Source organism: Rana temporaria, chromosome 11 (genome assembly GCF_905171775.1).
Source record: "Rana temporaria chromosome 11, aRanTem1.1, whole genome shotgun sequence".
Taxonomy (NCBI): domain Eukaryota; kingdom Metazoa; phylum Chordata; class Amphibia; order Anura; family Ranidae; genus Rana; species Rana temporaria.
The window spans coordinates 35257374-35329462 of NC_053499.1; the positions used below are offsets into that span (position 1 = coordinate 35257374).

The 72089-nt window shown below is 46.0% G+C and overlaps 2 protein-coding genes across 2 annotated transcripts in view; one reads left to right on the forward strand and one right to left on the reverse strand.

Annotated features, from left to right (window-relative positions):
* LOC120916784 (E3 SUMO-protein ligase ZBED1-like) overlaps nucleotides 1-2940 on the reverse strand; it is a 94558-nt gene extending 91618 nt beyond the window's left edge. The window contains exons 1-2 of the mRNA XM_040327720.1: nucleotides 1648-2940; nucleotides 496-738 (exon numbers count right to left, since the gene is read on the reverse strand). Coding sequence (XP_040183654.1) covers nucleotides 496-738; nucleotides 1648-2940 — 1536 coding nt within the window. The remainder of the gene's footprint in view (nucleotides 1-495; nucleotides 739-1647) is intronic.
* An 8377-nt stretch (nucleotides 2941-11317) lies between these two features.
* Nucleotides 11318-35300, forward strand: LIN7C (lin-7 homolog C, crumbs cell polarity complex component). Its single transcript, XM_040328343.1, has 5 exons — nucleotides 11318-11425; nucleotides 21926-22044; nucleotides 23875-23946; nucleotides 26378-26587; nucleotides 34925-35300. Exons 1-5 carry the CDS (start codon nucleotides 11389-11391, stop codon nucleotides 35078-35080), a joined length of 594 nt encoding a protein of 197 aa, XP_040184277.1. The 5' UTR covers nucleotides 11318-11388; the 3' UTR covers nucleotides 35081-35300.
* Nucleotides 35301-72089: the final 36789 nt, after the last annotated feature.

A 72089-nucleotide genomic window follows, 5' to 3' on the forward strand; every position in this document is an offset into this window, starting at 1 on the left:
TAAGCAAGGGTCTCATTTATTTAACAATGAAAGTAGAAATGCTAACATAAAACGCTAAAATGAATATTACAGAGCATATAAAACAAAAGAATTTAAATGATACTTTATGTAAGGTCGTCTTCTGTATTCGGTAGCTTTCAGCTGGGCTCAATGGGCAAGAGGAAGTCACTCCAGCTGGCCAGTACTTTTAAATCCCACTCAGACACCACCCACACAAACACCCACTGCCAGCCCATACCAATGAAAAAATCCATGAGGCAGTCTTTCCTAATCACCAGGAAGTATTCTTCTTTTGCCCGTCCTCCAAGAAGTATGCTGTAATGTCCACTAGGGGCAGCATTTCACCATGAATCACCGCTATTCGAACCAGATCATCCTTCAGTAACAGCTCTCTGGGGAGAGTGTGGACCTCTGTGCAGTCACTATGTCCCCTGCTGTTGAGAACACTCTCTCAGAAGGAACTGAAGAGCCTGGCACAGCGAGATAGCATCTTGCCATCCTGGCAACATGAGGGTATTTACACTCATTGCTTTTCCACCATGTCATCGGATCACCATCCACTATAATGCCGCTTGCTGCCAGCAGATAGGATTCCACCTCCTCTTTGATGATGTCAGCAGAAGTCTTGTTGTCTTTGCTGGCAAAGGTCTCTCCAAACTCTGCCATCGCCGACTTCTTTTGTGGAGGAGATGATGAGTCCAAGTTTGCTCCTGTTGGCTCTGCAGCTTGAGCTTGACCCTGCAGAAAAAAATTGTTGATTAATTAAACCTATTTATTTTCATGTTTCATAGACATGAAAAATGTAGCAATATTATTGCCACATTTTTCATGTCTATGAAACATGAAAATAATAACATTTAATAAAAGCCATTATTACAAAAAAAAAGTGGGGGTAATCCACAAAGATCCGGCGTAACGTAAATTTTCCCATTTAAGTTACACTGCCTTAAAATTTCTACCTAAGTGCCCGATCCACAAAGCACTTACCTAGAAATTTTTGGCTGTGTAACTTAAATTCCGCCGGCGCAAGGCGTTCCTCTTTTCATGGGGGCGATTCCCATTTAAATTAGGCGCGCTCCCGCGCCGGACGTACTGTGCATGCTTGTGACGTCATTTTCCCGACGTGCATAGCGCGAAATTACGTTACGCCGAGCTTTGTGGATCGCGACGGGTCAATAAAGTTGCGTCGGAAAAAAAAAGATACGGCGAGAAAAAAAAATTCAAAACAAAAAAAAAATTGCGTCGCTGGACAGAAGGGTCTGCTTTTACATAGTGTACACAGTTTACACTTTGTAAAAGCAGCCCTAATTTTGCGTTTGCAAACTAAAACTTACGGAGAAAAAACAAAGCTGAAAAGCTTTGCGGATCTCCGTAAGTGCTAATTTGCATACCCGAGGCGGCATTTCGACACAAAATGCCCCCAGCGGCGGATGCGGTACTGCATCCTAAGATCCGGCAGTGTAAGTCCCTTACACATGCCGGATCTTCTGCCTAACTATGGGAAACTGATTCTGTGGATCAGTTCCATAGTTAGAAACAGGGATACGACGGCGTAACAGCAGTTACGCCGGCGTATCCCTTTTGAGGATCTGGCCCAATGTATTTAGATTTAAATTTATCATTTTTTAAAGAATATTCTTTATTTACCTCATCACAGTCTCTAGTGCCCAGACTGCTCACAATCTCGGTGGTGAGGTCACTGTATGTCCTCTGGCGTAGGGCAGGGTCCATGTGAGACAGGGACTTGAACCTTGGATCCAGGGCAGTAGATCTGTGAAGGTAGTCCTGTAGAGTAGGGGGTGAAGTGTATCTGGGCTGCAGGTCCTCTCTAATGGCAGTCTTGACATCTCGTGTGATGGTGCTGTCTTCCACACCTGGAGCCATCGATTGGAGAATCCTTGTTTTTAGGGGCAGGATCATCGATACAGATGGTGAACTTTCAGTGCTCAGAAGAGTTGTAACCATCTTGAGGGGTTGAAGCACCTGGAGGACCTCCTCTGCCACTCTCACATCATCATCAGACAGGGTAATGATGTCCTTGACCATTTTCTTTAGGGTCTTGTCAGTCAGTGCAGAGTATATAGCTGCCTGCTGCTCCAGATAACGCGCCAGCATATCATAAGTGGAGTTACACCTTGTTGGCACATCATTTATGAGCTTGTGTTTAGGCAGCTTTAGCATTTCTTGCTTTGTTTTCAGCACATGGGCAGCTGTTGTGCTTCGGTGGAAGTAGGAAACCACCTTCCTGATCCTCCCAAAGAGGCGGTCCATCCTACTGACAGAGATTCCCTTCTGAGATGCCAAATTCACGACATGCGCAAAGCACCCTATCTGTGGGCCCAGTCCTGCCTCAATTACTGCATTAACTTGGTTTTTGGCATTGTCAGTTGTGACTGGGATATTAGTACTGGGCCTCTTTAGCTTCCATTCGTCCACCGCTTCTGTCAGCACCTGCGCAAGATGAGCGCTTGTGTGACTCTCGTAGAGGGGGCGTGTCTGCAGCACCGGACTTCTCATCTCCCAGTCTGCCGTGATGAAGTGAGCGGTTATTGTCACATAGCTCTCCGTTCCCCTGGACATCCACCCGTCTGTCGTGAGCGCAACAGACGATGCTTGGGATAGTTCATCCACAACTTTTTTCTTCTCCTGTTCATAAAGTTCTGACACAACCTTTTCGCTGAAGTGGGTGCGCGACGGGATGTTGTAACGTGGCTCAAGCACTTTCAGCATGTGCTTAAAGCCCTCGTTCTGCACAATCGAATATGGCCTCATGTCTGCTCCGATAAACACGCCGATTGCTTTTGTGATGGCTTTAGCCCGGTCCGATTGTGGAATGAGGGGCTGTTTAAATGCTGCGGTGATGAGCGGTTGCTGAACAGCTTTTGTTTTCACTCCTGTCAGTGGAACACCGGGGTGATGACGCTTCAAATGCGTGGCCATACTTGACGTGTTTCCACTGTCATGTGGCTTTCTTGTGCCACAGTGCCTACACGCCGTCACGGTTTTATCCACTATCCTCTTTCCTTCATGATCATATTTCACAGGGATGCTTTAAATCTCCCATACAGGAGATTTAAAGGACGCGGGACGTTCAAGCTCCTCCGTTCTTCCACTCGCCATGACTCGCCATGACTCGTATGTGTGGACTGTGGACTGATTCCTTGCCCAAAGTAGAGGCAGGATGTGGAGGTGCTTTGGTAGCCTGGAGGACGGAACACTGGGCACAGTGGGCAGTCAGTCGCCCGACTCGCCAGTCAGGGAAGGCAGGGGACCTCACCTGGAAAAAAGAAAATAAACTGCGTTAAGACGTAAGACCTAGAAGCAATCTTGTGCAGTCCACAAAAATTACCTAAAACTCAGTGGAAGCAGCAATCCTCCTGCAAAACCCCAACAGTGAATAAAATATAGAAAAAAAATAGGATTGCGCTAAACGTAATATTACAATAGTGAACGACCGACGTAAACGTAAACGCATGAATTGACAAGAACATAAATATAAAAAATAATTAGAAAAAAAAACTATGGATAATCTAAAAGTCGATTTGGATAAACGTGCAAAACGCCGGCCCGCAATTAATTGAATTTGCATAAACCTGTGAAAATTCCACATCATATAGACATCCACCATTGCCGCCCCCTCACTGTAACATCATCCACCATTGCCCCCCTCACTGTAACATCATCCACCATTGCCCCCCTCACTGTAACATCATCCACCATTGCCCCCCTCACTGTAACATCATCCACCATTGCCCCCCTCACTGTAACATCATCCACCATTGCCCCCCTCACTGTAACATCATCCACCATTGTCCCCCTCACTGTAACATCATCCACCATTGCCCCCCTCACTGTAACATCATCCACCATTGCCCCCCTCACTGTAACATCATCCACCATTGCCCCCCTCACTGTAACATCATCCACCATTGCCCCCCTCACTGTAACATCATCCACCATTGCCCCCCTCACTGTAACATCATCCACCATTGCCCCCCTCACTGTAACATCATCCACCATTGTCCCCCTCACTGTAACATCATCCACCATTGCCCCCCTCACTGTAACATCATCCACCATTGCCCCCCTCACTGTAACATCATCCACCATTGCCCCCCTCACTGTAACATCATCCACCATTGTCCCCCTCACTGTAACATCATCCACCATTGCCCCCCTCACTGTAACATCATCCACCATTGCCCCCCTCACTGTAACATCATCCACCATTGCCCCCCTCACTGTTACATCATCCACCATTGTCGCCGCCTCACTGTAACATCATCCACCATTGTCGCCGCCTCACTGTAACATCATCCACCATTGCCCCCCTCACTGTAACATCATCCACCATTGCCCCCCTCACTGTAACATCATCCACCATTGCCCCCCTCACTGTAACATCGACATCCATCATTGCCGCCCCCTCACTGTAACATCATCCACCATTGTCGCCGCCTCACTGTTACATCATCCACCATTGCCCCCCTCACTGTAACATCATCCACCATTGCCCCCCTCACTGTTACATCATCCACCATTGTCGCCGCCTCACTGTAACATCATCCACCATTGTCGCCGCCTCACTGTAACATCATCCACCATTGCCCCCCTCACTGTAACATCATCCACCATTGTCCCCCTCACTGTAACATCATCCACCATTGCCCCCCTCACTGTAACATCATCCACCATTGCCCCCCTCACTGTAACATCATCCACCATTGTCCCCCTCACTGTAACATCATCCACCATTGCCCCCCTCACTGTAACATCATCCACCATTGCCCCCCTCACTGTAACATCGACATCCATCATTGCCGCCCCCTCACTGTAACATCATCCACCATTGTCGCCGCCTCACTGTAACTTCGACATCCACCATTGCCCCCCTCACTGTAACATCATCCACCATTGCCCGCCTCACTGTAACTTCGACATCCACCATTGCCCCCCTCACTGTAACATCATCCACCATTGCCCCCACCTCACTGTTACATCATCCACCATTGTCGCCGCCTCACTGTAACATCGACATCCACCATTGCCCCCCTCACTGTAACATCGACATCCACCATTGCCCCCCTCACTGTAACATCATCCACCATTGCCCCCCTCACTGTAACATCATCCACCATTGCCCCCCTCACTGTAACATCATCCACCATTGCCCCCCTCACTGTAACATCATCCACCATTGCCCCCCTCACTGTAACATCATCCACCATTGTCCCCCTCACTGTAACATCATCCACCATTGCCCCCCTCACTGTAACATCATCCACCATTGCCCCCCTCACTGTAACATCATCCACTATTGCCCCCCTCACTGTAACATCGACATCCATCATTGCCGCCCCCTCACTGTAACATCATCCACCATTGTCGCCGCCTCACTGTTACATCATCCACCATTGCCCCCCTCACTGTAACATCATCCACCATTGTCCCCCTCACTGTAACATCATCCACCATTGCCCCCCTCACTGTAACATCATCCACCATTGCCCCCCTCACTGTAACATCATCCACCATTGCCCCCCTCACTGTAACATCATCCACCATTGCCCCCCTCACTGTAACATCGACATCCATCATTGCCGCCCCCTCACTGTAACATCATCCACCATTGTCGCCGCCTCACTGTAACTTCGACATCCACCATTGCCCCCCTCACTGTAACATCATCCACCATTGCCCCCCTCACTGTAACATCATCCACCATTGCTCCCACCTCACTGTTACATCATCCACCATTGCCCCCCTCACTGTAACATCATCCACCATTGCCCCCCTCACTGTAACATCATCCACCATTGCTCCCACCTCACTGTTACATCATCCACCATTGTCGCCGCCTCACTGTAACATCGACATCCACCATTGCCCCCCTCACTGTAACATCATCCACCATTGTCGCCGCCTCACTGTAACATCATCCACCATTGCCCCCTCACTGTAACATCCAGTCATCCACCATTGCCCCCCTCACTGTAACATCGACATCCACCATTGCCGCCCCCTCACTGTAACATCGACATCCACCATTGCCCCCCTCACTGTAACATCATCCACCATTGCCGCCCCCTCACTGTAACATCATCCACCATTGTCGCCGCCTCACTGTAACTTCGACATCCACCATTGCCCCCCTCACTGTAACATCATCCACCATTGCCCCCCTCACTGTAACATCATCCACCATTGCTCCCACCTCACTGTTACATCATCCACCATTGCCCCCCTCACTGTAACATCATCCACCATTGCCCCCCTCACTGTAACATCATCCACCATTGTCCCCCTCACTGTAACATCATCCACCATTGCCCCCCTCACTGTAACATCATCCACCATTGCCCCCCTCACTGTAACATCATCCACCATTGCTCCCCTCACTGTAACATCATCCACCATTGCCCCCCTCACTGTAACATCATCCACCATTGCTCCCACCTCACTGTTACATCATCCACCATTGTCGCCGCCTCACTGTAACATCGACATCCACCATTGCCCCCCTCACTGTAACATCGACATCCACCATTGCCCCCCTCACTGTAACATCATCCACCATTGCCCCCTCACTGTAACATCCAGTCATCCACCATTGCCCCCCTCACTGTAACATCGACATCCACCATTGCCGCCCCCTCACTGTAACATCGACATCCACCATTGCCCCCCTCACTGTAACATCATCCACCATTGCCGCCCCCTCACTGTAACATCCAGTCATCCACCATTGCCCCCACTCAGAGTCATCATCACTGTAATGTCCACCATTGCCCCCCACTGTAGTCACTGTAATGTCCACCATTGTCCCCCACTGGCCATCATCACCATCACTGTTCCAGTCCAACATTGCCCCCACACTAGTAAAACAGTAACACTGTAATTGCCATTTTTGCCACTGTAATTTAATATTCATCATAGCCAACATTGCCCCCACACTAAACAGTAACACACTGGCCCAGATTCAGGTAGATCCGCGCAATATTTGCGTGGGCAAAGGGCAAAGATTTTTCTCTGCGCCCACGCAAATATTTCGATTTGCCCGCGATTCACGGAGCAGTAGCTCCGTAAATTGCGCGGGCGCTATGCTAATTTGTCCTGCGTAAGGGCGCCTAATGTAAATGATCCCGCCGGGGGCAGGAATCATTTAAATTAGGCGTGCTCCCGCGCCGAGCGAACAGCGCATGCTCCGTCGGGAAACTTTACCGACGTGCATTGCGGCAAATGACGTCGCAAGGACGTCATTTGCTTCTAAGTGAACGTGAATGGCGTCCAGCGCCATTCACGAATCACTTACGTAAACGACGTGAAATTTAAATTTCACGAGCGGGAAGGGTGGCTATACTTTAGCATTGGCTGCTCCTACTATGAGAAGGAGCAGCCTTACGCTAAAGTCGCCATACGGAAACTCCGTACCTTGCGTGCGCAGGGCCCGCGCAACTTTTGTGAATCGGTGGTAGTATGCAATTTGCATACTATACACAGATCACAATGGCCGCGCCCCCTAGCGGCCAACGCAAGAATGCAGCCTGAGATATGAAGGCATAAGGAGGCTTATGTCTGTCATATCCTAGGCTGCAGTCCGCGTAGCGATGTTCTTGAATCAGGGGCATTCGCTACGCGGGAGCAAAACAGCTATTGCGCCGCGCAACCTATGGTTGCGCGGGCGCAATAGCTTCTTGAATCTGGGCCACTGTGTGTAATTGTGTATATGGCCATTTTTCCCATAGCCATTACATTAGCCAACTAACTGTACTACTCACTGTACTCGTCCGTCTCATGCAGAGTCAGCGCGCGCTTGCAGAATCGAAAATATCCACGAGCAGAGGGAGGGGTGATGACGTCAGCGCGCACCGCCGCCGAGTGTACCAAGATGGCCGACCGCTCCGGAGCTAGGCCGAAGCCGCGGTCTTTTCTAAGGACATGGCGGCGGTGCGTTCCGCGGATTGCATACTGTGCCGATCCGAACAGGTCGACCCGTTCGGATCGCGGATCGGGCACGATCCGTTGCACCCCTACAGGAGATGGTCAGAGACTGTAGATATGATACAGGAGATGGTCAGAGACTAAAGATATGATACAGGAGATGGTCAGAGACTGCAGACATGGCAAAAGAGATGGTCAGGGACTTCAGATATGATACAGGAGATGGTCAGAGACTGCAGACATGATACAAGAGATGGTTAGAGACTGTACACATAATACAAGAGATAGTCAGACACTGCAGACATGATACAGGAGATGGTCAGAGACTGCAGATATGATACAGGAGATGGTCAGAGACTGCAGACATGATATAGGAGATGGCCAGGGACTGCAGACATGATACAAGAGATGGTTAGAGACTGCAGACATCATACAGAAGATGGTCAGAGACTGCAGATATGATACAGGAGATGGTCAGAGACTGCAGATATGATACAGGAGATGGTCAGAGACTGCAGATATAATACAGGAGATGGTCAGAGACTGTAGTATAAGGTGTCCAGATTTTTTAAATGAAATCCGGGGACATATTTTTTTTTTTACTAGTAATGCCTGCAATCAGCAACTCTCTGCCCGTTGCTGCCCGCCTCACAGCCTCTCAAGTCTCACTCTTCGGGCCCCGGCAACTACTGGATGGGGTGCAGAGGAAGATCCCTCCACCAGGGAAGGCAAGGAGATATGCAGGCAGGCGGCTGGCCGGGACTTGAGCCAAGGCAGAAGAACAGAAGTGGAGCAGAATGGGCATGCACCCGAAACTGAAGAGATATTCCCTCCGCTTTGACCAGCACATGATCATCAGAAAGGGGCACAGATAATGGAAAAAAATACCCCCCCCCCCCTAAGCTAGTAGGAGCGGCGGAGTGGAGGTGTATAATTCAGATTTTTTTTTTATTCTGCACTGAATGTCTTTGAAATTGCCCCAGCCCCTGTTCAAATCCAATCCCGGGACAAATCTGGGGTCAGACTTGGTCCGGGGACAGTGTCCTCAATCCGGGGACTGTCCCTTGAAACCGGGGATGTCTGGGCACCCTACTGTAGTATGATACAGAAGATGGTCAAAGACTGCAGATATGATACAGGAGATGGTCAGAGACTGCAGATATGATACAGGAGATGGTCAGAGACTGCAGATATGATACAGGAGATGGTCAGAGACTGTAGTATGATACAGGAGCTGGTCAGAGACTGCAGATATGATACAGGAGATGGTCAGAGACTGTAGTATGATACAGGAGATGGTCAGAGACTGCAGATATGACACAGGAGATGGTCAGAGACTGCAGATATGATACAGGAGATGGTCAGAGACTGCAGATATGATACAGGAGATGGTCAGAGACTGTAGTATGATACAGGAGATGGTCAGAGACTGCACATATGATACAGGAGATGGTCAGAGACTGCAGATATGATACAGGAGATGGTCAGAGACTGCAGACATGATACAGGAGATGGTCAGAGACTGCAGATGATACAGGAGATGGTCAGAGACTGCAGATGATACAGGAGATGGTCAGAGACTGCAGATGATACAGGAGATGGTCAGAGACTGCAGATGATACAGGAGATGGTCAGAGACTGCAGATGATACAGGAGATGGTCAGAGACTGCAGATATGATACAGGAGATGGTCAGAGACTGCAGACATGATACAGGAGATGGTCAGAGACTGTAGTATGATACAGGAGATGGTCAGAGACTGTAGATATGATACAGGAGATGGTCAGAGACTGCAGACATGATACAGGAGATGGTCAGAGACTGCAGATATGATACAGGAGATGGTCAGAGACTGCAGATATGATACAGGAGATGGTCAGAGACTGCAGATATGATACAGGAGATGGTCAGAGACTGCAGACATGATACAGGAGATGGTCAGAGACTGCAGACATGATACAGGAGATGGTCAGAGACTGCAGATATGATACAGGAGATGGTCAGAGACTGCAGACATGATACAGGAGATGGTTAGAGACTGCAGACATGATACAAGAGATGGTCAGAGACTGTAGTATAAGGTGACCAGATTTTTAAAATGAAATCCGGGGACATATTTTTTTTTTTATTAGTAATGCCTGCAATCAGCAACTCTCTGCCCGTTGCTGCCCGCCTCACAGCCTCTCAAGTCTCACTCTTCGGGCCCCGGCAACTACTGGATGGGGTGCAGAGGAAGATCCCTCCACCAGGGAAGGCAAGGAGATATGCAGGCAGGAGATATACAGGAGATGGTCAGAGACTGCAGATATGATACAGGAGATGGCCAGGGACTGCAGACATGATACAAGAGATGGTTAGAGACTGCAGACATCATACAGAAGATGGTCAGAGACTGCAGACATGATACAAGAGATGGTTAGAGACTGCAGACATGATACAGGAGATGGTCAGAGACTGCAGATATGATACAGGAGATGGTCAGAGACTGCAGATATGATACAGGAGATGGTCAGAGACTGCAGATATGATACAGGAGATGGTCAGAGACTGCAGATATGATACAGGAGATGGTCAGAGACTGCAGATGATACAGGAGATGGTCAGAGACTGCAGATGATACAGGAGATGGTCAGAGACTGCAGTTATTGGAGTCTGAGGAAATGCTCCATGAGAATGTCAGTGACTGGAGACACATTACATGAGACTGCTATAACAGGAAATGACAGGTTAGAGTCTGGAAGGGATCCGAGAGACACACATAAAGTGCCAAGGGGCGCCTGCGTAGAAAGCATGTTCCTGGAGGCTTTTCCTATGATCCACCACCAGGGGTCAGGTCTGGAAAGGCTTCTCTCAGGGCTTGCTTACACAAGTGCTGTCCCTCTGAAGTGCGATCTGTGATGGATCTTCAGAGACAGATGATGAGAATGTGTTACGCTGTGATGCTTGGCGCCTGCGCCATGTGACCCCCCTCAGCTTTGCAGACTTATTATTATTGTCCAAGTCTCTCTGTCTCAGTGTTGGCCCCTCCCCCAAAATTGCTTGAACAGGAAGCATTTGTACATTTTAGAAGCCAATATAAAGGAATTGTAGTGGGAAGAAGAAGAAAAAAAGAAAAAGAAAGCACTTGTGGATTTAATTATCCTTTTTTGGGGGGTTAATTCTGCTTAAAGGGGGTGTGGCAGGGGCGTGTCCTACGCCTACATACTTTTGCTCGTAGGTAACGTATCAGAATGTTGGGAGGTGTGAATCATAGAAGCCAGCTCTGACATTACAGTGATGTATGGTCTGGCTTCCTGGCTGTTGTAGAACTACAAGTCCCAGCACAACCAACCTGCCGCATTATGAGGGCTCGGACTTGACCCATCCCTGTCTCCACAGCAACCGCAGTACGCCGAGCACCGCGCGTCACTTCCGCTTTCCGCACTTCCGGTTCGGCCTGGAGACAAGATGGCGGCGTCCGGAGAACCTGTAAGGCTGGAGAGAGGTGAGCTGTCATTGGCCGTCCTCACCCCGACCTGAGATGTGTGCGATATTCTGCCATGTACTGCGGTGTGCGGGACACACAGACACCGAGCCCGGATAGAGGGGAGGAGGGGTGACAGGAGTGGATTAGTGATCGTTCAGTGGAGGAGGGGTGAGAAGGGTAACAGTGCAGGGTAGGAGGGGTGACAGCCTGGGGAAGGAGGACGGGGGATGAGAATGGAGGAGGGGAATGGGGAGGATGAGAATGGAGGAGGGGGGATGAGGAAGGCAATGGGGGAGGGATGAGAATGGAGGAGGGGAATGAGAATGGGGGGATGAGAATGGAGGAGGGGAATGGGGGGGATTAGAATGAAGGAGGGGGAATGGGGGGGTGACAATGAAGGAGGGGGATGAGAATAGAGGAGGGGAATGGGGGGATTAGAATGAAGGATGGGGGGGATGAGAATGAAGGAGGGGGGAATGGGGGGGATGAGAATGAAGGATGGGGGGGATGAGAATGAAGGAGGGGGGAATGGGGGGGATGAGAATGAAGGAGGGGGGAATGGGGGGGATGAGAATGAAGGAGGGGGGAATGGGGGGGATGAAAATGGAGGAGGGGGAATGGGGGGGGGGGGGGGGAATGAAGGAGGGGGGATGAGAATGGGGGGATTAGAATGAAGGAGGGGGGAATGGGGGGGTGAGAATGAATGGGGGGGTGAGAATGAAGGAGGGGGGAATGGGGGGGATGAGAATAAAGGAGGGGGTGAGAATGAATGGGGGGTGAGAATGAAGGAGGGAGGAATGGGGGGATAATAATGGAGGAGGGGATGAGAATGGGTGGGGGTGATGATGGATGGGAATGGGAGGGGGGTGAGAATGGAGGAGGGGAATGGAGTGATTGGAATGAAGGAGGGGGGGATGGGAGGGGTGATGAGAATGGAGGAGGGGAATGGGGGTGATGAGAATGGAGGAGGGGAATGGGGAGTGAGAATGGAGGAGGGGAATTGGGGGGGGTGAGAATGGAGGGGGGAATGGGGTGATGAGAATGGAGGAGGGGAATGGAGTGATGAGAATAGAGTGATGGGAATGGGGTGATGAGAATGGGGACAGGAGGGACACTCCAGGGAAGACAGCGCGGGGGGGGGGGGGGTGACATGTCCAGGGCTGTGCAGTCCTATGTATGTGAGATGGGGGAGGTGTTCTGCTAATGTCTCAGCCTGTTAGGTTTCCTGGGAGGAGCCGCCTTTATACAGAGATCTGTGAACTGGTATTAGAGCTGCACTATTCTGGCCGAAATGAGAATCACAATTGTTTGCTTAGAATAAAGATCACAATTCTCTCGTGATTATACAAAGAAATTGGGCTAACTTTACTGGTTAGTTATTTTTTAATTAATTAAAGTGTCATTTTTTCCCCCCAAAAAAATTGCATTTGAAAGAGCGCTGTGCAAATACAGTGAGACATAAAATATTTCAACAGCCACCATTTTATTCTCTCGAGTCTCTGCTAAAAAATAAGTAAATAATAATAAATATATTGGCGTAAAATGAAGGATGGATGGTCGCACTCCAAACCAAACAGGTTGTCTTTATTTAAACGAACAGCAAAAACATACCAGATCACAGCAACAGAAACAGGAGGATAACCGATGTTTCGCACTGACTTAGTGAATAAGCACTAAGTCAGTGCGAAACGTCGGTTACCTGTTTGGTTTGGAGTGCGGCCATCCATCCTTCATTTTACGCCAATGCTTGCCTAGTGCACTGCCAGCACCCTTGGAATCCTACACCTGTGTATGACCCTATAGCAGACCCACCTTGAGCGGTGATTTTCCTTCTTCAATAATAAATATATGTTTGGGGGTTCTAAGTAATTTTCTAGCAAAAAAAAAGATTTTAACTTGAAACCAACAAATACAGTGTTTAACCCGAATGACGGCTACAGTGCGGACCTACTTTGCCAGGAGGCTGTCAATAGACGTTCTCCCCTTTGCATGCTTCCGTGCGCCCCCTGCAGGGCTTGCGCTGTGATTACTGAGTCACTGAGACTTAGGTGATTGGAGTAAGGGGGCAATCCCGGCCCCTTACCATGTGTTTAACTGTCAGCCAATGACAGCTGATCACGTGAAGTAAACAGAAGATCGGTAATCTTTTTCTTTTTTTTTTTTCTCCTCACGCTGACAGCATGAGGAGAAAAAAGCTGATCGCCGACTTCTGTACAAGGGACTTCGGTTCCGAAGAGGAAGATGCACCGCCATCTCGTCTGCTCGCAGTGCCACCTATCAATGCCCACCAGTGGTACCTCATCAGTGCTGCCAATCGGTGGCCATCACTGCCAGCTATCAGTGCCGCCTTATCGGTGCCCATCAGTGCAGCCTCATCAGCGTATATCAATGAAGGCGAAAAATTACCTGTTTGCAACATTTTTTAACAAAATCTAAAACAGTTTTTTGTGTTTTTTTTTATATCGGTCTTTTTTTTAACAAAAAATAAAACCCGCACATGTGATCAAATCCCACCAAAAGTAAAGCTCTATTTGTGGGAATTTTTTTTATAAAATTTTAATTTGGGTACAGTGTTGTATGACCGCGCAATTCTCATTCAAAGAATGACAGCACTGAAAATTGGTCTAGGCAGGAGGGGGGTTTAAGTGCCCAGGGGGTAAGTGGTTAAACGTTGCTTGTTTACACACCAATAGCTAGATTCAGGTAGAGTTAGGTCGATGTATCAGTAGATACGCCAACCTAAGTCGGAATCTGCGCCCACCTAAGTTTAAGTGTATTCTCAAACAGAGATGCACTTAAACCTATCTAAGATAGGACGGCTTGCGCCGTCCTATCTTAGAGTGCAATATTTAGGCTGGCCGCTAGGTGGCGCTTCCATTGCGGTCGGCATAGAATATGTAAATCACTAGATACGCCTATTCACGAACGTACGCCCGGCCGACGCAGTACAGACACGCCGTTTACGTAACGCTTCATCAGGCCTAAAGTTATTCCATCTTATAGATGGAACAGTAATGTTAAAGTATGGCCGCCGTTCCCGCTTCGAAATTCGAAAATTTTACGTCGTTTGCGTAAGTCGTCCGTCAATAGGGATTTACGTAGTTTACGTCCACGTCAAAATCAATAGGCCCGTGCAGCATACTTACCTGCAATGCACACTGGGAAATGTAGGCGCCCGGCGCATGCGCAGTTAAAAAAACCGTCAATCACGTCGGGTCAAGCCTCATTATCATAAAACACGCCCCCTCAGACAAATTTGAATTAGGCGCCCTTACGCCTGCCCGCTTTAGGCTACGCCACCGTAACTTAGCAGGCAAGAACTTTAAGAATCAAGTACTTGCCTCGCTAACTTATGGCGGCGTAGCCTAAACACGCTAAGCTACGCCGCCGCAAAGTTAGGACACCCTACGTGAATCTAGCTACAAGTGTATTCCTTTGATCTTAGGCTCCTTTCACACGTGCGGAGCGTATGTCCGCTTTTTCATCCATCCGTGTGCAGATCCGTGTGCGGATGAAAAAGGGACATACATTGGTCCCTATGAGATCGCGGGTGTCAGCGAATGAACATCCACTGACACCCGATCTCGCCCGCTTCCGCAATGCTCCGATTCTGCAGATGGAGGGAAACCCTATTTTTCCTTCCGTCTGCGGATCGGATCTCCCCATAGGGGAGAGAGGAAGAAAAGACAGGGCGGTCTCTGCACAGTGTGCGGGGACCGCCCTGTCATCCGCCGGCTCAGCGGGGATCAATGGAGCGATCCCCACTGAGCAAGCGGAGGTTCACGGGGCGGATCATTACTGATGTCTGAGGTTTACAACCACTTTAAGCCATTGATTATGGCATTTGTCCACATCAATATCATATAGGTTAACAAAGTGTCCGTGTGGACGTCAATCCGATCTACTATGTGCTGAGATGTCAGGACTGCTAATGTATAAACATAGTTTGGTTTTCCACATTAGATTTAGTGATGTTATGAGCTGTACATAGGCAAGAATTCTTTATTTCTTCTACTTATTCTGGGTCTTTTTCTAGAAGATCCCGTATCTGTGAACAGCTAAGAGCAGTATATATATGTGTGTGTATGTGTGTGTGTGTGTATATATATATATATATATATATATATATATATATATATATATATATATATATATATATGTATGTGTGTATTTTGCAGATGATCCTCACCCACTCGCTAAATTCAGTTAGAGTTAATGTCATCAGACTCCAAGGAGAGAGAGAAGATTTGGAGCTCTGCGGAGTATTTTCTTGGTGTAACAGATGGCTGCTAAGTGAACAGATACTATGTGGGAGCTGTACAGCTAATATAGTCTTTACACTTCAAGCAAGCACTTTTTTTGTGTGTCTACACCAAGGTCAGTGTTGGGGTTGAGGAAAGATTAACAGGCTTATTCAGCAAAAAAAAAAGAAAAACGATTGTGTTATAGCCCAACTCCGGGCTAGTTTAAAAAAAAAAAAAAAGTGTCAGCGATTAGAGCTGAACTCCAGGGATGATGTATATTGCATACATCAGGGCTTGACAAATTTGCTTGGAATCTAGGAGCCAGCTAAAAAAGTTAGGAGCCAGAAAACGCGCCCCGTCCCGACGAGCTTGCGCGCAGAAGCGAACACATACGTGAGTAGCGCCCGCATATGTAAACGGTGTTCAAACCACACATGTGAGGTATCACCGCGATTGGTAGAGCGAGAGCAATACTTCTAGCCCTAGACCTCCTCTGTAACTCAAAACATGCAACCTGTAGAATTGTTTAAACGTCGCCTATGGAGATTTTAAAGGGTACGAGCGGACGTAATTTTGAAGCGTGACATGTTGGGTATCAATTTACTCGGCGTAACATTATCTTTCATAATATAAAAAAAAATGGGGATAACTTTACTGTTGTCTTATTTTTTAATTAAAAAAAGTGTAATTTTTTCCCCAAAAAAGTGCGCTTGTAAGACCGCTGCGCAAATACAGCGTGACAGAAAGTATTGCAACGATCGCCATTTTATTCTCTAGGGTGTTAGGATAAAAAATATATATAATGTTTGGGGGTTCTAATTAGAGGCAAGAAGATGGCAGTGAAAAATAGTGAAAAATTACATTAGAATTGCTGTTTAACTTGTAATGCTTAACTTGTAATACCAACGGCCACCACCAGATGGCTCCAGCTTACACATCTGGTGGTAATAACTTGTAATACCAACGGCTCACCCCCCCTTCCAAGCCAAGTCGCCAGGACCCTATTTCTAGTCGCCATGGCGATCTGGTGACCGGGATTTGTCGAGCCCTGGCATACATACATACAAACATACATAGGGCCAGCTTGGTAAGATGTAAGTATATACATATGGGATACCTGATTGGCCCCTGTGGAAGCTGTAAGGTGCTGTAGTATCCTGAGGTTCTACAACAGGGGTGTCAGACTCCATTTCATTGCGGATCGCATCAGCATTATTGTTACCCCCACACCACCCTTCACCCCTTACATCAGATGTCAAGAGTCCCTCCACCATCACATTGCACCCCTCCTTATCTTGTGCTGCTGCCAGAAAGTATAGCGCACCTATAGTCACATCAGTCCCTGCCCTCAAGGAGCTTACAATCTAAGGTCCCTAACGCACATTCATACATACACATACTGGGGCTAATTTAGACAGGAGACAATAAACCTAAAAGCATGTCTTTAGAATGTAGGAGGAAACCCGCGCAGGCACAGGGAGAACATGCAAACTCCAGGCAGGTAGTGCCATGGTTTGGATTCGAACCGATGACCCTTATGCTGCTAGGCGGAAGTGCAAACCACTTGGCCACTGCACATGAGGTCAATGAGTACATGAAAGCATTTATCTTTACCGCTTACTCACAATGCTGCATGCTTGGTTTACTATTTGGAGGATATAGTAGCTATATGCATGGAACTCTTTATTAGGCAGGCAACTGTTTTCTGTTTTTCCACTTCCTGGTTTAGTGAGGAACTGGTAATGTAACCAGAGCCTCACAGGTACACCCTGGGAAGGCTACGTCACCAGTGCTTTCCACCTCAGATGATGTGCACTGTCACTTGTCCTGGAAGGCAGACCCAGAGTTCTAGGCAGAGTTCTGGGAAGTAAAAGGAGATGAGTTCAACTACCCTTAGTGAAAATGGCCACCTTGGGAGGAAAAGAAAAATAAGGTATACAAAGAATAAAAAACCTACAATTATCAATTGGTATCCGTACATTGTTGTTTACTGTACATGTGTAAAGATTGCTTTTTTTTATAATCTTTTAAAGCAGGGGGTCCACTCTAAAAAGAAAGAAAAATAGCCAAAAAGGCTACAAAAAAAACTGAATATATATATATATATATATATATATATATATATAATATATATATATATATATATATATCACACTTACCAGAAGTGGCTGTTACTAGGCAAATCTCCTAATCTGCCAGTTCCTTTTCCGCGGTGGTCGTCTTTCTTTTCCTCCTCGCGCTGCTGCCTTCTGGGAAATAGGGAGCAGTGTCTTCTGGGACCTTGTGTGTGTCTCAGGAGACATCCGCCCATTCACATAGCGCCGCACGGCTTACGCAGTAGGGAATGGGGCAGTAAAACCGCAAAGCTTCGCTTCCTGATTCCCTCACCGAGGATGCGTTCGCTCGGCTTCGGCTGCCGACATCGCGGGCACCCTGGACAGGCAAGTGTCCTTATTAAAAGTCAGCAGCTACAGTGTTTGTAGCTTCTGACTTTTATTTTTATTTTTTTTAAAGCCGGACCCCAGCTTTAAGATGAGGGTGAAGTTCCTCCTAGAATCGGCCTCCTGCATTCCCTGTACAGCAGAGCTAGATTTTGAGAGGAAGAAGCCAATCACAAAGAGCCAATCATTTCATGTGCTAACTAGAAGCATGCTGATGGGAGGAGAAAGCGTTGCTGCTTCTCTTTTCACTGTCCAGTCACAGGCTGGGGCAGGCCCATGGTGACCTCCTGAACTCAGAGGGAGTGAGTTGAATGATGCTGGTCTTCAGACTGAGGACATCTAATGGCAGAAAAGAGTACTGTGGGGGAAACACTCTGGCTTGAATGTGAAAATTGCAGCAATAACTGGTTTTATTATCTTCTATTTTATTGAGCCATTTAATTGATTATTTTTGGCTGGAGTTCGGCTTTATAAACAAGTGCATTGGGTACATTTGAATACAGGCTTTTCAGTATGTGTTTGAATTGTCTAACATCTGGCCAGGAACAAATACACAAATGTGATGACTATGGGCTATCATTTTACACAGGAACAAACTGTGGGGACCAAACACAGAATTTCCTCCTGGTATAATGTCACCAATGTCAGTTTTTTATGACTTGAGATAACAATTGTTGGTTCCTGGATTTATCTAGGCTTTGTTTGCGCTAATCGTATAAGATTTCCAGAACGTTAGAGAGCATTGTCTATTTAAACAATATCCCTGTCCCAGAACTACAGGCAGAAATAATAAACCACTTTTATGAATGAGATCTCTTACCGTCGCTTATTCTGTTTTTTATTGTACACATCCGCCATTGAATATTTACCCTCTGTTCCGGGCCCCTCACTCTGATTTCCCGTTTATAAGACCAGTGCCCACTATACCCTCTCCTTTTGGTTATGTATTTGCCACTTTGTAGTTTTCCTGTGTTTTGCTGTTTTCTTTTCCAGCTGGTTCTGCTAGGGCCCCGTTCACACAGGCCAATTGGCTCCGTGCCCCGTGCAGGGCTGTTTTTTTTTTTTTGGCACTGGGATGCACAGGTGTTGCGTGCATCCCCATGCCAGTGTCCCTGCCTCTGTGATGACCCAATATGTCAGGTAGGTGTGGATCCCCAAACTCACCTTGTGTGCATTCAGGGATTTGTATGTCATATTCGTGCAGCTGTGTGTCCCAATAGACAACATTGGGATGCCAGCATGTGGATGGACGCAACTTGTGCGTGCATCCCCGTGGCGGGAAATGATGGTCCAGCACAAGGCTAATCACCCTTTGTGAACAGGACCTAATTCTTGTAGTAAAGCAAATGAAACATGCAGTAGTTTATTGAAGAGAAGCTCCAATCTCCCCCCCCCCCCAAATAATTAAGTCAGTTGCTACAAATACTGTAGCTGATGACTTTTAAAATAAGGACAGGACACTTATACCTGTCCAGGGATCCAGCGCTGTCCTCACCTGAGCCGTTTTTTCAATCAGCTTTGGCTCCATGGAAGGAGAGATGGCCGCTCCAGGTGGAGACCTAGGCAACAGTCCACCCCACAGAGATCCCAGGTGCAGGCAATGCAATCAGCAAGGCAGGAATAACAAGGACGTATTTCTGGACAGCTGCACTCTTGAACAATGGTTGCCTTTATTTAAAATAGGAACAGCACTACAAGTCACAGCAATTGAACCTTGGACAGCTGACGCGTTTCACACTATATCTAGTGTTTAGTCATAGCTTTGGGTTCATGCACTGGCAAAACCCATTGCTTGAGCTGCGCTGCACATTGCGAATGGTATCACAGTTTTCTTGGACCTGTGATGTGTCCCAGAAGACTGTGGGGGAAGGAGGGGGGGGGACTTCCACTCGGATTGCAGTGGTGATCAGACCAGGAGTGGGATGGGTTACTTGTCAAAACCAGGTACCTGTGTAAGTCTTAGGATGATGTGGTAGAGCTCTGTAAGTCTTGGGATGTGGTAGAGCTGTGTAAGTCTTGGGATGTGGTAGAGCTGTGTAAGTCTTGATATGTGGTAGAGCTGTGTAAGTCTTGGGATGTGGTAGAGCTGTGTAAGTCTTGGGATGTGGTAGAGCTGTGTAAGTCTTGATATGTGGTAGAGCTGTGTAAGTCTTAGGATGTGGTAGAGCTGTGTAAGTCTTAGGATGTGGTAGAGCTGTGTAAGTCTTAGGATGTGGTAGAGCTGTGTAAGTCTTGAGATGTGGTAGAGCTGTGTAAGTCTTGAGATGTGGTAGAGCTGTGTAAGTCTTAGGATGTGGTAGAGCTGTGTAAGTCTTGGGATGTGGTAGAGCTGTGTAAGTCTTGAGATGTGGTAGAGCTGTGTAAGTCTTGGGATGTGGTAGAGCTGTGTAAGTCTTGAGATGTGGTAGAGCTGTGTAAGTCTTGGGATGTGGTAGAGCTGTGTAAGTCTTGATATGTGGTAGAGCTGTGTAAGTCTTAGGATGTGGTAGAGCTGTGTAAGTCTTAGGATGTGGTAGAGCTGTGTAAGTCTTAGGATGTGGTAGAGCTGTGTAAGTCTTGAGATGTGGTAGAGCTGTGTAAGTCTTGGGATGTGGTAGAGCTGTGTAAGTCTTGGGATGTGGTAGAGCTGTGTAAGTCTTGGGATGTGGTAGAGCTGTGTAAGTCTTGGGATGTGGTAGAGCTGTGTAAGTCTTGGGATGTGGTAGAGCTGTGTAAGTCTTGGGATGTGGTAGAGCTGTGTAAGTCTTGGGATGTGGTAGAGCTGTGTAAGTCTTGAGATGTGGTAGAGCTGTGTAAGTCTTGGGATGTGGTAGAGCTGTGTAAGTCTTGGGATGTGGTAGAGCTGTGTAAGTCTTGGGATGTGGTAGAGCTGTGTAAGTCTTGGGATGTGGTAGAGCTGTGTAAGTCTTGGGATGTGGTAGAGCTGTGTAAGTCTTGGGATGTGGAAGAGCTGTGTAAGTCTTGGGATGTGGTAGAGCTGTGTAAGTGTTAGGATGTGGTAGAGCTGTGTAAGTCTTGAGATGTGGTAGAGCTGTGTAAGTCTTGGGATGTGGTAGAGCTGTGTAAGTCTTGGGATGTGGTAGAGCTGTGTAAGTCTTGGGATGTGGTAGAGCTGTGTAAGTCTTGGGATGTGGAAGAGCTGTGTAAGTCTTGGGATGTGGTAGAGCTGTGTAAGTGTTAGGATGTGGTAGAGCTGTGTAAGTCTTTGGATGTGGTAGAGCTGTGTAAGTCTTTGGATGTGGTAGAGCTGTGTAAGTCTTTGGATGTGGAAGAGCTGTGTAAGTCTTAGGATGATGTGGTAGAGCTGTGTAAGTCTTGGGATGTGGTAGAGCTGTGTAATTCTTAGGATGATGTGGTAGAGCTGTGTAAGTCTTAGGATGATGTGGTAGAGCTGTGTAAGTCTTAGGATGTGGTAGAGCTGTGTAAGTCTTAGGATGTGGTAGAGCTGTGTAAGTCTTAGGATGTGGTAGAGCTGTGTAAGTCTTGGGATGTGGTAGAGCTGTGTAAGTCTTGGGATGTGGTAGAGCTGTGTAAGTCTTGGGATGTGGTAGAGCTGTGTAAGTCTTAGGATGATGTGGTAGAAATGTGTAAGTCTTAGGATGTGGTAGAGCTGTGTAAGTTTTAGGATGTAGTAGAGCTGTGTGAGTCTTGGGACTCCTGAGTTTGGGTAGAGCCTCCCGATAAGCACCGTATTTAATGTGTGTATCTGGCTCTTTGCTTACAGTTGAGCTTTAAGACACCTACAGATAAAGTACAGTCATCATGAAGCAGTCACTCTGCAAAGATCACAGTTTTGTATTTAAAGTCTAACATAAGCTGTTTTCTGTTTTTAGATATCTCAAGGGCTATTGAGCTGCTGGAAAAGCTCCAGAGAAGTGGTGAAGTTCCCCCACACAAGCTTCATGCATTGCAGAGAGTCCTGCAGAGTGATTTCTGTAATGCTGTCAGAGAGGTGAGTATACTTCATCTTCACTGTTAAAGTGTTTGTAAAGGCTGAAGGTTTTTTTACCTTTATGCATGAAGGTAAAAAAGCTTCTCTGTTTAGCAGCCCCCCTAATACTTGCCTGAGCCTGATCTCTCGCCAGTGATGTGCATGAGAGCCTCGGCTCTCTGGGCACTCTCCCCCCTCATTGGCTCCCACTGCTGTCTATAAAAGCCACTGGGCCAATGAGGAGAGGGAGCGGGCAGGGCCGAGCCGCAGCTCTGTGTGTGAATAGGCACGTAGAGCAGCGGCTCCGGAGCCCCCATTGTAAGCTGCTTGCTCTGAGGGCACTTGGCGGGAGGGAGGGGCCAGGAGTGCCAGAGGGAAGAGGAGGATCGGGGCTCCTCTGTGCAAAACCACTGCACAGAGCAGGTAGGTGTGACATGTTTATTTGATTTTTTTTTTTTTAACTTTAATATCACTTTAACCGATTCTTGAACGGCGAACGATGATGTACGTCAACAGAATGGCACGGCTGCGCAAATGGGCATACAGGTGTGTCCCCTTTAATTTGCGAGCCGTGTGGTCGCGCGCTGGTATGCTTGCGACCCTGCTGTGAGCTCCCTGACTGCGGGACCCGATCGCCACCGGTGTCCCACGATCGGGTCACAGAGCCGAAGAATGGGGAGATGTTAGTGTAAACACAACATCTCCCCGTTCTGCCTTGTGACATGTCACTGATCGAATGTTCCCTCTCATTGTGAACAGCGATCAGTGACGTGTCACGGCAAGCCACGCCCCCTCGGCTATCTGAATATCAGCAGCTGGTTGTCTTTGGAAATGTCTATCAGACAATGGCATGGCACAGTGGCTGCGTTTGGCATTGCACAGTGGTGACAATTGATGGGCACAGTGGCGACAGTGGCTGCGTTTGGCATTGCACAGTGGCGACAATGGCATGGCACAGTGGCGACAATGGCATGGCACAGTGGCTGCTGTTGGCATGGCACAGTAGCGACAATTAATGGGCACAGTGGCGACAATGGCATGGCACAGTGGCTGTGTTTGGCATGGCACATTGGCGACAATGGCATGGCACAGTGGCGACAATTGATGGGCACAGTGGCGACAATGGCATGGCACAGTGGTGAATATTGATGGGTACAGTGGCGACAATGGCATGGCACAGTGGCTGCGCTTGGCGTGGCACAGTGGCGACAATTAATGGCACAGTGGCTGGGTTTGGCATGGCACAATGGCGACAATTGATGGCACAGTGGCTGCGTTTGGCATGGCACAGTGGCGACAATTGATGGGCACACTGGCTGCATTTGATGGCATGGCACAGTGGCTGCGTTTGATGGGCACAGTGGCTGCATTTGATGGGCATAGTGGCTGCGTTTGATGGCCACAGTGGCTGCGTTTGATGGCCACAGTGGCTGCGTTTGATGGCCGCAGTGGCTGCGTTTGATGGGCGCAGTGGCTGCGTTTGATGGGCACAGTGGCGGCGTTTGATGGGCACAGTGGCGGCGATTGATGGGCACAGTGGCGGCGATTGATGGGCACAGTGGCGGCAATTGATGGGCACAGTGGCGGCAATTGATGTTTTTTATTTTTTCGTTTGTTTGCGCCCCCCAAAAAATTTGAACACCAGCCGCCACTGGTGCTCACCATTGGCCTTATTCATTCCTCTGGCTCTGTCCCTACTCCTGGATGACTGGTGAGTATAATTATTCACTTAGAAACCTGACAGGTTAACTTTTGGAAATTGTTAGAAAAAATATTTAAATTTAGGTAAGTGTTTGTAGAAAGAGTTTTGAGAAGAAAGCACAGTTGATAATGTTGTCTTAATTGTTTAAGGTTTATGAACATGTATATGAGACTGTGGATATCAACAGTAGCCCAGAGGTGAGAGCCAACGCAACAGCAAAGGTAAGGTCCATCGTGTGTTTTCTCCTATGACAATTCTCTACCCAGATCTCTTTCTGTTTACATGACTTCTGATATATGTTATTGCAGATCCTTTTCACTGGCCAGGTGCCCCTACTTTTTATGTAGGTGTAAGGGCATCCTGTGATTCTGATGGCCGATTAGTCTGTTAGAACTGAATGTCAGATTTTCTTTGGATTGAAAGACAGCATACAGTAATTGAGATATATATATATATATATATATATATATATATATATATATATATATATATATATATAACTTAAAAGAGAAGTGCAGGATCCTCAAAAAAAACACACACTCACCTAGATGCCTGCAGCATTGATCTGAGCTACATTTATACAGCGATTAGTGCTATAAAAATGCATCGATTACTGTGTAAATGTGACTGGCAGGGAAGAGGTTAACACGATCAAGGGGTTAATGTATTCCCTAGGGAGGGATTCTTACTGTGGGGGGAGGGGAGTGATTGGGGGAGGTGACCGATGGTTGTCCCTATGTACAAGGGACACAGCATCGGTCTCCTCTCCCTGACAGGACCTGGATCTTTGTGTTTACACACACAAATCCACTTTCCTGCTCAGTTACTGGGCAATCGCGGGTGCCCGGTGGCCATCGTGGCCGCCGGACACGCGCATCGGGTCCCCAGTGACGAGACGGGCGCGCACGCTCCCTAGTGGCTTTTAAAGGCGCAACGTCATATGACGTCCGCCCAGAATAACAGAGTCTTCCTCCCGCCGTCTTTTGACGGCGGGCGGTTGACAAGTGGTTAATAAGATTTTTCATGCTTTTTTGGTTAAAGTGGTTGTAAACCTCAGACATAAAATATGAACAAAGCATATCCTTCAATAGGATGTACTTGTACTTGTTTTAAATAAGATCACTGAGTGTCATTTCTGTCTGCTGCCTCATTCTCCAACTATCGGCATGAGTCACTTCTGACACGTTTTCCTGACACCAAGAGAAAAAAGGTGACGGGAGGGAGCGCTAGCCTGTGATTGACAGCCTCTGTGCTCTGTAAAAGGGGGTGTGTCCCTTCTCTCCAATCAGCTCTCAAAGATCTCCTCACTGCAGCTTATAACTTCAGCTCTCCTCCCCTGTTTTTGTTTATTTATTATAGATACTTATATCGTGCCGTCAATTTACACAGCACTTTACATACATATATTGTAAATTCTCATCAGTTCCTGCCCTCAAGGATCTTCCAATCAAAGGTCCCAAACTCACAATCATACAGACACATATTAAAACCAATTTAGACAGGAGCCAGTTAACCTACCAGCATGTCTTTGGAGTGTGGGAGGAAACCGGAGTACCCAAAGGAAATCCATGCAGGCACAGGGAGAACATGCAAACTCCAGGCAGGTAGTGCTGTGGTTGGGATTTGAACCAATCACCCTAGTGCTTCTGGGCTGATGTGCTAACCACTTAGACACTGTGCTGTCCTATTTTCTGAAAGCTCAGAAAAGCTTTAAAAATTCTGGACTTTTAACGGCTGTAGAGGCGGGAATACTGCAAATAAACAGATACAACTTATGTAGGAGGATTTTTTTAATCTCTGTGTATCACCTGAGGCCAGTCACTTCACTGGGTATATGTGAGTTTTTAAAACCATATTAAAGTGGTTCTAAAGGCAGAAGGTTTTTTACCTTAAGGATTCTATGCATTAAGGTTAAAAACGTTCTGGGTGCAGCCCCCTTACCTGGGCTCTCACAGGTTTCTCTCTCCTCATTGGCTCGCACAGTAGCGCTAGCCATTGGCTCCTGCTGTTGTCAATCACAGCCATTGAACCAATGACAATGTCGCAAAAGGTTTGCTATTGGGGGCACTCGGCAGGGGGAAGAAGACAGGACCACCAAAGGGGTACCAAAAAAAGAACAGGATGGGGCTGCCCCGTGCAAAACCATTGCACAGAGCAGGTAAGTATATCATGTTTGTTGTTTTATTTTTTTCAATTACAACCTTTAGGCCCCTTTCACACTTGTGTGACTTGTCCTGTGACTTGGAACTGCAAAGTCGCATGATTTCCAATGAGAACCATTCATATCTGTGCGACTTCAAAGTAGCCCCTGTACTTTTTTGGTCCGACTTTGATGCTAGGTGAAGTCCATACACCCCCAAGCTTACACAGGCATTCCCTGAAATCGCTTTAGAATCACTTTAAGTAGAAAAAAATAATATTGCCATCTGTCCACTAGATGGCAGTAGTAGCATATAGTCATTTATAGAAGAGTGCAATATACGTTTAACCTGCAGTTTACACCTCCATGCCGTCCTTTACTGAATTCTGCTCAGGATCGAAGTGATGTTTTATTTTTGAACTTTCCATGCCGTCCTTTACTGAATTATGCTCAGGGGTGAAGTGATGTTTTATTTTTGAACTTTACATAAAATTATCCTTTTTATCTTCTAGGCTACTGTAGCTGCATTTGCTGCAAGCGAAGGCCATTCGCACCCCAGGGTTGTTGAACTCCCCAAAACAGAAGAAGGCCTTGGATTCAACATAATGGGAGGAAAAGAGCAAAACTCTCCCATTTATATTTCCCGCATTATCCCTGGTGGAATCGCAGACAGACAAGGCTCTCTGAAGCGCGGGGACCAGCTTCTCTCCGTGAATGGGGTGGTAAGAAGAGACTTTGCCTCTTTTCAGGGTCGGCACAAAGAACTGCTTTACTTTTCTTTAGTAATTAGTAGGGGGTCGAACGATTATTGGAATGGCCGATTGCTTCAAGGGGTTGTACCGGGGTGATGCCAGCAGCTACAGGCATCAACCCGGTACCATTCTTTAGAGCGGGCGGTCAGCTTTTTTATAATAACTGACGTGGCTAAGCAGCCGCTCAGCTGTTATTACAAGCAGCAGGAGGGGATCTTGGCATTTGGAATACTTTCTTATAGACCCCTGATCCCTCCATAAAGAGTACCTGTCACTGCCTATTACTGTCACAAGGGATGTTAAGGGGGCAAATCTTTCCAGTCCTTAGGTGGTTAACAGTCAGTCATCTTGTGGTGATGGGTACCTATAAAGTTCAACTTCAGGCAGATAAACCAGCTCATAGAGGTAGGTGTTCAATAAAAAAGACATTAAGGGAATGAATTTAAACAAAGAGCAAATATCGCCGTCCACTCTTCTTTATACACTGCAGTCTGAATTGTATGTCCCATTTATATGAAGGCCAAAGTGGGGAACTTGCAGTCTCTCATGAAGTGCCCTTTGCTTGATGCAGCAGAGAGGACACAATAGTCTGAGGATAGGGTGACCGCTCACATTTTATTGGGACAAGAACTAGTTGTATTGGCTAGCAGCAGCAGAGAAAGGTCAGGTCTCCAGGATGCTTCTGCTTTCTGGCAGAGCATTGTAAATCTCAAGGACGGATGGATAGAAATCATTTGGCAGGTAAAGCATATGCCTCGTATGAATTTATCGGATTGTCAGGAATTTAGCTTTAATCTATTTTTTATGTCCTAAACTGACTGCCTGCTGTTGCCAGCACAAACAGTTCTTTTGCAGGCTGATAAATGAGCTTGCTGAATGTCTTAAGGAGCCAAATAGACATAATTGTTCCACCCTCAGGCATTGCTGTCTTCTCTATAAACATCACTGCTTGGCTGAACATTCATGTTTTTGCCTATGCAGAGAGGAAGGATGTCCAAGTGTTATTCCATTATCAGGACAGGTTTTGATACCTCCACTATTATCTACCATGTTATATCAGCTGAGACCAGTGGCGGTTCGTCCATAGAGGGCGCTGGAGCGCCGCCCCCTCTGGCTCTCACCGCCACTGAGTCAAATAACATAGATTCATGCATTGCACGAATCTATATTATTTTCGCCGCTGCCACTGTTATTCAGATGGTCGACGCTCAATGTCCGGCCATCTGAATAACGCCAGCTGGTTGGCTGTACGGAAATGTCTATCAAAGCCAACAGTTCTGATAGGCTTTCCCAATACAGCCCTCGGGTCCCGGAAGCTTATTCTCGGAGCGCACAGACTGTACGCCCCTTGAATAAGATGACAGGCGTCTCAGCCAATCAGGTTGGCCGGTTCTGGCTACCGGTAACCTGATTGGCTGAGACGCCTGTCAGTCATCGAGGGCGGGAGAAGACATCGTGGGACGTGGATGCCTAAAACCAGTAAAGGTAAGTGCCGGGCGGGGGGTGAAGAAAGCAATTTACAGGGCACAGTGGGGACAATTGGCACAGCGGCGACCATTAAAGGGCACAGTGGCTGCGTTTAATGGCATGGCACAGTGGTGACAATGTATGGCACAGTGGTGACAATGTATGGCACAGTGGTGACAATGTATGGCACAGTGGCTGCGTTTAATGGCATGGCACAGTGGGGACAATGGATGGCACAGTGGCTGCGTTTAATGGCATGGCACAGTGGTGACAATGGATGGCACAGTGGTGACAATGGATGGCACAGTGGCTGCGTTTAATGGCATGGCACAGTGGTGACAATGTATGGCACAGTGGCTGCGTTTAATGGCATGGCACAGTGGTGCAAATTGATGGCACAGTGACTGCATTTGATGGCATGGCACAGTGACTGCGTTTAATGGCATGGCACAGTGGTGCGAATTGATGGCACAGTGGCTGCGTTTGATGGCATGGCACAGTGGTGCAAATTGATGGCACAGTGGCTGCATTTGATGGCATGGCACAGTGGTGCAAATCGATGGCACAGTGGCTGCGTTTGATGGCATGTAACAGTGGCTGCGTTTGATGGCATGTAACAGTGGCTGCGTTTGATGGCATGTAACAGTGGCTGCATTTGGGCACAGTGAGACTGCAATTTTTTTTCCCTTTGCGCCCCCCCCAAAAATTTTGAGCACCAGCCGCCACTGGCTGAGACTATTTTATATTTCTGAGGGCTTCTATTGGAGAGTTTTATGAACTTGCATTCTAGGGTATGCAATAGTAAGGAGTTCCCTCTCTTGCTAATTAGTTTTATTTATTTTATTATCAGAAAGGAGAAGGTGGTGCAGAGACTCCCAGATATAAAGGAACAAAGGCATCTTATGGCAGAGACATCGCTCTAAGAAGGGGGTCAGCAACCTGTAGATTGCGGACAGGTGACTGGTATATCGCAGTCTGGGCTTGCTGACCCGCTATTCCAGAACATTAAACAGAGTGCATTGCAGAGGGACTACTTGTAAAGTTGGAGGTGTAGTAGGGAGCCAGAGCCGTATAAGCTGATGCCTCCTCTGTAGTGCTGGTCCCTGTCCCATGTGGAGTGATACCAACTGCACCCCACCTCTTATTTCGGGTAGTTGTCTCCAGAGTGGTGCCAACAGCATGAAAGAAGAGAGCTCCAGGTCAGTGTGAAGCAATACGTTGGGCATAGAAGTATAGGGCTGCTTTCATACTCTTGCTGCGATTTACCCACACCACGGGTGCTGTGCACAAAATCCAGATGGGACCAAGAACTGAATTTTGAGCCTCAGGGCTGTAACCGTTCCGTTTCTTGGTCCTGTCTGGTTTTAGTATATGTCTTCTCTTTGACATAGAGCCCCAATTCAGTGTGAGGAATAGTGTCCCATCATTGTGTCAGTGGGAGGAATAGTGTCCCATCATTGTGTCAGTGGGAGGAATAGTGTCCCATCATTGTGTCAGTGGGAGGAATAGTGTCCCATCATTGTGTCAGTGGGAGGAATAGTGTCCCATCATTGTCAGTGGGAAGAATAGTGTCCCATCATTGTGTCAGTGGGAAGAATAGTGTCCCATCATTGTGTCAGTGGGAGGAATAGTGTCCGATCATTGTATCAGTGGGAGGAATAGTGTCCGATCATTGTGTCAGTGGGAGGAATAGTGTCCCATCATTGTGTCAGTGGGAGGAATAGTGTCCCATCATTGTGTCAGTGGGAGGAATAGTGTCCCATCATTGTGTCAGTGGGAGGAATAGTGTCCCATCATTGTGTCAGTGGGAGGAATAGTGTCCCATCATTGTCAGTGGGAGGAATAGTGTCCCATCATTGTGTCAGTGGGAGGAATAGTGTCCCATCATTGTCAGTGGGAGGAATAGTGTCCCATCATTGTGTCAGTGGGAGGAATAGTGTCCGATCATTGTATCAGTCGGAGGAATAGTGTCCGATCATTGTATCAGTGGGAGGAATAGTGTCCCATCATTGTCAGTGGGAGGAATAGTGTCCCATCATTGTGTCAGTGGGAGGAATAGTGTCCCATCATTGTGTCAGTGGGAAGAATAGTGTCCCATCATTGTGTCAGTGGGAAGAATAGTGTCCCATCATTGTGTCAGTGTGAGGAATAGTGTCCCATCATTGTGTCAGTGTGAGGAATAGTGTCCCATCATTGTGTCAGAGGGAGGAATAGTGTCCCATCATTGTCAGTGGGAAGAATAGTGTCCCATCATTGTGTCAGTGGGAGGAATAGTGTCCCATCATTGTGTCAGTGGGAGGAATAGTGTCCGATCATTGTATCAGTGGGAGGAATAGTGTCCCATCATTGTGTCAGTGGGAGGAATAGTGTCCCATCATTGTGTCAGTGGCAGGAATAGTGTCCCATCATTGTGTCAGTGGGAGGAATAGTGTCCCATCATTGTGTCAGTGGGAGGAATAGTGTCCCATCATTGTGTCAGTGGCAGGAATAGTGTCCCATCATTGTGTCAGTGGGAGGAATAGTGTCCCATCATTGTGTCAGTGGGAGGAATAGTGTCCGATCATTGTATCAGTGGGAGGAATAGTGTCCCATCATTGTGTCAGTGGGAAGAATAGTGTCCCATCATTGGTGTCAGTGGGAAGAATAGTGTCCCATCATTGTGTCAGTGGGAGGAATAGTGTCCCATCATTGTGTCAGTGGGAGGAATAGTGTCCCATCATTGTGTCAGTGGGAAGAATAGTGTCCCATCATTGGTGTCAGTGGGAAGAATAGTGTCCCATCATTGTGTCAGTGGGAGGAATAGTGTCCCATCATTGTGTCAGTGGGAGGAATAGTGTCCCATCATTGTGTCAGTGGGAGGAATAGTGTCCCATCATTGTGTCAGTAGGAGGAATAGTGTCCCATCATTGTGTCAGTGGGAAGAATAGTTTACTTTAATTTTCAGTTTAGTGAGTGGGTAATTGAACCAAGGGTATCATTTGTGGTACTCATCAATAGTATATTTTTTATGTTGTGCAGTGCTCCTGCATAACTACGCTTTAAAGTGCTATAATGAATACACATGTCCAAAAATGTAATCTCCCCCTCTCCCAAGGGGGTTACCTTGCGGGCGCGCTCCCGTGTCCAGCATTTAGCAACCATAGCCGCCGAATGCAGGACTCGGCCCCGCCCCTGGTGCCCGCGTCATTGGATTTGATTGACTATCAATCTATCCAATGAAGAGCTGAGAACCCCGGGCAAAGATGCATCGCGTTCTCGACACAGGACTTCCCAGGCTCGGATAAGTAGAACAGGGGGGCTGAGGGGGCCGATAATAGTCAGATGTTTTTTCACCTTAACCTCTTGACCACCGCCCCATGTCAAAAAGACGTCCTCTTTTTAAAGTTGAATATCTCGATAACGGCAGCAGCTGCTGCCACAACCGAGATATTCATCTTTTCAGGGGGCGGTGGTGTACACGATATTGGCGGTCTCCGCGGCGGATTCGCCGCGAGATCGCCGTTATCGGTGGCGGGAGAGGGGCCCCCCCCTCTCCCGCGCCCTCCGCCGCTTACCGGAGCCGTCGGTAGCGGCGGAGGGGATCCGATGTGTCCGGCAGCTGAGCGGGGACGGGACTGAAGGAGAAATCTCCTTCACCCGTCCTCATAGCTCTGCTGGGCGGAAGTGACGTCAAAACGTCAGTCCCGCCCAGCCTCTTAAAGAAACATTTTTTTTTTTGTCATTTGAAAAAATGACTTTTTTTTTTTTTATTTTTTTTTTTTGCATTTAAGTCTAATTATGAGATCTGAGGTCTTTTTGACCCCAGATCTCATATTTAAGAGGACCTGTCATGCTTTTTTCTATTACAAGGGATGTTTACATTCCTTGTAATAGGAATAAAAGTGATCAATTTTTTTTTTTTTTTTTTTTTCAGTGTAAAAAATTATAACACTAAATAAAAATAAATAAGAAAACCCCAAAAAAATTTTTTAAAGCGCCCCGTTCCGACGAGCTCGCGCGCAGAAGCAAACGCATACGCGAGTAGCGCCCGCATATGAAAACGGTATTCAAACCACACAAGTGAGGTATCGCCGCGATCGTTAGAGTGAGAGCAATAATTCTAGCCCTAGACCTACTCTGCAACTCAAAAAATGCAACCTGTAGAATTTTTTAAACGTCGCCTATCGAGATTTTTAAGGGTAAAAGTTTGACGCCATGCCACGAGCGGGCGCAATTTTTAAGCGTGACATGTTGGGTATCATTTTACTCGGCGTAACATTATCTTTCACAATATATAAAAAAATTGGGCAAAATGTATTGTTGTCTTATTTTTTAATTCAAAAGAGTGATTTTTATCCAAAAAAAGTGCGCTTGTAAGACCGCTGCGCAAATACGGTGTGACAAAAAGTATTGCAATGACTGCCATTTTATTCCCTAGGATGTCTGCTAAAAAAAATATATAATGTTTGGGGGTTCTGATTAATTTTCTAGCAAAAAAATTGTGATTTTCACATGAAGGAGAGAAGTGCCAGAATTCACCTGGTGGGCAAGTGGTTAAAGGGGTTGTAAAGGTACAATTTTTTTTTTCCCCTAAATAGCTTCCTTTACCTTAGTGCAGTCCTTCACTTACCTCATCCTTCCATTTTGCTTTTAAATGTCCTTATTTCTTCTGAGAAATCCTCACTTCCTGTTCTTCTGTCTGTAACTCCACACAGTAATGCAAGGCTTTCTCCCTGGTGTGGAGTGTCGTGCTCGCCCCCTCCCTTGGGCTACAGGAGAGTCAGGACTCCCACTAAAACACACCTCCTTTATCTGCAACGTAGAGAGCGTCCTGATTCTCCTGTAGCCCAAGGGAGGGGGCAAGCACAACACTCCACACCAGGGAGAAAGCTTTGCATTACTGTGTGGAGTTACAGACAGAAGAACAGGAAGTGAGGATTTCTCAGAAGAAATAAGGACATTTAAAAGCAAAATGGAAGGATGAGGTAAGTGAAGGAGGACTGCACTAAGGTAAAGGAAGCTATTTAGGGGAAACAAATTGTACCTTTACAACCCCTTTAATGCATAGGATGCATTAAGGTGAAAAAACAAGAGGTTTACTACCCCTTTAATGGCAACCCAGTCTTAGTCCATAGGGTTCAGTCTGGATAAACTGGAAGTGATGTCATGTCATTGCTTACGGATTACCAAATGTGACTGTTGGTCTCCCGGTGGGACCAAAGAGCCCAAGCAAAGCACAGGTAAAAGCAGTCCAGCCGCTAGGACTGCAGACAGTGCCGGGGTGATGCCTGCGGCTGCAAGCATTATCCGGGTATAACCACCGAAATTTCAGCGATGTGCGGTTACGTCGCTGGTCTGGAAGAGGTTAAAGACTGCAATGTAAAAATAATGCTCAGTTTTTACCTGCAAAAAAGATGTGCATTTAACCGCTTCCATACAGGGCTGTTATACACACCTCCATACCAGGCCTATTCTGGCACTTCTCTCCTACATGTACAAATCATAATTTTTTTGCTAGAAAATTACTCAGAACCCCCAAACATTATATATGTTTTTTTAGCAGACACCCTAGGGAATAAAACGGCGGTCATTGCAACGTTTTATCTTGTACGGTATTTGCGCAATAATTTTTCAAACGCCTTTTTTGGGGAAAAGAATTGTTTCATGAATTAAAAAAATAACAAAACAGTAAAGTTAGCCCAATTTTTTTGTAAAATATGAAAGATTATGTTACACCGAGTAAATAGATACCTAACATGTCACGCTTTAAAATTGCGCACACTCGTGGAATGGCGCCAAACTTCGGTACTTAAAAATCTCCATAGGCAAGGCTTTGAAATTTTTTACAGGTTACCAGTTTAGATTTACAGAGGAGATCTAGTGCTAGAATTGTTGCTGGCACTCTAGCGCACGCGGCGATACCTCATGTGTGGTTTAAACGGCGTTTACATATGTCGGCGGGACTTGCGTGTGCGTTCGCTTCTGCACGCGAGCTACCGGGGACAGGGGCGTTTTAATTTTTTTTTATTATTATTATTATTTATTTATTTTACATGTTTATTTTTTTACACTTTTTTTATTTATTTTTAATTTTTTTATTACTTTTATTCCTATTACAAGGAATGTAAACATCCCTTGTAATAGGAATGTGTGTGACAGGTCCTCTTTATGGAGAGATGCAGGGTCAATAAGACCCCACATCTCTCCTCCAGGCTGGAAACCATGAGATCGGTGAAAAAAATTCACTGATCTCATGAATAATGTGGCTTACAGCCGCAATCGCGGCTTTGTTTACTTACGGGACCCGGGCGTGACGTCATCACATCGCGCCCGGGTCCTCCGACGGTCATAGAGATGACTGGTGACCATCTGGTCACCAGTCATCTCTATACTTCCTGCCAGCGCCGGACGATTCTTTCTCTGGGCCCCCGATGGCACGGGAGAGCCCGGAGAAGCACCGAATGACGGCGGGAGGGGGGGGATGTCCCCTTCCGCCGCCTGTAAGAACGATCTAGCGGCGGAACCGCCGCTATGATCATTCTTATGTTGTGCAGAATCGCCGGCACAAGAGATAGATATCTGGATGATGCCTCTCGCTGCAGGCATCATTCAGATATCCCCCTTCAAAGTCCAGGACGTCCTATGACGTCAACTCTGGATGGTAGAGACACTTTGTGGACGTCATATGACGGCGGCTGGTATGGAAGTGGTTAAATATTTTTTTACAAAATGTGAATTTATCTTTTAAAAATGGAAGAAATGATTGTAACAGCAGTGAAGGATTGCTCACTGACTCTCGATACTGTACTATATTCTCTGACTTTGAAATAAGATTGCTCATCATATTTTTCTCTTTCGCAGAGCGTGGAAGGCGAACATCATGAAAAAGCGGTGGAGCTCCTGAAAGCCGCCCAAGGCAAGGTAAAACTGGTGGTCCGGTACACCCCCCGAGTCTTGGAAGAAATGGAGTCGCGCTTTGAAAAAATGAGATCTGCGAAACGCAGGCAACAAAACTAAGAGAGGCGCCATGCATACAAGACACAAACTTTCTATTCCACTCTAGAATAAACCAAGTTCCACGTAAAATCTACATCCAATACAAAACTGGTTCTAGTTTCCGCCTGTAGCGCACACAGCTGGGATTACACTACCGTCTCTATGTCTTTATCACACGAACGTTTACAGGGCAGTTTTTACTTACCCTCCTTTTTTAAATCTTAATAGAAGTACAAAAAAACAACAATTTTTATTATAGTGGTGTATAATACATTTGTAAAAGGTGTATTTTTTTTTTTTTCAATACTATAACCGTATCTCTTTGGTGTTCAGTGATGAATGTGTTAGTGCTTGTTGTTTCAAGAGAACCTGTCCCGACTTCAAGACTACCAAGATGAAAAGGTTTTGTTAAAGCGCTTGCAATGCAGAAGCAGTGGCCGCCTTTCTTTTTAAGTTTTTCTGATAAAAGTGCTTTAAAAACTCATCTGATGTTCCGCTGTGCCTGCGACGCTTTGCCGGAGTGTTTGAAGATCACTGCTTTAGCCTGAGGCAACGGCTGCTCCTCCCCGGCCCTGACGTCACCTCTGCTCCAGGCAGCGGCTGGAGAATCCTTATGTGAAGCAGTTTATACAGCTCAAGCACGGCGTCCGCCCAGAGCACTTCTCTACGTGTTTGCGGGGCACGTTAATCAGAAATAAAAGGCATTTATTGTAAGTGCCTTAACAAAACCTCTTCATCTTAATAGACTTGGAGTGGTGACAGGGCCTTTAAAGAGCCAGTCTGTACAGTTAGAGAGATGGCAGGTAGAGATGGCTTCAATCAACCGCTAGATTTTTTATATCTCTTTGTAGTTCCAGCAGTAAGTTCTCCCCACTGGGTTTTCTTATTTTGACCTCTACATACAAAGGATTATCACTTCTTTTGCTGCAGCAAGAGGTCACTAAGCTAATGAAGTGCTTAAGAATACATGAAAACTCCAGCTGGACGGTACTGGGAACAGAGAGCTTGATCACAAAGGTCCTAATATATATATATTTAAAAGGGTGGATGATGAAGCCCTCTGGTATCTAATTAAAATGTAATTTCAGTTTTGGGAGTGCTGACCTTTCTAAAATAAATAGGTCAACTTTCAGCACTTGTTCCAGCAGTTTCCTCAATTGCAAGAGATGACTGTTTAACTTCTAAAAGTTTCAAACAATGTGTGCTCCAGTCTGGAATTATAGCAGTATTTCCCAATTAGGGTTCCTCTAGAGCAGGGGTCTCCCAATTTTTTTGAACCAAGCGCCAGTTAACTGTCCTTCAGACTTTGAGGAGGCCGGACTGTAGCTAGTGGGGTAGATGGTGTCTATGGGAGTAAATAATGCCCCATCATTTGTAATAATGGGAGGACTATTGCCCCATTGTTGGTTTTGGGGCAATAAATAGTGCCCTTATCATTGGGAGGAATAGTGCCCCATTGTTGGAATCAAGGGAGGAAATGGTGCCCCATCATTGGTGTCAGTGGGAAGAATAGGGTACTGAAGTTGGTGTCAGTGGGAGGAATGATGTCCCATCATTACTGTCAGAGGGAAGAATAAAGCCACATTGTTGGTATTCGTGAGGGAATAGGGCCCCATCATTGCTGTTGGTTGGAAGAATAGTGCCCTGTTGTTAGTATCTGGGAAGGGAAATGTGCCCCATCATTGGTGTCAGTGGGAAGAATAGTGCTCCATTGTTGGTATCAGGGGCGGGAAAAGTGCCATGTCATTAGTGTCAGTGGAAGCAATATTGCTGCATTGTTGGTATCAGGAGAAGAAATAGTACGCCATCATTGGTGTCAGTGGAAATAGAGTGCCCAGTTGTTGGTATCGGGGGCTGGAAAAGTGCCCCGTTATAGGCGTCAGTGGGAGGAATAGTGCTACAATGTTGGTATCAGGGCCGGGAATAGTTCCCCATCATTGGTGTCCGTGAGAAGAATAGGGCCATGCAGCTGGTGTCAGTGTGAGGAATAGTGTCCCATCATTGTGTCAGTGTGAGGAATAGTGTCCCGTCATTGTGTCAGTGGGAAGAATAGTGTCCCATCATTGTGTCAGTGGGAAGAATAGTGTCCCATCATTGTGTCAGTGGGAAGAATAGTGTCCCATCATTGTGTCAGTGGGAGGAATAGTGTCCCATCATTGTGTCAGTGGGAAGAATAGTGTCCCATCATTGCGTCAGTGGGAAGAATAGTGTCCCATCATTGCGTCAGTGGGAAGAATAGGGCCATGCAGCTGGTGTCAGTGTGAGGAATAGTGTCCCATCATTGTGTCAGTGTGAGGAATAGTGTCCCGTCAGTGGGAAGAATAGTGTCCCATCATTGCGTCAGTGGGAAGAATAGTGTCCCATCATTGTGTCAGTGGAAAGAATAGTGTACCATCATTGTGTCAGTGGAAAGAATAGTGTCCCATCATTGTATCAGTGTGAGAAATAGTGTCCCATCATTGTGTCAGTGGGAGGAATAGTGTCCCATCATTGTGTCAGTGGGAAGAATAGTGTCCCATCATTGCGTCAGTGGGAAGAATAGTGTCCCATCATTGCGTCAGTGGGAAGAATAGGGCCATGCAGCTGGTGTCAGTGTGAGAAATAGTGTCCCATCATTGTGTCAGTGTGAGGAATAGTGTCCCATCATTGTGTCAGTGGGAGGAATAGTGTCCCATCATTGTGTCAGTGGGAAGAATAGTGTCCCATCATTGCGTCAGTGGGAACAATAGTGTCCCATCATTGTGTCAGTGGGAGGAATATTGCCCTATTGTTGGTGTCAGTGACATGCCCCAGTGTTCATACGGAAGGAATAGTGTCTCAATGGCCTGATAAAGGCAAGCAAAGGGCAAAACCACTGCTCTAGAGTTTGCTCGGTGTTCCCTGGGCATTGAGCAATACCAGATTGATTTCCTTTATATAATAACTGCCAATGTAAGGGAACAATTTCCCACTAGGGTCACGTCTTCTCTGATCACCAGTGCAAGCGGGTTTGTTTTTAATGACTGACCACCAATGTAAGGAGACACTTTTCCACTGAATAGTGTAGGGGAACACTACATTTCCCCAATCAATTTCTAGGACAGCAGGCCTACTTTTTAGATTTGCCGTCCTGGAAGATTTCCAGATACATCGTTACTGGTAGGTGTAACTGGGAATTTTCACATTCTGTGGTTTTTCTGGCCATTATTCACAAACTAGAGCATATCTACACTATGTCCTCTTGAAGCACCTGCTCCTAGGCACCACTTGAGGGCGCTGTAGAAAAGATGAGATGGACTTTGTATTGTGATAATGAGTAGTCCATCCCTTCTTCAGTTCAGCCCCCTCTAGTGGTGGTTGTAAGAAGCCAACACAATACTTCCAGGCTGGAGCATCTCCTATCTAAAACTTCAGACTAACAGCAAATCAGTTAGTCCTTGAAATTGACTGCAGCCACAAGTAAAGTGCTGAAATTACACATTACATTTTAAAACTGTGAAAAATCTATTGTACGGGGAGACTTAGATCAAATTATGATATTGGTTGTGTAAAATATTCTACCTAGATGAACATGTTAGTTTTGTACAGTACTGTAAAATGTATTTTTTTCCATATAGAAATGGTCATTTAGTGAGTTGTAGAACTTGTCACTGTGCTCCATCTTGTTTAGTGACTTGTGGCATTGATTGTTGTAAAATTGTAGTGTCACTTGTGTGACCGAGCCAGGTACTCTAGGATTCAAGACTGTAAGAAAGGAAAGGGTTAAAGGCTGGGTAGTAAAACCAAGTAAAGAATTATCCTGCTATGACTTTCATATGTTTGTATAATCACTGATTCAGAATTTAAAGTTAATAAATATATGAAGATTTGTAGCTCAGCCACTGGAGGGAGCTCTCACCCAGTTCTACCACTTTACTAAGGCTGCTTTCACATTGGGCAGCGGAGGTGCGGTGACGGTATAGCCGCGCTATTTTTAGCACCGCTATACCGTCATATTTACCGCGATATTCGGGCGCTAGCGGTGAGGTTTTAACCCCCGCTAGTGGCCGAAAAAGGGTTAATACCGCCCGCATTGCGGGGGGTATTACCGCGGTTTCCCATTGATTTCGATGGAAAGGCGCGGTATAGGAGCGGTAAACACCCCGCTCCTATACCGCTCCAAAGATGCGGCTAGCAGGACTTTTGGAGCGCTCCTGCTACCGCACCGCTTCAGTGTGAAAGCCTTCGGGCTTTCACATTGAAGCCTGCAGGGCATGATTTTTTCATGCGGTATAGCAGCGCTATTTTTAGCGCTGTACCGCATGAAAAATGCCTCAATGTGAAAGGGGTCTTATTGCATAAAAGAGAAGTATGGGTTTGGGGGTTTTCCCTCATCATACTTACCTAGGTGGATACAGCATTGGTCCGTTGCTACATGTGTTCCCCGGCGCCTCTACACTGAGAACCGAGCGATCGAACATCGCCAATCACTTGGTTCTCTCACCTCCACGAGCAGAGAGCTGCGCCTCTGTGCTCACTGGAGCGCTGAGCTGTGGAGAGGCGGGGAGCGGCCATCTCAGGCTCTCAGCGGCTCACTGAAAGGCTGAGACGGTTGCTCTCAACAGAATTGTCAAGCCATGAAATGGCTGGTGCCATAGCTGATCAAGTACAGATTAACCGATTGCCGACTGCCTCACACACTTATACGTTGGCAGAATGGCATGGGCAGGCAAAGCAACGTGTATATATATATATATATATACATTGCTTTGAATCTGCCTCCTAGTGGGCACGTGCCCGCTGGGGTCTCCATGACCGTGCCCGCGGACTCGATGTCCGCCAGTGTCCCACGATCGGGTCACAGAGCAGGGGGATGCCATTGAAAAAAAAGGCATCTCCCTGTTCTGCCTAGTGACACGACACTGATCGTCTGCTCCCTCTAATCGGGAGCAGTGATCAGTGACGTATCACAGTAAGCCCCGCCCCCCACAGTTAGAACACATCCCTAGGACGCACTTAACCCCTTCCTAGCCCCCTAGTGGCTAACCCCTTTACTGCCAGTCTCATTTATACAGTAATCCGTGCATTTTTATACTGATAGCTATATAAATGTGAATGGTCCCAAAATACCGCAGAGGTGATCAAATACCACCAAAAAAAAGCTCTAGTTGTGGGAAAAAGAGAAGTTAATTTTGTTTGGGAGCCACGCCGCACGACAGCGCAATTGTCAGTTAAAGCGATGCAGTGCCGAATCGCAAAAAAGTGGCCCGTCATTTGGCAGCCAAATTCTCCGGGGCTGAAGTGGTTAAAGAGCATACAATGACAACTATTTCTGCTTTAATGTATGCAGGGCCTTACATTAACCTTTGTGCTTTGAATAGTATTGGGGAACTGAAGAGCTAGCTTTGTCTACAGAATGCTGTCATAGAAGCTCACACCATATAGTCTCCCCATGGTAAGGGACAAGGTTTGCTCAGAAAAAGGTATATATTGACAGTTTTACTGCCCAGCCTTGAAATATTTAGATTTGTCAGAGAATAGTGGAGGTGCGTTTTCCAAGTATTCTGTTAATAATTTAACCAAAATGGATTCAGAGTTGTGTTTTTTGCTGCTGTAAGTAAATGAGTTCTTGCATAACACTAACGACAAACGTTCAAATATTTGTACATCTTGTATTGATAGAAGGTAAGAGCATTGTTCCATAACTTATATACCCAACAGTGATCAGTTATCATTCAGTGCATATGACTTCACTAAACTGCCATTCAGAGAAAAGTGACAGTGCCTTCATTCACTCCCTGTCCAACCCCCCTCTCCCGATCCTAACGTGACAGGACTTCATGATGTAGGGGGCCATGTGACCTGCCTTATGTGCATGGCTGGACTGGGACAAAAATTTGGCCCTGGACTTCATCCAGACTGGCCCACTTTAAAAGGTCTCTCCCACAGCAGCTGGACAACTCCCGCACCCCCCCGGCCACCCAAGCCCCCTCTCCCCCTTCACTAGCCACTAGCCATTTTACTTTATTAGAGTAGAACAGCTGGTACTGGTACTCTTATAGGCATTACCAGTGGGGAAGCTAGACATTATTTCTCCCGGGGCAAAGAATCAGTTTGGTGCCCCCCTCATGGGACAAGATTAGGCATAAGTAAGAAACTCCCAGGCCATAGCTGTCACTGAAGCCGGTCCACTGAGCCATCGGCCCACCGGGAAACTCCCTGTAGTGTAGTCCCAATGGCCAGTCCATCCCTTCTTGTGTGACAGGTTACATGCCTGAATGACCAATCGCTAGGCCTATATACTGTCACAGCGATATCTTATTCTTAAACAAGCTCTGATGCTAGAGCTTACTCAGAGTTAACTTCTGAATTATGAAGGGAGTATGGATCGGAGAGTTTACCTTGCTATGGTGAGCTATCAGGAGACACGGTCACTTTGCCCTGAATGGACAGTAGCTCTTTAAATTTGATTGCTGTGGGTTAGCGCATATCATTGCTCTCTATATTGCTGTTATATAAGTTATGTGCTATTATTAAGTGTGTTGAATGGTGATTGGTATTTAACTGTACACTGTTTTATCTGCAACGCTGAAGTCCTCCCTTTTTTTTATTGCAATTCGCAATGTCCTTGGCGTATACCAAACTTCCAAAGATGGCAAAACTTAAAGTAGGACATTAAAATGGATTAAAAGCTTAAAACTTGGACCAATATGAAGTCTGGTGCTAGTAAAAAATAAATAAAATTGTTTTAGTCCATTAAATATAACATTTTGAATATTTAATATTTTGTATTCTTTCAAACCGGCAGGCTTTACATTTTGTTTTCCAGGCTCTGCTTTTAGCTTCTTTGATGTAAAAAGCTTATTATTTGTTTATAGACCACAAAACTCAAATTGCCATGATATACTCATGTGAAGCAAAGAATGTATTTCAATAAGAAAGGCAGGTATAAAACAACATTAAAGCGGAGGTTCGGACAATTTTTTTTTTTTTTTTTTTTATAAAAGCCAGCAGCTACAAATACGGCAGCTGCTGACTTTTAAAAAATAGACACTTACCTGTCCAGCGCGCCCTCAATGTCAGCAGCCGAGGCTGAGCAATCGCTCGGTCCTCGGCTGTTTCTGCCGCCATCTTCGGTGAGGGAACCAGGAAGTGAAGCCTTGTGGCTTCACTACTGCGCATGCGCGAGGATCGTGGCGCGCCGTCACTGGTCCCCGCTCTCTCCTTGGAACAGTGTTTCCCAGAAGACAGCGGGGAAAGGGGGGGGTGACGACGTCACAGGCTGGATTCCCCGCTGGGATCCGAACTCTGAAATAGTGCAAATACCTGTCTCAGGTTATCTGATTTTCCATGGACAAATGTGGGATAGCACGCTTGAAAATTTTCCGCCAACAATTGTGTGTTGTCGGATTTTTTTAATCGTGTGTACACAAGCCCAAAGTACAAACACACATGCTCGGAATCAGTGCTCACCAAACACAACATTAGCAAAAGGTGCCCAAAGGGTGGCATAAAGAGCTGAAAAAACACATAGTTTTGTGTTTGTTGGCTGACAATTGTGTGCCGTTTGTATACAAAACAAGTCCCTGGCCAACGCCCTTCGGACAAAAGTCCTACGATTTGTCTGCAGAAAATCCGATCGTGTGTATGAGGCTTAAGCCTCCATTCATATTTGTATGACTCCAAACGCATCGCTGGATGGGTGTGACTTGTTGTCCCTATGCAAAGTTGGACCCACTGTTACATGTAAAACATTCAGGTACAATTTCCATGCAACTATTGAGGGTTAACATTGAAGTCTATGGCCCTCAAGTTGCATGTAAGTCCGAACAAAGTAGATGCATGAACTACTTTTAAGTCGCACATATGCAGAGCTTGCTCAGGGATGGCAGCAGGCAGGTGTGAGTACATCTGCATGCACAGGGAGGAGAAGACTCTTGGAGGATGGCCCGGTGTTAAGAAGGGCAGCAAAGAAATCGCTTCTCTCCAGGAAAAACATCAGGGACAGACTGAAAAAGGTACAAGGTAGGGTTGTCCCAATACTAGTATCGGTATCGGGACAGATAATGAGCATTTACACAAGTACCTGTACTCACACAAATGCTCCCAATGCCTTTGCCGATACCTGGCAGGGGGAACTGGCGGCGCGTCGAGTTGGCAGGGAGTGCAATGTTCAGGGTGACCGTAGCGATCACATTCGGTCGCGGAAATGATGCTCCCTTTTGCTGTCAGAGACGCCCATCTTGGTACACCCTACACTCGGCCACAGTATGCCAGCAGCGGACATCTTGTTACACCCAGCCCATATAGTTTGGGATGGGTGTAACAAGATGGCCACTGCTGTTATGCGGCCGAGGGCAAGGAGTACCAGCATGGGTGTTGCAGGCAGCCTTCCCTAATGGCATTTTAGTGCCTGCCCATCAGTGCCCATAAATGTCACCCATCAGTGCCTGCTAGCCATCAGTGCCACCTGCCAGTGCCCCCCAGCCATCAGTCCCCGCCAGCTGTCCATGCCACCTGCCAGTCATCAGTGCCACCTGCCAGTGCCCGCCAGCTGTCGGTGTCACCTGCCAGTGCCAGCCAGCCATCAGTGTCATCTGCCAGTGCCAGTCAGCCATCTATCAGTGCCACCTAATCCTATCCGTGCCACCTAATCTGTATTGTGCTTTGAGAAACTATCACCTGACATTTAAAAAAAGTATCGGTATCGGCGAGTACTTGAAAAAAAAGTTTCGGTACTTGTACTCGGTCTTAAAAAAGTGGTATCCGGACAACCTAGTACAAGGATTGGACTGCTGAGGACTGGGGTAATCATTTTCTCTGATGAATCCCCTTTCCGATTCTTTGGGGCACCCAGAAAAAACTTTGGGCCAGATCCACAAAGAAGTTACAATTGGCGTATCTATACGCTACACCGCCGTAACTTCTTTGTGAATACAGTACTCGCCTTTCTAAGTTACGGCGGCGTAGCGTTTCTGAGATACGCTACGCCCGCCTAAAGATAGGCGCATGTACGTGGATCTGGCCCCCTGTCTGGAGAAGTAAAGGTGAGCACTGCCATCAGTCCTGTGTCATGCCAACAGTGGGGGTTGCTTCTCAGGCAAGGGAGTGGGCTCAATCACAATTTTGAATAAGAACACAGCCATGAATAAAGAATGGTACAAAAACATCCGAGAGAAACTTCTCCCAACCATCCAAGAACAGTCTGGTGATGAACAATGCCTTTTCCAGCATGATGGAGCGCCGTGCCATAGGGCAAAAGTCATACCGAAGTGACTCAGGGAACAAAACGGCAACATTTTGGGTTCATGGCCATGAAGCTCCCCAGACCTTAATCCCATCGAGAACTTGTGGTCAGTCCTCAAGAGGCAGGTGAACAAAAAAAAAAAACACACACAAATTCTGACAAACTCCAAGCATTGATTATGGAAGAACGGGCTGCCATCAGTCAGGATGTGACCCAGAAGTTGATGAACAGCATGCCGGGGAGAATTGCAGAGGTCTTGAAAAAGAAGGGTCAACACACCATGATAATGAACCCCACATCAGCGGTAGATTAATCATAATCTTTTCCTATTTAAAGTGGAGTTCCACCCATAAATATAACATTACATCAGTAGTTTTAAAAAAATGTCATTAGTCCTTTACAAATTTTTTTTTTTTTTTTTAAATGCCTTCAAAGTGTTGTTGCTGGGAAGAATAGTTAATCTTCCCTCTTCCTGCACCTAGGTGCTTAATGCTTCCTAACCTACACCACACAGACTCCTGGGAATGTAGTGGGTGTAACTTTCCAGGAGTCTGTGCACTCCCCAGTCTCAAAGAATCATGTGACTTGGACAGCACAGGTGCTGAAACCTGATCTGACACTGCTTGTGCAGCACTGAGCATGTGCGAGATTTGCAAGGCTGAAATCCAGGAAGTCATACAGTCTGGCTTCATGATACACACACTTAAGATGGCCCCAGTCAATTTCTATTTTATAAAGTGTCTAAATGCTGTAACAACCTAACAAAATGGACCTTAGTTTACAGACTAACTTTACTAGAATACATTAAGCTTGTGTATTACAGGGGTATTTATATTTAAAAACTGAAATTGTGGCCGGAACTCCGCTTTAATGTATTCCAGTTATACCAGCGATCATACATAAAATTTAAATATAAGGTAGACTTTTGCTTAGATAAGAACAGTTAGAACAGTAAGAAACACTATGCAGGGAACACTTAACACCTACAGCGCCACCTAGTGGTTAACCCCTTCACTGCCAGTGTCATTTATCACAGTATCAGTGCATTTTTATAGCACTGATCGCTGTGAAAATGCCAATGGTCCCAAAAATGTGTCAAAAGTGTCCGATGTGTCCGCCATAATGTCGCAGTCACAAAAAAAAATCACTGATCGCCGCCATTGCTAGTAAAAAAAATAAAAATGCCATAAAACTATCCCTTATTTTGTAAACGCTATAACTTTTGCGCAAACCAATCAATAAACACCTTTGCATTTTTATTTTATTTTTACCAAAAATATGTAGAAGAATACGTATCGGCCTAAACTGAGGAAAACATTTTTTTTTTTTTATATTTTTGGGGGATATTTATTATAGCAAAAAGTAAAAAAAATAGAATTTTTTTTCAAAATTGTTGCTATATTTTTGTTTGTAGCACAAAAAAAAAACGCAGAGGTGATCAAATACCACCAAAAGAAAGCTCTATTTGTGGGGGAAAAAAAAGGACATCAATTTTGTTTGGGAGCCACGTCGCACGACCGCGCAATTGTCAGTTAAAGCGACGCAGTGCCGAATCGCAAAAAGGGACCTGGTCCTTTAGCTGCAAAATGGCCCAGGGCTTAAGTGGTTAATATTTGTGTCCTTCTCAAAACTTTTGGCCACGGCTGTATTCATTTACTTGGCTGGAATTCATCTTTAAATTGGTGGTGATTTTTGACATATCCCCCAAACATTGCCTGTGCAATATAATTATTTGCAAGTCCGAGGGAGTGCTATGGAAAATGGATCTCGCCTTGAATAAGTGTTTCATTTAAAAACTTGACTTCTATTTTTTTTTTAGATAAATGGAAATTTACATGCTTTCTGTGCTTGTGAATATTGTATCCTTTTTTTCACATATGAATATTGTTTTTTCCAGTCTTGTATTCTGTAATATATAGTTGTGACCATTAGGTGTCGCTCTTGTAGTTTGTTAGAAACAAGAAGACTCTGCGAAAGATAAACAAGATACCTTTTGATCCAATTTACACATATTTAAATAAAATCTGTAATTTTTTTTTTTTTTTACACTGACCTAGATAAGGTCCTGCTTTTTTTTTTTTTTTTTCATAATAGCTTTCTATTGGTGCAGAATGGTCTGCAGAAAGTCCCAGTTCTTTCTGTCTGGCAAGGCTTGATCACAAGTCTGGCTGAACAGAATAACATTTTTTTTAAGTAGGTGAGGCTGTTCAAAATAAATATATATCTGCTGGTTCGTATTTGACTCTCTGCCTGAAGTTTAGCTTTGAAACGAGCGTGACATACCGACAGACGGGTTATTAAAATAAGGGGATTAGTCACCCATTCAGCCAGTCTGGTTCCGTTACCTGTGCTTATGGTTCTCTCAGCCAGACAAACCCCGCTCTGTTGAAAAGGAAGGCCGCCAAATAAAAAGATGTGGAAGAAAGATTTATTTAAGTGGAACGGTGCTCATTTGCCTTTCCATGTATAATATATTTAACATGTAGACTTTGATTTAGGAAGTTGGGCTTTTCAAGTCCAAGGGAGTGCTATGGAAAATGTATCTCGCCTTGAATAAGTGTTTCATTTAAAAGCTTGACTCCTTTTTTTTATTTTATATATATATATATATATATATATATATATATATATATATATATATATATATATATATATATAAATGGGAATTTACATGCTGTCTGTGCTTGTGAATATTTTATCCTTTTTTTCACATATGAATATTGTTTTTGCCAAAGTCTTGTATTCTGTAATATGTAGTTGTGACCATTAGGTGTCGCTCTTGCAGCACATACAATGAGATTGTACAGATGGTGTTAGAGTATCCTCTCTTTTTCTTCAAGGTGCTGGGATCCTTATAATTATTGATGATGGTGGATCGTCATCCAATTCTAGCAATACTTCATATGTAATGTCAGTTATAGTGCACCTTTTTTGTATGAAGTGTAAGTATTTCTGAGGATGCAGGCAATTAATCTTCCTAAAGCTTTTTGTGTGTACCGTATTTATCAGGCTATAACGCGCCCCGGCGTATAGCGCGCACCCCCTGGCCTTGTCCGGTCCGGCGTCCTTCGTGGTGTCCCCGCTCTATCCCTGATTCCCGCGCTGTGTTCAAACCACTGCGCCGACATATACCGAGCGCAGTACACTCGGGTATAGTCGGGCGGGCTTGGCTCCTCTCGCGTAAAGGATGTACAGGACGCACAGGTTGTGACCGCGAGAGGAGCCGAGCCTGCCCGACTATACCCGAGTGTACTGTGCTCGTTATATGTCGGCGCAGTGGTTCAAACACAGCGCGGGTATCGGCGTATATCGCGCACCCACGATTTTGCCCTGAAGTGCTCGGTATATACGCCGATAAATACGGTATATAACTTTTAAAATATAATATATTAACCACTTCCATACCGCGCCTATTCTGGCACTTCTCTCCTTCATGTAAAAATCATAAATTTTTTGCTAGAAAATTACTCAGAACCCCCAAACATTTTATATATATATATATATATATATATATATATATATATATATATATATATTTTTTGCAGACACCCTAAGGAATAAAGTGGCGGTCATTGCAACTTTTTATCTCGCACGGTATTTGCGCAATAATAAAAAAAAAAAAAAAACGGTTTCATTAATTAAAAAATAACTAAACAGTAAAGTTAGCCCAATTTTTTTGTATAATGTGAAAGATGATGTTACGCCGAGTAAATAGATACCTAACTTATCACGCTTTAAAATTGCGCACACTCAATGAATGGCGCCAAACTTCGATACTTAAAAATCTCCATAGGCGACGCTTTAATTTTTTTTACAGGTTACCAGTTTAGAGTTACAGAGGAGGTCTAGTGCTAGAACGCGGCGATACCTCAAATGCGTGGTTTGAAAGGCGTTTACATATGTGGGCGGGACTTACGTGCACGTTCGCTTCTGAGCGTGAGCTACTAGGGACGGGCGTTTTAAATATTTTTTTTTATATATTTTAGTTTACTTATTTTTTTTAATTTTTACACTTTTTTTTTATCACTTATATTCCTATTACAAGGAATGTAAACATCCCTTGTAATAGGAATAGTGTGCGACAGTTCCTCTTTATGGAGAGATTCGGGGGGGGTAAAATAAGACCGAAAATTCACCGATCTCATGCTTTCAGCCGCGATTGTGGCTTTGTTTACTTCCGGGTACCCGGGCGTGACGTCATGACGTCATAACCATCTGGTCACTGGTTATCTCTATGCTCTTCATTCAGCGGCAGCCGATTCGTTCTCCAGGCCTCCAATGGCACAAGAGAGCCCGGAGAAGCACCGGATGGCGGCGGGAGGGGGGATGTCCCCTCCCGCCGCCTATAAGAACGATCATGCAGCCGAACCGCCGCTATGATCATTCTTATAGTACGCAGAATCGCCACCTGAAAAGAAGGACATCTAAATGATGCCTGTAGCTGCAGACATTATTCAGATATCCCCCACTGAAGTCCAGGACTTCATACAACGTCCTACGGTATGGAAGTGGTTAAGTAAATAGTATAGTAAATCGTATAGTTACTATATAGTAAAACACAATAGTTATTACAAATGGAAATGTAATAGTTATAACAAAAAAACACACAGAGCACAATACGAACACAATTTTTTTCAATTTAGAAATTACCTATAGAGAATTTAATGCTGGGAAAAGTTCAAAGCTACCCTTTAAGTGGTCACCCCCCTCCTACATGCAAGGGTTAAATGCTCATTTTTGTTTAGAGTAGCATTAAAAAGCACTTTTACTTTCCTTATCTCTCACTCCCCTGGCATCCAGCGCTCTCCTCTCCACTACAGTGCTCCGGGTAGTGGATGGGCCCTCAGCGTCCTAAATTACAATGCAGGCTGATCCTACATTGTACTTGATTAGCGTACCACCAATGGAGTGGCGGAAAGAAGCGGCTTTAGGAGATCAGTTGCACGGAGATTGCTGCAGCGAGTAATAAGGTGAGTGTAAGTGCTTTTTAATGTTATGGGCAAAAATGATCATGTAACACTTACAAAATGCATAGAAAATAGGGGGGAATCTTGGGGTTTCAGTAGTTAATTAAAAACATCTTAATTTAGATACTCTAATATATAATATTGGCATCCCTTTAACTTACCATGTTTGACAATGTACTGTAGTACCCAGGGCCGATCCTAGGCAGGGTGCATTGCACCCAGGCGCCTGCAGAGGTGGGGGCGCCGAACATCTAACAGACTGTCTAACAGAAGCCTTCTCTGTGTCCATCACAGAGGCCCCCTCCGGGTCCCAATAAAGTACTCTGCTTCTCTTCCTGTATTTTGTTTATTGTTAAGAGATCATGTAAGGATCCCAGGGTAATGAAGACTTTGTGGGGGAGCATCTCTGTGGTTGAGTCATTGCCATAGAAACATGTGTAAAGGGGAGGAGTTAGTAAAATTAAGACGCCCATGTGGGGGCGCCAGAAATATTTCTGCACCCAGGTGCCTGTGACCCTAGGATCGTCCCTGGTAGTACCTTTCTGTACTGAAATTTACAAGCTCTGCTATCAGCCCTGCCTAGTTTTGCCCTGTTGGGCTACAGAATTCCTCCATGCTATGAAGATGTGAACGATGGGTGATCTGTAGCAGTGGCATTGCTATGGGGGTGCAGATTGTACCTGGGTGACACCTGACAGAGGGGTGACACCATCAAGGAAGTAGTTGTAGCAGGTTGCGCCCACCCCCCCTCCTTCCATCAGTGAAGTGGTGACAGTAGGCTACCCCCGCTTGCCCCCCCTTTCTCCTGTCAGTAGTGGGGGTGAAAAGAGAGTGGCTCTCATCAGGTTCACCACCCAGCTTGCTGCCTACTTTGTTTCCCTCCCCTTTGGCCACACCTGAGGACCAATCAGAAGAGACTAGGGGAGCATCATGAGACATGTAGTCCCACAAGATTGGCGGCCCCCACTGTTGTCCACAGGGAGCAGACTACAGCCCCCAGCATGCATTCTGCTGGGGGGGGGGCTGGAACCCAGGAAATAGCTGAGTGAGTGATACAGGAGACAGGAAAAAGAAAGAGAGGACTGTACTGTGGAAGCCAGAGAAAGGGCCACGCTGCTGCCCAGCCCCACCAGAGAGAGAGCCACACTGCAGCCCAGCACCACCAGAGAGAGGGCCACATTGCTGCCCAGCACCACCAGAGAGAGAGCCACGCTGCTGCCCAGCCCCACCAGAGAGAGAGCCACACTGCTGCCCAGCCCCACCAGAGAGAGAGCCACACTGCAACCCAGCACCACCAGTGAGAGAGCCATGCTGCTACCCAGCACCACCAGAAAGAGAGCCACGCTGCAGCCCAGCCCCACCAGAGTGAGAGCCACATTGCAGCCCAGCACCACCAGTGAGAGAGCCATGCTGCTACCCAGCCCCACCAGAGAGAGAGCCACGCTGCTGCCCAGCACCACCAGTGAGAGAGCCACGCTACTGCCCAGCACCACCTGTGAGAGAGCCACATTGCTGCCCAGCACCACCAGTGAGAGAGCCACGCTGCTGCCCAGCACCACCAGTGAGAGAGCCACGCTACTGCCCAGCACCACCTGTGAGAGAGCCACATTGCTGCCCAGCACCACCAGTGAGAGAGCCACGCTACTGCCCAGCACCACCTGTGAGAGAGCCACGCTGCTGCCCAGCACCACCAGAGAAAGAGCCACGCTACTGCCGATCCCCACCAGAGAGAGCCACGCTGCTGCCCAACACCACCAGAGAGAGAAAGACGGAGCCACTGCCAGGTTTCAGACGTGCAACACTACTGGCCAGTCACCCCGGGCAACCCAGAGTAATTGAACGTCCAGCCGAAGGTATCACTGTTGTAATTTCTCTGGGTCTGGTCTGAGGGCCTGTTGGTCATTATCCATTACTGTTCCTAGGGACTGAGCCATTAGGAACTGTCCAACCTGCTATGCTCTAACCCTAATACTGCCTGCAGGCCTTATTGGCCGCCACAAGGAGCTCCAACGCTGGGCTGCTAACCCGATAAAAGGGGGGGGGGATGACACCAACCCTAATGATGCCACTGATTTGTAGTCCAGTAGAGCAGAATGTGGTAGGGCTGGTAACACTGCTTGGGGTATCAGTGCAGAAAAAGCTCTGTGGTGTCATCTTTCTGCTCAGACGGAAAGCTGGATTTCCTGGCGGGTTATTTTCTATATCGCATAGTTCAGTGTACATTTTCAGCCAGCCTTTAGTGCAGGAATAAATAAAATACATGGGAGTTGTGCATACCTCCCAACTTTTTAAGATGGGAATGAGGGACACTTATCTGCAAAAGTATGCAGGCACTGGCCACGCCCCCTTAAAGGAGAATTGTACCAAAAAATAAGATTGGTTAAACCCACAAGTGCTTTTTTTTTTTTTACCACTACTAGAATATACCGTATTTATCGGGGTATTGCGTGCTCCGACGTATACTGTAAAAAAAAACATTTTAGTACTTACAGTTTTGGTGTCTTGCGCGGCGTCCATCGGCGGCCTCTCCGGGTCCGGCGTCCGTCATGCGGCTTCAGTGGTGTCCTCGTCGGGTCCGGCGTCCTTCTGCGGTGTCCTCCCCGCTCGATCCCCACTTCCCGCGCTGAGTTTGAACCACTGCACCGGCATATACCGAGCGCAGTACACTCGGGTATAGTCGAGCAGGCTCGGCTCCTCTCGCGGTCACGTCCTGTACGTCCAGGACGTGACCACAAGAGGAGCCGAGCCTGCCTGACTATACCCGAGTGTACTGCGCTCGGTATATGCCGGCGCAGTGATTCAAACTCGGCGCGGGTATCGGCGTATATCGCGCACCCACGATTTTGCCCTGAATTTCAGGGCAAAAAAGTGCGCGGTATACGCCGATAAATACGGTACATGTATAATAGATCAGACCGAAAAGAGGGACAAATGAGGAGGAATGAGGGACAGAGGGACATTGCTCCAAATCAGGGACAGTCCCTCGAAGTCAGGGACAGTTGGGCGCTCTGGTTGTGTCATCCCAGCCTGGCCAGTCAAGATCAAGGACTCGGAACCTGGAAGAGATTGCGGCTGTTGCGTCGCTTGAATGGGCGTTTTGTTAAGTAAGTCTGCTAAAATGTTCAAATACTTGCATTTAGTTCTGATTTAATTGCATTTAAATGATAAACAATCTAAAATCTGAAACACAGTTTTATTGAAAAGAAAGCACATGGTGCACCAATCTTCTAGGTGGATGCATTACCTAGTTGTTGCCTGCAGGTGGCTGTATTGCATAGATTTTAGTACAGAGGCTTTTATCCTGTGCACAGGAAAGCCGGTCATTGCTGGAAATTCTAGTTGCCGTGCTGTCACGATCCTCCTTTAACTTTAGCAATTGGAGTCCCTGATCTGAAACAAACATACAGATCACTCTTTTTCATCCGCAAGCTTGGTCTAGGTCAGTGACTAGGAAAGCATTCAAGAAAGCCAGGCAAGAAGCATTTTCAGCATTGGTAGCCCTTGCCTTACTTTTAGTGCAGCTTTTCTTTTAAACTTGTCCAGAGGTTCAGGTATAATACATTAGGTCCTTGTATTAGGACACGCAAAGCCCATTTTGATGAGGTGCCATACTTAAAGTGGTCTTCACTGCGTCTGCGCACCACAAACCAAAAACTCTAATTCATTTTTAATATTCAAAGTAAACGCCATCCATTCATGTCTCTACACTTTATTTTGCTGAAAAATCACACAAAAATATCCCCCTCTAGAATTTCTGCGTGTGGCCATCTTGAGTAAGGGCAAATGATTCATGTAGCATTTACTTCCTGGAATCCGTCTGCCCTTAGCTCAGGTATTCAAGCAGGCGAGTGTGTGCTTAAAGGATCACTAAAGGAATTTTTTTTTTTGCTAAATAGCTTCCTTTACCTTACTGCAGTACTGGTTTCATGTCCTTATTGCTCGTTTTTGCTTTGAAGTGGCTGTAATTCTGCTGTGATCTCCACACTTCCTGGTTGTCTGTTTCCTTATAACCACAGTACTGGGAGCTTTTCACTGTAGGTCTAAGCGGTCATTACTGTGTGTCTAAAACTTAACAGAACCAATCAGATTCATTTTAAAAACAAAACACTGCCCTGGATTTGTTTGTTTTTGTTCTGTGTGTCTCTCTAGTTCACAGGAACATGAAACCAGTTTAAAAGTGAGACTAACCTGCAAGCACATTATATGATTGATTTTTATCTATTTGTAATCATTTTTTAAAAGGAATCAGTTAACTTTTATGTCTCTATACCCTGTAAACAGTCATTTCAGCAAAAAAATGTTTTCCTTTAGTGACCCTTGAACTGAGAAAGCTCCTCCTCCCCTGCTGAACACTCCTGGAATCTATGACATCATTTGCCTAGGCAAGAAACCAGAATATGAAGAAACTAAAGAAATGTAAAGGAAAAAAAAGTTTAAAGCAAGCAAATATGATATGATCTCCTATCAATTTACTAATGCAGCACGAGGATTAAAAATAATCAAGAGAGGAGAGGAGCGAGGCTTCGGGTGGCCCCATTGCTGGACCGTGGGACAGGTGAGTGTCTGTTTCTTTTTTTTTTTTAATCAAGAAAAGGTTTATTGAAGCAAAAAAGATAATCATCCAGTACTGTAGGATGCGTACAAAAAAATAAAAAACAGCTTACATGTGTTCACAACTGGGCGAATGCCCATCCAAATAAAACATTTAAGGATATACAGTAACATTAGTCCGTACAGTATTGCTTGTACATGGAACCAGCATCCTTGAGGACACCAACCTTACGTAGTGGAGGTCAGCACCTCAATGCACTGGACTCCAGGCTCTATTCCGTCTTCCCAACTATCCCAACACACCCGCATCCCTCCACATATATCACCCCATGCCTCACGGCATAGGCACTCAATGGACCTGTTTTATGTGCCATTACCCTGTAACTCGTGAAAAGACAATGATCCAAGGATCCCTACCACACCACAACCTGTCGCACGAGACACACCTGGACATCTCACTACCTGTCCTGACACCAGCCCACCCTTGCCCAACCTTCAATTATCCCCTTACCCTTGCAGTAGTCTCTCCATGATCAATTGGGTGGGGCCCAATCCCGGTACATCCAACCAGGGTTGCCATAGTGAGTAAAACTTCTTAAGTGATTTCCTATGTTGATAAGTGATCTTTTCTCTTATTAGCAGGCTATTTACCATCTTTACCCATTGTCCCTCTGACGGTACTCTGGGGGTGATCCACAATCTAGCTATGGCCTTTCGTGCCACATACAGCAGCCTCAGTACGGCTGTATGACCATTAGGAGAGAGTGATGGTACCTCGAGGGCACCTAAAAGGCATATCACTGGGTCATGTGACAACGAAAAGCCATATGCCTGGGAAATAGTGGTAATGACATATTTCCAGTAGTGGAATAATTTCGGACACTTCCATAGCATGTGTAGTAAATCTCCCTCTTCCACATTACATTTGGGACAGATTGGGGAGTCTCGTATTCCCCATTTGTATAGTCGGGCGGGGGTTCTGTACACTCTATGGAGGAGGTACAAATGCGAGAGTCTATGTTGCGCTGAGACTGAGACCAAAGGAGCAGAGGTCACGCACATCTCCCATGTATCCCCGTCAATGGGGCCTAGATCAGTTTCCCACCCCTTCCTACATGGCAATTCGGACGCATCGTGAGTGACACTCAGCAGTCTGGAGTAGACTTGTGAAATCATGCCCTTTTTGTCCTTGTTAAAAAGCACATCACTATGGAGGGGGTGCCTCACTATACTTATAGGGAAAAGTCTGGCTTCTTTCTGGGCTGCATGCCGTAATTGAAGATATTTATAAAATTGAGTTCTGCCCAACCCAAACTCCTCTTGTAGATCTGTAAATGACTTAAGGATTAGACCATCAAACAGTTGTGTAATGTATTGGATCCCTGCATTGCCCCACGGCCTGAAGCCTTCGAGTTTAAGGAGCTCCCTGAAGTAAGAATTTTTCCAAATTGGGGTGAAAGGGCATACTCCTCTGACACCAAGACTGGACCGGACATATTTCCAGAGCGTATTGAGCAGTATCACCGTGGGTAATGTCTGGTCTAGATGCGTGAACCCCGCTTCTAGGTGTGACACCGCCGGGAGCGTTGACCCCTGCGGAATCAGCGGCGCACGTACCGGGTCCCCGTGGTCTATCTCCCCCCAATTTCCTACATGTTGGATTTGCGAAGCTATAAAATAATAACGAGCATGAGGGACCGCTAGACCACCTTGGTCCTTGGCAAGTTGTAGTGTACTAAGTTTTATGCGTGCAGTCTTACCACCCCATATCAGATCCCTAAACTGAGCATCAATCTGAGAAAACCATCTATGTGGTATCCAGGTCGGGGCATTATGAAAAATGTATAAGAGTTGGGGGGCCCACACCATTTTGACAAGGTTTGAGTGTCTGTTTCTTAACCACTTCCATACCAGGCACTTATACACCTTCCTGCCCAAGCCGATTTTCAGCTTTCAGCGCTGTCCCAATTTGAATGACAATTGCGCGGTCATACTACACTGTACCCAAACAAATTTTTTATCATTTTGTTCCCACAAATAGAGCTTTATTTTGGTGGTATTTGATCATCTCTGCGGTTTTTATTTTTTGCTCAACAAATAAAAAAAGAGCAAAAAATTTGAAGAAAAAAAAACGTTTTCTTTGTTTCTGTTAATTATTTTTGTAAATAAGTACCTTTTCTTCTTCAATGATGATATGGTGGCACTGATAAGGAGGCACTGATAAGGAGGCACCGATGGGCACTGATAGGGGGCACTGATGGGCTCTCATAGGTGGCACTGGAATGCGGCACTGATGGGCACTCATAGGCGGCACTGATGGGCACTCATAGGCGACACTGATGGGCACTCATAGGAGGCAGTGATGGGTACGTATGGGTGGCACTGATAGGTGGCATGGACGGGCACTGATATGTGGGTGCTGATGGGCACAGATGGCCATGGATGGGTACTGATAGGTGGCACTGATGGACACTGGTGGGTGGCATTGCTGGGCATCACAAATTTTGTTTGTGCCATGATGGTGCCAGTCAGTGCCCATTTGTGGTTTATGTTATGTATAGATTATATATACATTTGCACATGTGTATGGCCATGGGGGACTTACCTGGCCATCCACATGTTAGGTGGTCCTGGGTGGCATCCTGGTGGTCCAGTGTGGGCATTCAAGGAGAGGCTGCGCTGATAAACAATCAGCGCAAACCCCCCCCTGTCAGGAGAGCCGCCGATCGGCTCTCCTCTACTCGCGTCTAAGGCTGCATTCACACCTAAGCGTAGGCGATTTGCGGCATTTTTTACCGCGACAAATTGCAGCGTTTTTCCCCGCAATTTGCCACGACAAAACGCGGCATTTTTCCCCGCGGTTTTGTACAGGTCATTGGCATCAATATAAAACACCCAAGCCGCCCGATTCGCGTGTCAAAAAAGGGTCCGGGACTTGTTTGAAATTCAGGCGTCCGGCGTTCTTTCGGCATTCGGCGTTTTGCGTTGGAGATGTGAACCATCTCCATAGAGAATAATGTTATTTTTCCCCTCTAGCGTCTTTGAGCGTCGCGCTTCAGGGGACAAAACGCTCAGGTGTGAATGCAGCCTTACAGACGCGAGTGAGGAAAAGCCGATCAACGGCTCTTCCTGTTTACATCGTGATCAGCCGTGATTGGATCACGTGGTAAAGAGCCTCCGCCTGATCGTTGTTGCTGTGTGTCAGTCCCGATGCGCTCCCCCACGGACGCGCGGCCGCTGTTATCCTGCTGGACGTCAATAGACATCCAGTCAGGATAACACAACCACTTCCCAGACATCAATATGCTATTGACCGGGCGGGAAATGGTTAAAAGTCAGCCGTTGCACTTTTTGTAGCTGCTGACTTTTAATAAACGAACTAACAAGTGGAACTCCGCTTTAACTCCATCTAGTGGCCAAAAGCAGTATTTTCTGCTAAAAATCAATGATTTTTAATCGAAGAGCACAGTGTATAGCCTCACAACATTCTTTTTTTCATCCACACAGAATGCATGTTCACTGTGACAATTGGCTATTCACATCCTTTATAAATCAACCTCAAAGTGTAGCTAGACATTGTTAGTTAATGGTGCTTGTTATCCTCCCTCATCTTCTCTTATCACAATCTAGTCTAGAATTCGACATAAGCAAAGTAAACATGCACTTTGTCAATGGTAAATGTGAAATTGCACTTTAATCTCAGCTGCCAGACGCCTGAGCTGGGAAGTGACAAGTGTGCTGTTGGAGATTGGAGCAGTAAAGTGCAATCATTGCTTTGCCCATAGCATAGGTTCATGTCAAGTGACATGGAGATGGATTTACTATTATCTATGAATGAATGTTTTTTAGCATTTTCTTATCTCCCTCTCATTGTATAATATGTAAATAAGGGAAAGCTGTCATGTGTATCAGTTGAAGTTAACCTGTACTGACACAGCGCTGTAAACAAACACTTTTACTCTAGACAAGACACCATATAGTTGTAAGACATACCTTCAGTTTAATTCACCCCTTTGCCTATACACATTATGGCCCAGATTCTCGTAGGGCGGCGTAAATGTAAGCGGGCATAGCGTATCGTAGTTACGCTATGCCGCCGTAACTTAGAGAGGCAAGTGCTGTATTCACAAAGCACTTGCATCCAAAGTTATGTCGGCGTAGTGTAAATGTGCCGGCGTAAGCGCGCCTAAATCAAATGAGGAACAGGGGGGCGTGTTTTATGTAAACTAATCATGACCCCACGTAAATGACGTTTTTTTCGAACGGCGCATGCGCGCGCATGCTCAGTATCACGTTGAATTTTCAAATTAAATTACGCCCGCTCAATGCCTAGTCGACGTGATTGTAACTTGCGTCCAGCCCCATTCACGGAAGACTTACGCAAACAACGTAAAATACGACGCTGTTCATACGTTTCCGACGTCCATACCTAACATGACTTACCCCTGCTTTATGATGGGTAACTTTACGCCGGCGTATGTCTTATGTAAACGACGTATCTTGATACACTGGGCGCACGTACGTTCGTGAATCGGCATATCTAGCTAATTAGCATATTAGACAAGGAAATTTACGGAAGCGCCACCTAGCGGCCAGCGTAAATATGCACCCTAAGATACGACGGCGTAGGAGACTTACGCCGCTCGTATCTAGGCAACTGTGAGGCATATCTGATTTTATGAATCAGGTGCCGAGTTGCGACGGGCCGCACTCAGAGTTACGACGGCGTAACTCCTTTGAGAATCCGGGCCTAAATCTTATGCCCCGTACACACGACAGGTTTTCCCGTCGGAAAAACTGCGATGAAAGCTTTTCGTTGGGAATCCCAACAGCAGTTTTTCCGACGGAAAGAAGAGCAGGATCTCTTTTTTCCCATCAGGAAAAAATCCTAGCGGGAAAACCATTCATCTACAAGTGTGCCAAGTTTGTTGTCTGGAGGACCTACGACCGGATTTTTGCACCGATTTTTCAAGGTCGGGCACACCTTCCATAGACTCCCATGTTAAACAGTAATTTCTCCGGTAACTTTGGGGACCCGGTCCGGCCGGCTGTAGGTCCCCTGGACCGAAAACTTGGCACACGTGAAGCCCCTGTTCTCCTCTACGAATGTGCAAAGTTTGCTGTCTGGGGGACCTACGGCCAGGGAGCACTGATTTTTCAAAGCTGGGCACCCCTTCTATATATTCTCATGTTAAACGTAAGTTTAGTCATGGGGACAGTGAGGCATGGACACAGTGAGGCATGGGCACAGTGAGGCATGCACATGGGCACAGTGAAGCATGCAGATGGACACCGTAGGCTATACATTTTTTTGGTGGTAAAATTAGGTGCCGCGGCTTATATTCGGGTCGGCTTATACTCGAGTATATACGGTAGATGTTTTTTTTTTATTAAGATAATTACAGTGCCATCATCCACATGCAGAAAGAGGAGGGACAATGTAATTAGTGTGTGTTTAGTATCACTTTAAGATGAATAAGAAGATACGGCTGTACATAGTTATGCATCAGGGTTTGCAAAAACCACCCATACACACACTATCTGTGTTCAGTACATACATCAGGTGCTTTACATAACTCCTGGTGCATAACCACATAAAGCTGCATCTTTTAACCTGCTTAGTGGTATCCCCGAGCGTGACTCTGGGTGGATTTTCCATGCTGCTATCGGTATCCCCGAGTCACGCTCTGGGTAGATGTGCAGAGTGTGCAGCGGCGCGGCTTACCTGCTCGCTGAATCCACAGACAAGTTACTTACCTTGTCCCTGGATCCTGCGATGCACTCCCGATTCACAGTGTCCCCGTGTTCCGCCGATCTCCGTTCCCTGCGACGTTACGACGCACGGGAGCGGAGAACGGCGCCAAATTCAAAAAAGTAAACAAACACCTTACATACAGTATACTGTAATCTTATAGATTACAGTACTGTATGTAAAAAATACACACACCCCTTGTCCCTAGTGGTCTGCCCAGTGTACTACATGTTCTTTTATTTAATAAAAACTGTTCTTTCTGCCTGCAAACTGTAGATTGTCCAAAAGTGTCCCTTTATGTCAAAAATGGTTTTAGAGCAGCTAGAAAACAGCGATAATAAATTATAATCACTTGCAGAATTGTGCGATAGCGATTTGTGGGGAAATTCGTCATAAAAAAATAAAAGTAATGACAGCGACAATTCTGCAACTGAGCAAATTTCAGTGATTTTGAGTTGATTACATTATTGAATAATTTTTATTATAATTATATTACTATTTGTTATAATTATTTATAATTCTTTATCATTTTGTTTTTAAAAAAAAATCATACCCGGGATGCCTACTACACTATTGTTTGGTCAGATTTAAATGAGTTATTCCTAAGAATTGCAGGCCTACAGTATAAAACGCCAAATTTCCTTGCAAATAATCGTACCGCTTTTGGTACGTAATTCCAGACAGAATCATACCGCCAGGGAGGTTAATTCATCTCAATGAGTGGCTTATGCAACATCATGGGGTCCAGGGAGAGTAATACCCCTATACGGCCGTGTGCATAAAGCCTTGATTATTCCGATGGCTGCACTCATTTAAGGGCTGTCCACACGGGCCGCATATCGGGCGGCATTGGCCAGTTCAATAGAAATTGTCTGACATTCGGCCCGTGTGCACGGCAGCCGGTCCAACAGAAGCCAGCCGAACATCCGGCTTCTGTCCAATGAGCATGACCAATAAAGGTCTGCTGATCGGCTCCCGTTCAACGCTCTTAGTCAATGGCTGAGAGTGCTGACCGGAGTGTTCTGGCGGTGAGGCCCTATCAAAACACAATAGTTTAGTGGGGAGATCACTTTACTAACATCAGATTGTTAGTACAGGATACTTTCCTGAGCTCTTCAGCTTTTTTTTTTTTTTTCATTCAACCCGCTAGGTGTGTGTACCAGGCTTTAGTCTTTTAATATATTTTCCATAGAATAGATGAAGGACAGTGAAGCCAAGCAGAAAGATTGCTTTCTTGTACTGTTATAACTAGTTTTTTTTTTTCATAGAGATGTCTGTGTCTGTTTAACTTCTGTTGTAGTAAATATATATCCTGGCATTCAAACACAAACAAGTCACTCTAAATGGAAGCCAGAATGTTTATATGAGAGGAGATAAAGCAGAAGGGAACCCACTTAAAAACAGGGAGGCCATGTTAACTCCACGTAGATCATGTTCCTGGTGGAGGCACCAGATCTGCAAATCCACAATGCAATAACCAAATCACCGCCCCATTGTTATCAAGACAATTCACGTGTTCTCCAGTTCTTGTTTCCAGCTACATGGGTAATATTATTTATTTTTTTGGATAGAGTAAGCCCCCGTTCACACCTAGGCGTATATACGCCTGTAGTGTGACGCCGCAGCCGCCCCTGAGATGCTGGAAGGATGATTTCACATTGCCCTCTATGGAGATGGTTCACATCTCCACGCCGAACGCCGTACGCCTGCCGCCTGAAAACAAGTCCCGGACCTTTTTTTCAGGCGGCTTTCGGCGTTCGGCATAGGAGATGTGAACCATCTCCATAGAGGGGGTAAGGCTGCATTCACAATCGCGGCGTTTTGTCGCCGCTAATCGCGGTACAAAACGCCGCAATTTGTCGCCGCAATTCGCGGGACAAAACGCTGCGATTTTGTACGCCAAGGTGTGAATGCAGCCTAAGGGAGGATTATAACCCCCTGTCAGATTTTTTTCTGCCATCTCTGTCCCATTGCAGAGATTTCCCTTTATTTCCTGTCCCATAGCCAAACAGGAAGTGAGTGGAAATTCCTGCCAATTAAGGATATTCCTTGGGAAACCCCAGATCACCAGAACTAGTGTCCCTATTGGAAAATTTCCCCTCTAGAACTTTTCTAGGGACAAGCCAAAATTTTGATTTTTTTTTACTTTTACTTTCAATGATAATGGTAAACAGGACAAACATACCTCCCAACTGTCCCTGATTTCGAGGGACTGTCCCTGATGTGGAGCAATGTCCCTCTGTCCTCCTCATTTGTCCCTCATTTTGGTCTGATCTATACAGATGTATATAAAATGCACTTTTTATCTATCAAAAAGTGTTTTCCAGCACTAAACCTTTCATCTGATTTCTAAATTGCTGCATTTGTAAATTCCAAAAGCCAATATAAAGGAATAGTAGTGGTAAAAAAAGCACTTGTGGGTTTAACCAATCTTATTTTTTTGTACAATTCTCCTTTAAGGGGGCGTGGCAAGGGGTGTGTCCTATGCCTACATACTTTTGCTGATAGGTGTCCCTCATTCCCATCTCAGAAAGTTGGAAGGTGTGGACAAATAGAGAGGATGGGCCAGATTCACAAAGAGATACGACGGTGTATCTACAGATACACCGTCGTATCTCTGACGTAAACTGGTCCTATCTATGCGCCTGGTTCATAGAATCAGTTACGCATAGATAGGGCTAGATCCGACAGTGTTACAATGTGTTACACTGTCGGATCTTATTTTCGATTTAAATATGGCGCCGGGGGCGTTCCCGCTGATTTACCTTGAATAATATGTAAATCAGCGAGATACGCAAATTCACGAACGTACGCGGACCCGACGCAGTCTTCTTACGACGTTTCCGTATCGGCTTTCCCGTCGTATACTTACCCCTGCTTTTATCAGGCGCAGGCAATGTTAAGTATAGCCGGCGTTCCCGCGTCGAATTTGAATTTTCTAACGTCGTTTGCGTACGCCGATTCACAAACACGCGCGTCGCAAGTCACGCTCACGTCGAAACCACTGACGTCCTAGTGTCGTCAGTGGGAGCAATGCACGCCGGGAAATTCCCCGGACGGCGCATGCGCATTTAAATCGGCGCGGGAACACGCCTGATGAAAATAGTACACTCCCCCTAGCCGCGGAATTTGAATTCCGCCGGGGGATTTAGGATCCGCCGCCGCAAGTTTGGAGGTAAGTGGTTTGTGAATTAGCCACTTGCCTCTCAAACTTGCGGGAGCGGATCTTAAATCACGTAGATCGAGCGGATCTATAGATCCACTGCGCTACGTGAATCTGGCCCGATAACTCTCCTTAACGGGGAACAGACAGCAATAAAAACCTGACAGGTGTACGTCTCTACTCTATCCAAAACTAAAAAAAAAGTTTTGCCTTTAGTTATACTTTAAATCTGAACTTTGTTCACGTAATAAAATCTGTGAGCAGGAATGCTTTGTTGTTTTTTTTTTTAATGGCAGAAGATTAACTAGATGCCGACCAGCCGCCGCAGTTCTACGGCGGCAGGTCGGCTCTCCTGCGCGAGAGCCCATAGCTCTACGTCGGCTCTGGAAGCGGGCACTAGGGGCGTGCCCCCCGCTCGCTCCTGACTGCCGCGCGCGTGCCCGGCGGTCGCGATCACCGCCGGGCACCCGCGATCGCTCGTTACAGAGCGAGAACCGGGAGCTGTGTGTGTGTAAACACACAGCTCCCGGTCCTGTCAGGGGAGAAATGCCTGACCGTCTGTTCATACAATGTATGAACAGCGCGATCAGTCATTTCCCCTAGTGAGTCCACCCCCCCCCTACAGTTAGATCACACCCAGGGAACATGCTTAGCCCCTTCCCCGCCCCCTAGAGTCAACCCCTTCCCTGCCAGTGGCATTTTTATAGTAATCAATGCATTTTTATAGCACTGATCGCTATAAAAATGCCAATGGTCCCAAAAATGAGTCAAAAGTGTCCGCCGTATTGTCGCAGTACTGAAAAAACATCGCTGATCGCCGCCATTACTAGTAAAAAAAAAATATTAATAAAAATGCCATAAAACTACCCCCTATTTTGTAAACGCTATAACTTTTGCGCAAACCAATCAATAAACGCTTATTGCGTTTTTTTTTTTACGAAAAATATGTAGAAGAATAAGTATCGGCCTAAACTGAGGGAAAAATATTTTTTTTTTATATATTTTTGGGGGATATTTATTATGGTAAAAAGTAAAAAATATAAAAAAAATTTAAAATTGTCGCTCTATTTTTCTTTATAGCGCAAAAACTAAAAACCGCAGAGGTGATCAAATACCACCAAAAGAAAGCTCTATTCGTGGGGAAAAAAGGACGCCAATTTTGTTTGGGAGCCACGTCGCACGACCGCGCAATCGTCAGTTAAAGCAACGCAGTGCCGAATCGCAAAAAGTGCTCTGGTCTTTGACCAGCAATATGATCCGGGGCTTAAGTGGTTAAGGGCCCTTTCACACGGGCTGCCCGATCAGGCCCAGGTGTCAGTTTTTCAGGCGGACCTGATCACGCCCTGCAATCTCCCCTATGAAGCGTCGGATGTCAGCGGACACATATCCGCTGACACCCGCCGCCATTCGATTCGATCCTGCCCAGAAAAAACAGACGGATGGTGGTCCTATTTTCCATCCGTCTGGCGGATTGGATGGAAACGGACAGGCAGTCTGTTTCCAGCCAATTTCCCTATAGAGGATAATGGGACTCTGTCCCTGTCTGCTCTGCATGGTTAGCGGACACGGACCTGTCATCTGTCTGCTCAGCAGGGATCAGCGGGCACGGAGGGGCCTTACTAAAATTGGTGCACATAGAATCTGATGCAGCTGTGCATAGTAACCAATCAGCTTCTAACAGTTTGTTCAATGAAGCTTTGACAACAAAACCTAGAATCTGACTGGTTACTATGCACAGCTGCACCAGATTCTGTGTACACCATTTCTAGTAATTCGGGGGGGAGTTGTACTGGGAGGGGGGATTGGGCTAGGAGGGGGGATGGGGGGATTTGTGCTAGGAGGGGGGATTTGGGGGATTGTGCTCGGAAGGGGGATGGGGGGGATTTGTGCTAGGAGGGGGGATTTGGGGGATTGTGCTCGGAAGGGGGATGGGGGGGATTTGTGCTAGGAGGGGGGATTTGGGGGATTGTGCTCAGAAGGGGGATGGAAGAATTTTTGCTAGGAGGGGGGATGGGGGTGAGGGTTTACAACCAGCAGACAACTGAACTCTGCCTCACGGAGTACATTTTAGGGCTTGTTCACACCTGGTGCAGTGTGGTAACTTGTGCGAAATCGCGCGTTTTCCCGTACCGCACAAAAATGTTCTGCCTTTTGCAGACGCGCATCTAACAAATGCAAATATGTTTGTGCCAGCTAAAACGAACGGTACCATAGTACTATGTGTTTTGGTGCTCTGCAATTTAAAAAATCATGCCCTTTCGCGTGTTTCTCATTCATAGATCAGCTCACCCAAAAAAATGTGACACGTAGGAACGTGCAAAAAAGCGTATACGCTCGGATGCACCTTCTGATGTAAATGAGCCCTCAGATTGGTTTGCCTTGGGATTGTGCGTGATTCTAAAGAGGTGCCTTGAGTTAAAAAAGGTTGAAAAATACTGATCTATCTGTATAAAAAAATAATATAAAAATAACTTGGGTGCAGTGTTGCATGACTAAGTAATTGTCATTCAGCCTAGGTTCACACTGCTGCGAATTCAAAATCGCGGTAAAATGCGTGATTTTACCGCGATTTTGTGGCTGCGATTTTGCCGCGATTTCGGCCGCAATTTAATGTAAATCGCGGCCCGAAATCGCAAAAAGTAGTACAGGAACTACTTTTTTAAATCGCAGATGCAGCGTCGCACTGATTAGAACAGTGCCATTGCCGACAATTGCTGCCGATTTGAGATGCGATTTGACATGTCAAATCGCATCTCAAATCGTTCCAAATCGTACCCAGTGTGAACCAGGGCTCAAGGTGTGACAGTACTGAAATCTGAAAATTGGCCTGGGCTGGAAGGGGGTCCGGCCCGCGGGTCAATCGTGGCCCGTGTTCCGGTTTCGGACGGCCTGCCTAGTAATTTTGACATATATACAGTATCTTTTCTGGACCCCAACGAATTCCCGAGCAGGGAATCACGTTGCATAAACTCCCTAAGATACGCCGGCTCAATGCCTACGACGTGAACGTAACCTACGCCCAGCCCCATTCACATACGACTTACGTAAACGACGTAAAATACGATGGCTGTTCCGTCGTCCATACCTTTGCATAGGTTGCGCCTCCTTTATGGTGTTTTATCTTTACGCCGGACGTACACCTTACGTAAACGGCGTAGATTACAGCGAGGAGCGTAAGTACGTTCGTGAATCTGCGTATCTCGCTCATTTACATATTCGACACGTAAATCAATGGAAGCGCCCCTTGCGGCCAGCGTAAATATGCGCCCAAGATACGACGGCGTAGGAGACTTACGTCGGTCGGATGGAGCCAAAATTCAGGCGTATCTCATTTCAAGAATCAGGCGCAGAGATACGACGGCGCATCCGTGAACTTACGCGGCGTATCAGAAGATACGTCGGCGTAAGTCTTTATGAATCCGGGCCAAAGAGTAAAATAAATAAAAAAGCCAAAAGAAAACGAATGCGGCCACTACATCTAAGGACTGGTAAGCTGCAATATATTACATTTTTGTTCTTTGTTTAGATACATTTGAAGGAGCCTCTACTGTGCTTCTTCTCTATCACTGAAAGAAAACTCTGCTTTTCTTTAGAACAAAAGGCCCTGGCGATTTCAGATCTATTTCCATACCATTGATAGCCCTGGGTTAATGAGACTCACACACCTCTTTATCCTAAATAATCTGTTGTGATAAAGGGCAGAGCGGGTTACACTAGAACTGTCTTAGCCCTGGGGATGGATGGGAGTGTAAGGTGATCCTATGGCTTCTGTGGCCTGGAAAACCTTGGTCAAGTAAACAATACAAAGTCCTGTATTTTCTCACAGCTCCTTCAAGACAGCTGAGCTAAACCAAAGACTTCCCAAGCCCCTGGCACTGTCTAAGAAGTGCAAAGCGTGAAATGCCTGGGAAGAGGCTCAAGTGGTCTAATGGAGTTTTGTTTTTAAAATGATGGCACCTTTGGGTGTACGTTGTATGGAAATGGAATGTTGTGTAGGTTCATGTGGATAAAAAAAATCTACCGTATATTTAGAGAAAAACTGTGATGAGGAAGTGTACAAGGTGCCTCTGCGGACCTTTCCTTCTAAAAAGACTAGTGGGGATTTATTGTATCATAGCGCCGTCACTTTATACAGCGTTGTACACATACAGGTCATTCTCAAAAAATTAGCATATTGTGATAAAGTTCATTATTTTCTGTAATGTACTGATAAACATTAGACTTTCATATATTTTAGATGCATTACACACAACTGAAGTAGTTCAAGCCTTTTATTGTTTTAATATTGATGATTTTGGCATACAGCTCATGAAAACCCAAAATTCCTATCTCAAAAAATTAGCATATCATGAAAAGGTTCTCTAAACGAGCTCTTAACCTAATCATCTGAATCAACTAATTAACTCTAAACACCTGCAAAAGATTCCTGAGGCTTTTAAAAACTCCCAGCCTGGTTCATTACTCCAAACCGCAATCATGGGTAAGACTGCCGACCTGACTGCTGTCCAGAAGGCCATCATTGACACCCTCAAGCAAGAGGGTAAGACACAGAAAGAAATTTCTGAACGAATAGGCTGTTCCCAGAGTGCTGTATGAAGGCACCTCAGTGGGAAGTCTGTGGGAAGGAAAAAGTGTGGCAGAAAACGCTGCACAACGAGAAGAGGTGACCGGACCCTGAGGAAGATTGTGGAGAAGGACCGATTCCAGACCTTGGGGGACCTGCGGAAGCAGTGGACTGAGTCTGGAGTAGAAACATCCAGAGCCACCGTGTACAGGCGTGTGCAGGAAATGGGCTACAGGTGCCGCATTTCCCAGGTCAAGCCACTTTTGAACCAGAAACAGCAGCAGAAGCGCCTGACCTGGGCTACAGAGAAGCAACACTGGACTGTTGCTCAAATTTTGCATGTCATTCGGTAATCAAGGTGCCAGAGTCTGGAGAAAGACTGGGGAGAGGGAAATGCCAAAATGCCTGAAGTCCAGTGTCAAGTACCCACAGTCAGTGATGGTCTGGGGTGCCATGTCAGCTGCTGGTGTTGGTCCACTGTGTTTTATCAAGGGCAGAGTGAATGCAGCTAGCTATCAGGAGATTTTGGAGCACTTCATGGTTCCATCTGCTGAAAAGCTTTATGGAGATGAAGATTTCATTTTTCAGCACGACCTGGCACCTGCTCACAGTGCCAAAACCACTAAATGGTTTACTGACCATGGTATTACTGTGCTCAATTGGCCTGCCAACTCTCCTGACCTGAACCCCTTGGAGAATCTGTGGGATATTGGGAAGAGAAAGTTGAGATACGCAAGACCCAACACACTGGATGAGCTTAAGGCCGCTACCGAAGCATCCTGGGCCTCCATAACACCTCAGCAGTGCCACAGGCTGATTGCCTCCATGCCACGCCGCATTGAAGCAGCCATTTCTGCAAAAGGATTCCCGACCAAGTATTGAGTGCATAACTGAACATAATTATTTGAAGGTTGACTTTTTTTTTATTAAAAACACTTTTCTTTTATTGGTCGGATGAAATATGCTAATTTTTTGAGATAGGAATTTTGGGTTTTCATGAGCTGTATGCCAAAATCATCAATATTAAAACAATAAAAAGGCTTGAACTACTTCAGTTGTGTGTAATTAATCTAAAATATATGAAAGTCTAATGTTTATCAGTACATTACAGAAAATAATGAACTTTATCACAATATGCTAATTTTTTTAGAATGACCTGTATATTGTACATTCACATTGGTCCCTGCCCTATAGGAGCTTACAATCTAAGGTCCCTAACTCACATTCATGCATACTCTAAATCAGTGGTCCCCAAACTTTTTGTCATCGGGGACCGGCTGCGTGAATGAAAATTGTGCCAAGGCCCGGGGCGGGGGTTGGGATTGGCACGCGAGGGCAATATGTCAGCGCATTATTTCTATTATTACATTTTAGTAATAAATTAAATTGTTCAACTCACTATAATGCAGAATCCGTGGGAGCCCTGAGCGTATCACCTGCCACATTGCCTGTCACCAGGATATGGAATGTCACTTGCCACATCACCTGCCACGTTACCTGTCACCAGATGCGGAATGTCACTTGCCACGTCACCTGCCATGTTGCCTGACACCAGATGCGGAATGTGACTTGCCACGTCACCTGCCAGGTTGCCTGTCAACAGATGCGGAATGTCACCTGCCACGCTTCCTGCCACAAGATGCGGAATGTCACATCACCTGCCACGTTGCCTGTCGCCAGATGCGGAATGTCACTTGCCACGTCACCTGCCACGTTGCCTTTCACCAGATGCGGAATGTCACTTGCCACATCACCTGCCACCAGATGCGAATTGTCACTGCATTGGTGGCAGCACTAGTCCATGTGTTGGGTGCCGAGTGAAGGCAGAAGAGCAGTGATGCAGGGGGCGGTGAGAGATGATGTCATCTCTCTGATCCCCGTGCACTTCCGACATTGAGACTGAAAGGGCGGAAGAGCAGCGATGCAGGGGCGGAGAGATGTCATCACTCTGCTCCCCGCGCACCTCTGACATTGACGCTGAAAGGGTGGAAGAGCAGCGATGCAGGGGGCGGAGAGAGATGTCATCTCTGCTTGCCCGCCTGCTCGCTCGCTTATCTCTTCCACCCGGCGCTTATATCCCAGCCGCCCGGCTGTCTCATACCGGCCCCCGGCTCTCTCATGACGCCCGTCCGCACCCGCGGCCCGTCTGTAGTAAGGCCATGGCCCAGTAGTGGCGACCCCTGCTCTATATTACCAAAAGTATAGGGACACCTGCCTTTTCACGCACATGAACTTTAATGTCATCCCAATCTTAGTCCGTAGGGTTCAAGTGATTGTAAAGCTTCAATTTTTTATTTATTTTTTAAATAACAAACATGTAAAGAAAGAGGGCCAAGGGGGTACCACATCCATATAAACTATAAATAAGAAAAGTAGGACTTAAGGGAGGACTTTAAAGGTACTAGAAAAGGAATCAACATAAATAGAAAAATATATCATTTTAATATACATAGAACAATATAACAATAAAAACATGGATATTGGACTCTCCAAAATAAGTGCCATACAATATGTACAAATCCCTATTATTGTTATGACAAAGAATAGTCTATGTTTTAGGTTTCACTTATTTGCTTCTTCAGGACTTATTTGTCAAATGTCAAAAATAAAGGGATTCTGTGTAAGAAAAAAGAAAGGTCAGTACAGAGACAATGGACACTGATGCATATCTCTCAAGGGTAGGGTTTCCCACATAGACAGAAAAAATGTGTGTAGATAGGACCACCTACTTGTATCGGCGGAACTCTCACATGCGCTACATGCCCTATACCTTCTAAGGGTGGCCGGTCTATAATGGTGGTCAAGTCTCTCCAGGAGCGAGATCTGAAATATATATAAAAGGATGTATATTGTAGAGACGTAAGTAATAATAATAATATATTGGGAAAACCATATCCTATGGGCCTATTTAATAATACTTACTGGGCTAGACTGATGCTATATATAATATATAAGCGTGTGGCCTAAAGCGTGCATCACTGTCTGACCTCACAAATGCACTTCTGGAAGAATGGTCAAACACTCCCAAAACCTGAGTTGAAGCTGTTAGGCCCCTTTCACACGGACGGATAGAATACCGCAGCTAAAAGCACACAATGCTATCCTATGGCCCCCTTCACACACTGCATTTAGCTGCGGTTTCGTTAACTGCGGTTTGGTGCAGATAGAAAAAATAGAATTGGCTTCATCCAGGAACGATTTGGCGCAGCTATCTGCACATAACTGCAGATAATCGCAGTGCACTGTGTCAGCTGCGTTTGGTATGAATCTTGAGGGGGAACTCCACGCCAAATTTTGAATAAAAAAACGTCATGGGTTCCCCTCCAAGAGCATACCAGGCCCTTAGATCTGCTATGGATCCTTATCCGAGACCCTTATCCGAGCAAGCAGCCCGGTCGGTCAGGAAAGGGAGTGGGGACGAGAGAGCGCCCCCCCTCCTGAACCTTACCAGGCTGCATGCCCTCAACATGAGGGGTAGGTGCTTTGGGTGCGCTGCGCTCTCTGTCTCTCTGATCACTGTCCTGTCACTAGGAAGACTGAAGAAATGCTGGTTTACATTAGCATTTCCCCATTCTTCCTCACCGTGACACGATTGCAGGTATCCCCGCGGACATCGAATCCGTGGGACCCATGGTCAGAGTCACGGAGCTCACGGTGGGCGCGCGTGTCCACAATGCCGATTCTTAAATGGGACGTATATATACGTCCTTTTGCACGGCCGTGCCATTCTGTCAACGTATTTAGTCGTGCAGCGGTTGGCAAGCGGTTAAAATAGAACAGGATCATTAGAAACATACGCCCCTGTTCAAGTCTACGTAGACGAAACGCGTTGGGATTGGCTTATTGCTCCCCATATTGCTCCTTTTTAATTTTGTGATCACAAATTTTTACTACTACAGATGCCAAATGGTTTTTATTCAATAAAATCTATCCTTTTTGATCTATACCATGTGGAGGCCTTCTTTTTTTCTCTCAACATCTTCCTCGATGAGAGTTTTTTTGGCCCTTCCATCCGGCTGTTCCAACTTGGTTTCTCAACCTTTCGATCACCTACAAGGCCCCTGGAAGCTGCTCCTGGAAAAGCCTGGGCTCCCATGATCGTTGTGGAAGACTGCCCATCTTGTCTCTCTCTGCTCGATTGACATTCAAGTCCACCATCTCTGGTAGGAGTACATACCCCATTATTTTGATTGAAGATACAACACCTCAGTGTTTCCACGTGTTCACTTCTGAGCAACAACTATTTTATACTGGGCTTTATGTGTTCACTACATGGATTGGTTCATTTATTTGGACATTTCCCATAATCTTCTTCCATATATGAGTTATATTTATATATGTTATGTTTTCACACTTTGTGACCTACCTTCATGTGTATAGCAACATTTGATTATTTAAATATTGCTTACTCAACTTTTTAGTAGACATGTGCACAACAAAAATTTTTTTTTTTTTTTGTTTCGTTCTGTCTCGTTCCGTAGATTCGTAAAGATTTGTAATTTCGTAAGACGCAAGTTTTCCTATTCGGACCTGTTCGTATTTCGTAAGATGCAAGTTTTCCTATTCGGACCCGTTCGTATTTTCGTAACAGTTTTATTTTCGTTTATACTGAATGATTCGTAATTGTGTCTAATTTATTTTCGTTGATTCGAAATTCGTAATTTTGTTAGATAATAATTTCCGTTTAATGGATTCGCAATTTTGTACTTTCGTAAGTACATCGCAACACGCGGCTAATCCATATTAAGATAGACTTTCGCTTAAGCCCCGTACACACGGTCTGACTTTTTGCCAACAAACTTAAAAATGAGCGTTTTCCAAAAAATCC

What these genes read in the sequence shown, in the direction of transcription:
- LIN7C (XM_040328343.1), top strand. Translation starts at nt 11,389, where the DNA reads ATGGCGGCGTCCGGAGAACCTGTAAGGCTGGAGAGAG. An exon ending in ACCTGTAAGGCTGGAGAGAG is followed by an intron (nt 11,426 to 21,925) that starts GTGAGCTGTCAT and finishes TTCTGTTTTTAG; the next exon opens with ATATCTCAAGGGCTATTGAG. An exon ending in TCTGTAATGCTGTCAGAGAG is followed by an intron (nt 22,045 to 23,874) that starts GTGAGTATACTT and finishes TAATTGTTTAAG; the next exon opens with GTTTATGAACATGTATATGA.